The 72,089-nt window shown below is 30.2% G+C and overlaps 2 protein-coding genes and 3 long non-coding RNA genes across 6 annotated transcripts; 2 read left to right on the forward strand and 3 right to left on the reverse strand.

Annotated features, from left to right (window-relative positions):
• The first annotated feature begins 5,164 nt into the window (after positions 1–5,164).
• Positions 5,165–5,623, forward strand: LOC130934732 (uncharacterized). Its single transcript, XM_057864273.1, has one exon. The coding sequence runs from the start codon at positions 5,165–5,167 to the stop codon at positions 5,621–5,623; it is 459 nt and encodes a 152-aa protein (XP_057720256.1).
• A 12,778-nt stretch (positions 5,624–18,401) lies between these two features.
• On the reverse strand, positions 18,402–19,959 carry LOC130936666 (uncharacterized). Of its 2 annotated transcripts, none has more exons than XR_009068146.1 (2): positions 19,823–19,959; positions 18,402–18,789 (listed from the first exon to the last, which is right to left on the reverse strand). It is a non-coding gene; the product is annotated as an uncharacterized LOC130936666 (long non-coding RNA). The 2 variants fall into 2 exon arrangements; XR_009068145.1 differs by having other exon boundaries at positions 18,402–18,792.
• Positions 19,960–23,355: 3,396 nt separating this feature from the next.
• LOC130936018 (uncharacterized) lies at positions 23,356–29,614 on the reverse strand. The gene is made up of 2 exons (XR_009068027.1): positions 29,534–29,614; positions 23,356–23,766 (listed from the first exon to the last, which is right to left on the reverse strand). It is a non-coding gene; the product is annotated as an uncharacterized LOC130936018 (long non-coding RNA).
• A 21,744-nt stretch (positions 29,615–51,358) lies between these two features.
• LOC130933219 (uncharacterized) lies at positions 51,359–54,255 on the reverse strand. Its single transcript, XR_009067650.1, has 2 exons — positions 53,332–54,255; positions 51,359–52,713 (listed from the first exon to the last, which is right to left on the reverse strand). It is a non-coding gene; the product is annotated as an uncharacterized LOC130933219 (long non-coding RNA).
• Positions 54,256–66,866: 12,611 nt separating this feature from the next.
• LOC130934733 (uncharacterized) lies at positions 66,867–70,827 on the forward strand. Its single transcript, XM_057864274.1, has 5 exons — positions 66,867–67,040; positions 67,166–68,233; positions 69,776–69,822; positions 69,907–70,669; positions 70,753–70,827. The coding sequence occupies exons 1-5, from the start codon at positions 66,867–66,869 to the stop codon at positions 70,825–70,827; spliced, it is 2,127 nt and encodes a 708-aa protein (XP_057720257.1).
• Positions 70,828–72,089: the final 1,262 nt, after the last annotated feature.

Consider the following 72,089-nt stretch of genomic DNA (forward strand, 5'->3'; position numbering starts at 1 on the left):
ATACAAACCATGAACATGAAAGCATCAGGTTGTGAAACATAAGCACTAGGCATAAGTTACAAAAAAACCATAGTATCAGAGTTGATAGAGCTCTCATTACAGTAAGTCCTTGATAAAAAAAATAAAGTCACACTAGAAAATCCTATTTGTTGGTGTGGAGTTGCTGCTGCCACTAGAAACCCCGTTGTTGTTGCCACTTGAAGATGCTTCTGTTGGTGGGCGGAACCCAGGTACTGACCATCTGCCTGCTGTTTGAATTGTGGATGGTGGAGTTGGCATGAATCACATAAATCTTGTAGTGGTCCCTCGACTTACACCATGCATTATTGTTTGGTAATTTTTTGAGGCGGTTGGTTAGTTGGTGATGTAGGCCTAACAACAGAAGGTTGTGGTGTGGTAGGCATTATGGGAGTAGGTTGTGGTGGGGCAGGTCTGAGGGGAGAAGGTTGTGACGGTGGTGGCCTCTTAATGTATCTCCTCCTAATTGGTCACTTAGACATGGTTGGCTTCATGATAGGTCTAGGTGGCACATATGCAGTATAGGAGTTAGAAGGTGGAGGTCTTACTGCCATAGATTCTTCAGAAGGATTCACATAGTTCAGATAATCGACATTCACCTATAAATGGATAATTGCATTAAGTCAAATGTTTAATGCAAGATAAATTTATCTTCATGCCAATAAGTAAAAGAAGAGAGTGGATATAAATAACTTACATTGGGTGAATCTGAAGCTGATACTTCAGCATCTGCTGTCTCCAAAGTCTCTTCTCAATACATCTCTTGCTCTCTGGCAGCATCCTCATCAAGATCATCAACAACCATATCTTCAGTTGTTGCTGCTGCACCCTGATGCTGACTACCACTACCTGCTGCAGCTCCTCCGCTAGCCATAGCTTCTTTCTTCTTGTCACATCCTCTGTTGTTATGACCAGTCTGACACCACAACAGCAATAATTGTAATTTTAATTTTTTTTATAAGACAATCAATATGCACAAGTAAATGAATGAGACATGAAATATTAGGTTATACCTTCAGACAATATTTATATTTAATGGGGTCATATCTCCTCTTTGCTCTATGGGGATCAAGATTCTCTCTAGGACCATCTCTACGAGTGTCTCTCTTTTTAGTAGGTCTCCCAATAGATTTCCTATACACAGGAGGCAACAATGGATAGTGATTTCCCTTCTCCCAGTATTCCTAGCTTGAGATAGGTTGAACTGTCCACTGATATGCTAGGTTGTATGCTCCCATAGTAAGCCAGTTGTGAACAAAGTCCTCGGCCCTGCGATTTTGGTATGCAATGGCAGCACAAGCATGCTTACATGGAAGTTTAGTAAGCTTCCATAACCTGTATGAACATGTCCTTCTCCCTAAGTCTACACTCACCTTCACAGGTAACCATTGAACCTCATAGACATTTCCATCTTCATCACCGGATGGAAAGGGCCTCCAATAGTTGCTCTCTTTTTTCTCCCTTTCCAAATGGCTTTGTTGCACAAGAGTTATTCTACCATGATATCCGACAAGTGCCTTATTGTTTCTTGCCAAAATCCTCATTACATAACCTCTCACTTCCTCTAACATGGTAATAATTGGCTTTTCTCGCATCTTTTTAATTTTTCCATTGAAAGTCTCGCAGTTGTTATTTGTATAGAAGTCTATCTTAGGGTACTCACTGAAATGAGACCTTGACCACTGTTGCAGTGGAATTTTGTTAAGATACTTCCAAGCGTGCTGGCTTATTCTCTTGACCCTCCCCATTGCAATTTCAAATTCTTGTGGTGTAGTAGCCTTTGTGCATGCCCACATTGCAGCCTTCATTTCCAAGTCTGGCCATTATTTTCTAAAGTTCTGATAGATATGCATGGCGCAGAATCCATGATGTGTACCTGGCTGGTTCCTTTACTGTTGAAATTAGTCCCTGTCCATGGAATAGATGAATAAGTAAAAGTACTGAATAAAAATAAATAAAGCCCTTTACTAAATGAGATTTAGACTAAAATTTGGTACTGAAATCAATTAAAGTAACTAAATGTAAACAAGATCAATTAAAATATATACAAATCAGATAAAGACTACTAAATGCCATTAATTGAACCAACTAAACTAAAATCAGATCAATTAAAAAAGACTTATGACTGAGTTTAGCGAATAACAACAACCAATTAACCTGACTAAGCTTTAATCAACTACTAAATTAAAACAGTTTGGAATAAAAACAATATATTTACCTTTTGTATGTCCGACATCAGGTTAAAGCCATTTGCTGCATGGTCACTGACATCATCTTGTAGGAGCTCCAAGAACTATTTTCAACTGTCCTTGTTCTCTAACTCAACAATTGCATATGCTATTGGAAAGATATGATTATTTGCATTGGCTCCAATAGCAGTAAGTAACTGGCCTCCATAGTATCCTCTTAGAAATGTGCCATCTAGTCCTATAAAAGGTCGACAACCCTCAACGAATCCTCGCTTGCATGCATTCAGACAAATATAAATTCTCTTAAATAAGAAACTATCCAACCCAGGCATAGGAGACGTGTGTATCCTTACTGTACTTCCTGGATTTGTTTTCAGTATCTCATTGGAGTAGTCACGAAGCCTAAGATATTGTGCAGCCTCGGAACCCTCTATCCTTTCTCTTGCTGTTGCCATTGACCTATAAATTTTTCTTTCGTTTACAAGCACATCAAACTTAATTCTGAAGTAGTTTTCAGCATCCTTTACTGTCATATCAGGTTGATTCCTTATTCTGTCTTCCAACTCATCAACTACCCATTTTTCATTGGTAGATTTACAATGCAAGTTCCGTGGGCAAGTATGCTCATTCACAAAGGTTTTGACTTGATAACTCACCGGATATGACCTCTTGGCACAGTAAATTTGCCACGGGCAGTTTTCATCATAGCAAATAGCTTTGCATCTTATTGAATCAATCCTTGGAAAAAAATACTTCTTCCAAGGTTAGTATTGAACTTTCTTACGGCTTTCTTGAACTGTTGCAGAGTTTCAACGCCATTTCAAGTTCCAGCCTCACCTTCTTAACAGGTGCATCGGCATTGCCCTGTGGAAATGACCTTCCTTGGTCATCTTCATCACTTTCAATGCTGTAGAGGCCCTTTGACTCATAGCAATGAACACCAGGTTCATCATCTGAATATTCTCCCCTATCCACCGGAATAAATACTGATGGAGGTTGATTCGGATCTATATTAGGGATAAATATTTGTCCAGTTGGAAGGGGTCTCTTAGTAGATCTCCTTATCTGTTTTCTCCTACTGACTCTAGTAGCCTCCTTTGTGTTGTTATTCTGTGTTTTTGGAGCATTTATTGTGGCAGATGGATTGGTAGAAGGGGTGTTGGTTGGGGGGGTTGGATGTGGTTCAGACATGGCTTGGGAGGAGGGTTGATTCTGTGGTAAAGGAACATATTGGGTGAGCAATTCGTCTTATGGATCATCAGAGTTAGAGGGTGGTTCATTGTATGTTGATGACTTTGGCTGGGCATTATTGTCAATGTTAAACTGGACAGATATGTCTCTCAAGTTTTCATGATCAAGAGGAATAGATGTTGCTGAAGCTGTGTTTGGTGTAGCAGATTCTTCATATACAGGAACTGTGTTTGGTGTAGTTGGAACTGATGGATTTGGGCTGGCATCTGCTTAGGCCTTTTCTGTACTACGGGTCTCCTCTGTAATTTGGACTTCAGTTTATACCCCTTTCAGTTGAAGAATTCTTCTAGGACATTTTGCCTTCTTCGGAGTTGGAGTCCTCCTAACACAAATTTTCCTCCTCCTCCTTGATGGAGTAATATTAACCTCACCAGGTGCTTCTACACCAGCTTCTTCATTCGTATCTATAACATCTGCTTGGCTAATATGGTGTTCTGTGTATAATTCAATCTTATATGCCCATTCTCCATAGCAGCTTCATTCATCTTAACAACATCCATGTCAAGTCGCAGAAGCCTCAAACCACCATCAATTTTCATTTCAGGCTGTCGCTAGTAGAAATCGGAGATGATTAGATACCCAAGGTCTTTCAGTAGGTCACTAATGAAGAAGCCATTCAGAGTATCCACGTTAACTCTCTCCACCTCAGTAATTTCACCTTCTGCATAACACAACTTGCCATCCGACCCCCTTTCAAGTCTACCTATATGGTGTATTACTAACGTGATATGCGTCGTGGTAGCCATTTCTGTCAATAACAAAAAAAAATTCATATCTTCTAATATTACCCAACACCCAAATGAATGAATAATAAAAAATTGAATAAACCATCAATAAACATAATCAGTTTATAACATTACCCAACACCCAGTTTTTTTCAACATTAAGACATGAATAAAACATCAAAAAATGAACAGTCAATAACAATATACCTACTATTTTTCAATTTTTTTAAACTGAAACACAACCCCCACAGTCCCCACAGTGATAAACTCTATGCGATCAGTGAAACGAAAAAACCCTAACTTCAGTTTACAATTTCATGGTGTACGATCTCAGAGACAGAAAAAATTGGTAACTAAAATGAAAAATTAGGGACTAGCACTATAGGAAGCTGACTTACCTCTCACTGTGGGAGTGACGACTGTCTTCCAATCGTCTTCACACACCGACGCCACGAAACGATCGCCACCTTCAACCTTCCGATCAATTTTGTTGGAGCCCAGTACGTGGTTCACGTCTCTCTCTCTCTGCTAGGGCATGCAGAAAGGTGAGGAAGAAGATGGAATGGCACGAAGTGCCTCTAACGTTTCTCTCTCTCTTCTATATCCACCTGGAAGGTTCTTAAAAAAATAAAAACTAAAAATCAAAAGCCAGGTATGCACTTAACGTACCATGTTGGCCTTTAAGTTAACAGAGCTAACATTTTAATGACCTTCGGGTATTATCGACAGACGGATCCAACCTTTCATGGGTACAAAGTCACTTTTCTTTTTCTATGGGTACTTTTTTCAGTGTTCGCAAAGTTTATGGGTATAAATGGTAATTTTTCCTAATATCAAATTAGTCTCTCATAATTTCTATATAGAATAAATTAGCTTTAAAATATTTGATAAATTGGTCTTTCTTCTATTAGAATATATCAAATAAATTAATCTCCGCTATGTTGGTATGGAATTAGAAAAAGAAGTTTATCAGGGCCTGAGATGACAGCTGAGATTACTGAGCAGATAAAAAAGATTCGTGGCCAAATCCTTATAGCCCAAAGCCGTCAGAAGAGTTATGCTGATCAAAGGCAAAAGACTTTGGAATTTGAAGAAGGGGAGCATGTCTTTCTGAAGGTTACACCAACCACCGGAATAGGAAGAGCTATTATGACTAAGAAACTGAATCCCCGATATATTGGATCATTTAAGATCCTGAAAAGAACTGGGCCGGTGGCTTATAGAATTGCTTTACCGCCGTATCTTTTGAACTTGCACAACGTGTTTCATATATCACAGCTTCGGAGATATACTCCTAATGCAAGTCATGTTCTGGAATTGGAACCGATTCAAGTGAGGGAAGATCTAGCACTTCTAGTAATTTCGGTAAGGATTGATGACACTAGCGTTAAACGATTACGCAGGAAAGGAATATTATTGGTAAGAATAGCTTGGAGTTGAGCTGGTATTGAGGAATACACTTGGAAACTCGAATCAGATATATGGAAGGACTACCCACATCTCTTTTCAGGTAACTACATCCGAATTCTGAGGGAAAAATTCTTTGTTAGGTGGGTGGGATGTAAACCCCATTAAATTAGTAGATAATTAGTTAATAAATTAGTTTTTAATAAAGAAGATTAAAAATGTGAATATAATATTAAATTAGGATAGAGCTCATCGAAACGATAATTTTGACACTAATTTCGAAAAAATCGGTCCAAGAATAGACCGAACGAGCCGAATCAGTTGAACTGGGTCCAAACCGGGCCCGTGGGCCCAACTGGGCCAGCCTTTTAAAATGAACCCACGACCTTTTCTTCTTCATTTTCAGCAAAATGCTGAAGGCTACGTAAAGGGAGAAGAAAAAGGGTCTAAACCCTCGTTCCACATTAAAGTGCCATAACTTCCCGATCCGAGCTCCGATTGTCGCACCGTTTGCGACCACGCGATCACCGCGTTGAGCTCTGCATTTCTACTGAAACAATTTCATAGGATCCAATTAGCTTTAGGAAAATGTTCACTCTTACTTATATGAAACTTGGGTTGAAAATAAATAATTGGAGCTTAAAATTGAGAATACCGGAACTTGGAGGAAGCTGTGTAGTTGAGGTTTTGGGGCTATGTTTGATTTTAATTAAATTGCCTTGATCGTTATGTGGGAATCGGCCAAGGTATGGTTTAGGTTTCTTACATTTAATATGTAAGGTTCTGTGAAAACTTAGGCTAGATGACCATAGGAATAAGCTGGAATGCAGGTGTATATTTAATGTTTAGTAATTTGATTGATGAACATGCTTGGTTTGGCTTGGTGATTTGATTATGAGGTTGAGTTTGTTACTAAATGGATTTTTAAAGGAATATATGGTTGAATTATTAATTACATGATTATAAGTAATTTGTAGAAAAGTATGATGGATTTGTTGAAATATGAAATTGTGTAATATTATTGATTGGTGATTGGTGAAATGATATAGAGCTTGTGAGTATTGTTGTTGGCATTTGGAGTTGGTGTTGATAGATTTCGGAAATGAATGGAATGGAGTTTTTGATTGAAAATTTGGGTTTGGATACTTTTGCAAAGGTTCATTTTTGGCCGAACTTCAGTAAGGCATAATTTGGCTTTCGGACCCTCAATTTGTTACCAACTTGATTTAAAATAAAAATTGGGTTCGTGATGTTTATGCCACTCAAAGAACGGCTGAAAAATGTTGTAAAATGAAGAAGTTATGGGAATTTAAAAGTTATGCTTGCAAACTGTTCTGTTATAGCAATTTTTTTTCCTGCTACTGCAACCTAGCTACTACTTCTGCCTTATTTTTCTTAAAAGAAAGTACGCCCACGCGTACGCGTGACGCGTGGAGTGAATTTTGGCAATGCGTACACGACGAGTCCCATGCATGCACGAAAGGAGTAAACAAGTTTGTACACGCGTACGCGTGATCCACGTGCACGCGTGACATGAGGTTTACACCTACGCATACGCATGACAAAGGGATGCGCGCGAGCTTCAGTTTTACACCTCCATGCGCACGCGTGAGTCACGCGTATGCGTGGGCCCTATTTCAGCAAACATGACTTTTAATGTTTTAAACTGTATTTCAAACATCTAAACCTCTATTTTCATTCCTTTAGTTGTGAATAATAGTATTACACCTAATAATCAGATGAAGTTAGAAAATGGAGATGACTTGGAGATGAAGTAAAACTGAGATGTGATGAATTGATTATGAAATGTTATGGATGATCATTTATGATACTTGATTTGATAATCAAATGAAAGATTATGTATAAAACTTGGCTTGAATGATTTAATGATCTGAGATACGAGGTTCTCTGGATAAAGTGTCGTGACTTGCCATCACGTGTACCAGGTTAAAAACTTGATACTTTTATTGATCCTACGACGTAAGGGTGACCGGACACTATAAATTTCCGGGAATGTAACCCCGGCTTGTTTTATAACCTTTTGCTGCCTTGCTTTACCATCACATGTTTGGAACATATCACCTTGTACATCAAGCCTATCTTGTAACTTCTATTTTGCATAACACTTATACCCTTTATACCTTTATGCCATATGAAAATTCTGGTATTTGAAACTATATATATAAAGGACTTTTGCATTTTCTTTAAATGAGTTCAAGAGGAAAATGATATGAAATCTCTTTTATTTTGTATCAATTTTCGAGGACGAAAATTTTTTATAAGGTGGGTAGGATGTAAGATCCAGAAATTTCAAAAAAAAAAAATCTTATTAAGAACTAATTTTGATTTATTTATTCATTACATGCGTTAACTTCAGAAATTATTTTATTAAAGATAATTAAAACAAATTTTGATGGATTGAGTTTAAAGTAATTTAAGGTTTTATCTGATTTTATAATTATCGAATTATTTTCTATATTTAAATAATAAAGTTTAGCAAATTGATAGTTAAATATATTTTTAAGTAATTTTAAGGGATTAAATTGGATTTCAAATTAATATGATATACTCTAATTTTATTAAAATTATCATCAAATTCCAATTTAATCCCAAATTCTCAAATTAAACCTTAACTAAACAAAATCCTAATTTTTCTACCTTAATAAGATAACGGAAACCAAAATTGTTTTCTTCTATATATTTATATAAATTTTAACTAATAAATATCTAATATAAATACTATATGCTATGTGTATTAAACAAAAAGACTACTAACCTTTAAACTGTTAAAGAGAAAATAAAGATTAATAAACTATTAAACCATGATTCACTATGGATGCTTCTTTTGAATATCAATTCCCTTCTTTGACCTCATCATTAATTTTCTTTCTTTTCCTTGCTTACTGTTACACGCCGCCGCTAACCCTTTTTTCCCAAAACCCAATTACTATCAGCTTTAGAAAAAACTAAAGAAAGAAAAGAAAGAAAACGTTGAGGGAGAGAGGGATAAACGGAGAGAGAAGAAAGAATAGGGTGAAAGGGAAGAGAGAAGAGGGAGATCTGGAGGGAGGAAAAGAGCGTCGGGGAGGGGGAGAGCTCACCGCCGCTAGGACACCCAGCTACCGTCGCGCCGCCACCTCCAAACGCTGTCGTCGCCGCCGTTCGTGAAGAGGGAAGAGAGAGCTCGCGGGTGAGAGAGGAAGCGTCGCGCCAGCCACTGAACTCGCGTTCGTCATCGTCTTCACGGGTTCCTGTCGCCGCCGTCGTCCCCGCCGTGAAGCCTGTTGCCGTTGCTGCAGCTGTCAGCGTCGTCGTCCATGGGTGAAGCGGAGGAGAGAGATCCGCGAGGAAGGGAGGACCGCGCCCGTCCAGCCGCCGCGCACAGTCGCCGCTCATGTTGCCAGCGCCATCCCCGTCAGATCCGCCGTTGCCGAAGCTTCTGGCCGTGCCTCTGTCGCCGGACAACACCGCTGCCACTTGGAACCCCCATTGAAGTCGGTATCTGTATGGATGTATGATCACATGGTCACTGCAAGTTTTTCTGTCCTGCGCTACCATTGGAGCCGCCCAACCGATGCTGAATTAATGATTGTGTTGTTTGATTGCGTGGTTAATTTCTGATTGAGGTTTTTTTATAAGAAAGGAAAGATTTCGAATTTCTGAAAGATTAAACATTGTTTCTTTGAAAAGGGTTTTGAACGATTTCCTATTGGTTTTAAAAGATTCATAAGGCAATGATAATCACTGAGCTTGAAAATAGTTTCTTAATAAATATCTTCTTATGACAACTTTGAAACTCCGTGGTGAGACCATGTGGTTAGGTTTTCACCCCCCTACAGCTTTACCTTTTCAGGAACCGGATGAAGAAGCATTAAGAAGAGTTATATTGCGTTTGGTTTATATGCTGTTGTATTATTTAGATTATTTTCTTCCCTCGTCTTTGTTATTACAAGTTTGTAAGAGGGATAGGAATTGTATGTTTTATATGTATAATATATCGAGTTATTATGTAAGGAGTTTTGTATATGAATCTATGTCTGCTTGTATTTTTTTCTTAAGATAAAGTATTTATTTCCGGTTTTCAAGGAAATCAGAGGTACAGTGTCGAGTCACAGGCTCCTATTTTAATATTTAGTATGTAAAGTAGTCGTAATACTTCTTGCTATCTGAGTGGCGCAGCCGGGAGCGTGATTTCTGATAGTGAGGGTGTTACATTATGGTATCAGAGCAGTCTTTCCTATAGAGCCTTGGGAATAGACTGATTATGCTTCAATTGCATACTCTGAGAGTCTGTCATGTAGTAGGTCTTGTTTGAATAACGAGAATTAGAATTTGATGCACATGACTGCCTAATAATTAACATTGTTAGCTTACCGTTGCATATCTGTTGATGTTAAGTTTGGCCAACTTAATGTTGATGGCTTATGTGAACGGGAAAGTTAATAGGTTATTATAGGCGAAAAGGAATTGATAAGTAATGGGTAATGCGAGTCACGTGGTTCGCGGATGCTAGGGTTCGCTTTTCGTGCTAGGTTTCGATTTATGATTCTTGTTTATGTCGCTTAGGTTGGCATATCGTTTTTTTTTTTTTTTTTTGTGTTTACTATCCTCATTGAAGTTCTTTGACTCGGATTCCTTTCTTGAACCATGATTGATCATTCTCCGACCGTATTTCATTATTCGTCCACAATCTTATTTGATTGTATTCTTAAGAATTTGTTTGAGTCTTTTAAAAACATCTGTCTTTACCATTGATTATATTCTTCTTTAAGAATCCTGTGCTCATTGATCTGATCTTGAACTTGTTTTGGCATAATGCTTGATCTTTAAATCTTGAGCAATTTGAACCTTGAAAATTATGATTCGAACTAAGTTAACTTTGTAAATTGATACTTTTGCTTCATGTTTAATGTATACCTTAAACTTACCATATTCTTGATTATCTTCCAAATTTTCGGCATCATAAATCCTGACCTTGAATTTCTCTACGTAATCTGTGTATCCCCTTGACGTAACCTGAGCTTATTTTGGATTGGAAAAGTTTTGAATTGATCTTTTTCTTACTTAATTGTGTTTCCCAATCATCCTTCAAATTTTTGGATAAGATTACCTTTAAATTTAGCATATACTTTTCTACATGGATTCTAAAATTTCTTTATATGGTTTAAATCTGTTTATCTGTAAAGCTTCACCTAATCTTCTATAGAAAATAATTCCTACTTTGAATTTCCTTCATTAACTACAACTTGATTTATTTTCAACCTTATCACAATTTTTAAACGTATTCTTATATGATTTTACATCCGAGTATTTTTCAAGATTCTTAAAAAAAAAAATATTAAAGCAAAATAAAATAAAATTTTATTCATAGCCCAATTAAATTTTATTTTACAAACTTTGCATATTTTATTTTAACTACAATTGTTTTGATGTAATACCTTATTTAAACTTTTTGTATTTCTTTTGAGAAAATGAATTCATTCCTTCTTTAGATTATCCATTCTTTGTAAATGTCACCATTGATTTTTAGTCTTCTTTTCCCTTCAGCTCGAATCCAGTTTAAATAAAAGTACCATTTTTCCTCTTGATTTTTTCTATCGGAGTTCTTAAATTCAAAATTCTTTCTTAGGATTACAATTTGATTTCCTAGCTTATGTTTTTATGCAAATTTTTATTTGACTATCAAAAAAAAAAAATCTTTCAAAGTTTTCGATGAAAAATTTTATCCTTAGCATAACTAATTTTCATTTCACAAATCTTACATAATCTAATTCGACTTGAATTTGTTTTAACATGACGTAATATTTACGTTTTTCATGATTCTCTTGAATTTTGTAAGCAATTGCCCTGTTTTCCTCTATGGTTTCTATTGGAGTTTTGTTTTAAACCTTTTTAAACAAGTTTTGATTTATTCTTATGCAAAGTTGTCCCTGACTTTGAATTGCTTTGCTTGAGCAGTGCCTCTCTTTGATGTGATTTGAACTTGTTTCGGGGCGATATAACCATCTATTAAAGTTTTAATAAAATCGCTTTCAATTCAACCTACACTCATTTACCTTATACTCTGAAAATTTCTGTATGTGATTTAAACCTGTTTGATTGTAATGCGTCATCTTTTCTTTTATGAGTAAAACTTTATGTCAAGTTTTCTTCCAACAAGATTGTAGTTTTCATACATGCTTGAAAAAAGAGAAAATACAATTTAGCTCTTAGTCAAATTAACCTTTCCATTTTCAAAGTTTGTGTAATATATTTCCACTCGAATTTATATTGAAATAATGCCATATTTACGCTTTTATTAATCTTTTGAAGGATGTCTATTACCCATTTTCTCTTTCAGAATATGAAATAATTTCCCCTTTAAGTTTTCCATTCTTTAAGAACAATGCATTTGAAAATATTTTTAAACCATACTCTTGAGTTTTATAAACTTTGTTTTTGGTTTGGATATTATTCTTCTGTAAACCTCATATTTCTTGACTCAGCTTGAATTCGTTTCAAAATACTGTATTGTTTTTCATCTTATTGATCCTATCGAATCCCTTCGACTCAAAGAGTTACCCTTAAAGTTATCAGTTGATCCTTTTTCAAACGCTGTCGTCGCCGCCGTTCGTGAAGAGGGAAGAGAGAGCTCGCGGGTGAGAGAGGAAGCGTCGCGCCAGCCACTGAACTCGCGTTCGTCATCGTCTTCACGGGTTCCTGTCGCCGCCGTCGTCCCCGCCGTGAAGCCTGTTGCCGTTGCTGCAGCTGTCAGCGTCGTCGTCCATGGGTGAAGCGGAGGAGAGAGATCCGCGAGGAAGGGAGGACCGCGCCCGTCCAGCCGCCGCGCACAGTCGCCGCTCATGTTGCCAGCGCCATCCCCGTCAGATCCGCCGTTGCCGAAGCTTCTGGCCGTGCCTCTGTCGCCGGACAACACCGCTGCCACTTGGAACCCCCATTGAAGTCGGTATCTGTATGGATGTATGATCACATGGTCACTGCAAGTTTTTCTGTCCTGCGCTACCATTGGAGCCGCCCAACCGATGCTGAATTAATGATTGTGTTGTTTGATTGCGTGGTTAATTTCTGATTGAGGTTTTTTTATAAGAAAGGAAAGATTTCGAATTTCTGAAAGATTAAACATTGTTTCTTTGAAAAGGGTTTTGAACGATTTCCTATTGGTTTTAAAAGATTCATAAGGCAATGATAATCACTGAGCTTGAAAATAGTTTCTTAATAAATATCTTCTTATGACAACTTTGAAACTCCGTGGTGAGACCATGTGGTTAGGTTTTCACCCCCTACAGCTTTACCTTTTCAGGAACCGGATGAAGAAGCATTAAGAAGAGTTATATTGCGTTTGGTTTATATGCTGTTGTATTATTTAGATTATTTTCTTCCCTCGTCTTTGTTATTACAAGTTTGTAAGAGGGATAGGAATTGTATGTTTTATATGTATAATATATCGAGTTATTATGTAAGGAGTTTTATATATGAATCTATGTCTGCTTGTATTTTTTTCTTAAGATAAAGTATTTATTTCTGGTTTTCAAGGAAATCAGAGGTACAGTGTCGAGTCACAGGCTCCTATTTTAATATTTAGTATGTAAAGTAGTCGTAATACTTCTTGCTATCTGAGTGGCGCAGCCGGGAGCGTGATTTCTGACAGTGAGAGTGTTACAGAGTTAGGAGCTTGTTATTTTATATCATTGGCTCTTTATTCTTACTTTTATTATCTAATGTTTAATAATTATAGTTTTTTCACACGTGAATTATTCCGTTTCTGAAACGTTACGCTATTTTTATTCCCTCTATTCTTCAAGACTTCTAATATATTATAATCATTCTACTATTATATGTACACCTTTTATTTTAGAGGTCGTAACAGAAGATTCATAATAATTTAATCTCTTAATTACAGGATTTAGAAAAAACTAAAGATTCATAATAATTTAATCTCTCAACTACTGAATTTAGAAAAACTAAAGATTCATATGTCACTATTTAAGACGTATTAAGGAACAAGTTGTTTAGGGATATTTCAATATATATATAGCCATTAGCTATATATATGAGTTTGGTTTATAAATTATTATTCTTAAAATATTCTTTATTCTGTATATGGACAACAAAATATTGTTTTATTATTTGAATTCTTAAAAAAATTTGAATTTAATTAAATCTCTTAATTAGTATACAAAGTTACTTACTAACTTACTGAATTCATATTCATTTGAATTTTATATATCAATTATATTACAATAACAAATAATGATGCAACTCTAGCTTCAACAACATCATCAGCAAAATAATATTCCTTCCCTCTCTCTCTATATATATAAAAATAAGTTATCCTTTCTAATATGTCATATTTTAATTGGGTGTTTATTTTAACCTGAGTTACTTTAATTTCATTAGAGTTAATAATATCTTGGAAGACGGGTGACGATCTGATAGAATAAAAAAATGGAACACCCAATAAAACAGTGATATTTAAGAGACATAACGACGACGACAAAAGAGTGGGGAAGAATAAACGCAATTAGAAAGAGTTGAAATACCTTTTCTGTAAGAATGATTTGGAAAGAAAAAATAAGACATCCAATGAGACGGTGATGCTTGGAAGGCGTAACGACGACGATAAAGAAATACAATAGAAAAGAGTAACGCAATTAGAGTGAGTTGGAGTACCTTTTTTAGAAGAATGATTTGGAAAGATAAAATAAGATACCCAACAAGACTGTGATGCTTGGAAGGCGTAATAATGACAAAGGAATGAGAAACGCAATTAGAGAGAGTTGGAGTACCTCTCTGTATATCGTTTTTAGTCTGATATCTTTTAATGTAGCATGTAACTATATGGTTGATTTTTTAATTTTGTATTTTAGCACATTTATATTGATTTTGTTTTTTGGTGACTTCACATTTATATTGATTAATCCTGAGTGAATTAATAACAGTAAATCACATTTTAGACTTTGAGAATTTTGACTTTAAATTGATTAATTTTTCAAAAAATATCAATTAAATATTTTAAATAATAAACAATAATCACATTACATCCTTTTAGATATAGATAATATAAAACAAAATAGAATTATTCATGTGTATTATTATTTACAATGACATATTTTATTACTGTCACATTATCTATAATAAAATATTTGTTATTTTTTAAGTTTTGTTCGTATAATAATTTTTATCAATTATTTTTTATTTATTATGAATCCTAATAAAATGAATAAATTTTTTTTAAAAAATTATTAATTTTTTTAATGATTTTCTATAAATAAATACGTCGTTGTAGTTAATAGTATATAAAAGTATAGTAGTTAATAAATTTTAAATGATAAATTCAAAAAAATATATAATGTGTTCACTATTTATTATTATTGATGATTAATTAATATTATATTTTTCAAGAATTAATTTGTCTAATATCAAAATTCTTAAAAATCTAATTGTTATTTTATTCTTTTAAAAATTTATTGTAAAAAAAAGGAAACTAGCTATATAACATAAAATAAAGATCCATAACATTCGTAATTGTAGCTATTACAAGCCTGTAAAAGTTTATTAAAAAATGATTCACCATGCAATTAGGCACCTTAAACCAATTAATAGTATGGGGATAGAAACACTAAATTCTTTCATCTTCAGACTTTGGTGCGTAGAAATCATAATAGAGTACATGGATTATATGTTAGAGATGGGTCTTGGTCTACTGATCCAGATATTCTCCAGGAAGAAGCCCTCTCTTTTTACAAAAATCTCTTTGGTACAACGGAAGAGGTTGAGGTTGATTGTTTAGGAGATGTTCCGATGCCCACTCTAAGCACTGAGGCTTGTGCTAGGTTAATTGACCCTGTCTCTTTTGCGGAAGTCAAGTCAGCAGTATTCAGTATGAGCCCTTTTAAGGCTCCTGGTCCAGATGGCTTTCAAGCTTATTTTTTTAAAGAATATTGGGAGATAGTAGGCACTGAGATTTGGAATATTGTCTGGAGCGCTTTTTTGGGAGAGTTCTTAAATCCTAGCATCATGGAAACTCTGATTGTGCTTATTCCTAAAATTGATAACCCTACGTTCATGAAGGATTTCAGGCCTATTAGCTTGTGTAATGTTGTTTATAAAATTATCACCAAAGTATTGACTAACCGACTTCGGCCTTTTCTTCCAGATATTGTTAGTCCTTTACAAGGAGGTTTTATTCCGGGTCGTGGTGCTCCTGATAATATTATTGTGGCCCAAGAAATTCTGAATTTCATGAAGCACACAAAATCCAAGAAAGGTACTCTTGCTTTTAAAATTGATCTTGAAAAAGCTTATGATAGGGTGGATTGGAGGATTTTGGAGAGTACTCTCATTGCTTTTGGTTTTCCTATCATCACTGTTAATTTGATTATGAATTGTGTCCGTGCATCATCTCTTTCTATTATGTGGAATGGGAATAGATTGGATAGTTTTGCTCCTAGAAGGGGGCTTAGACAGGGCGATCCAATGTCTCCTTACTTATTTGTGCTTTGTATGGAAAGACTTGCTTGCTATATATCTCATAAGGTGGTCGAGGGTGTGTGGAAACCAGTTTCTGTCACTAGGGGTGGCCCAAAATTTTCTCATTTGATGTTTGCAGATGATCTCTTACTCTTCTGTCAGGCTACAAAGAGTCAGGTCCAAATGGTCATGCATTCTCTTAACATTTTTTGCAAGGCATCTGGCATGAAAGTGAATCTTGAAAAGTCTAAAGCTTTTTGTTCTAAAAATGTGACTGCTCGTAGAAGAGATATTTTTACTAGTGTTTCTTCAATTCGGTTTGCTTTGGACTTAGGAAGATATCTTGGAGTTAACCTTAATCATTCCCGTACCAGTAGGGCTTCTTTTCATTCGGTGATTGAAAAGGTGAGGGGAAGATTAGCTAATTGGAAAGGAAGGCTTCTAAATAAAGCAGGGAGACTTTGCCTGATCAATTCTGTTGCAGCATCCATTCCTGTCTATCATATGCAGGTATCTTTTTTTTCAAATTGGGCTTGCGACAAATTGTCTTCTATGATGAGACAGTTCCTTTGGAAGGGTCAAGTTGATGGTAGAGGTCTTTCTCTTATTAATTGGAGGACCGTGATCACTCCAAAAAAATTTGGTGGCCTGGGTGTTAGAGATCCTGCGTGTATTAATATATCTTTACTTGGTAAATTGGTGTGGCAACTTTTTCATTGTCAGGACAAGCCTTGGGTTGCTCTATTGAGGGCGAAGTATCTGAGGAATGAGGAAGTTTTAGATGGCCCTGTCCCTTGCAATGCTTCTCATGTTTGGAAGAGTATCTCAAAGGATTTTGGTGCTCTTAAGGATGCCTTCTCTTGGTGCGTTGGGTCACTTGATCAATCTTTTTGGTTTGACAATTGGAGTATTGAGGGTCCAATTGCTCAAGATGTCCCTTTTGTACATATATCTGACTTTGATTTAACTATTAGAGACGTTTGGAAAGATGGTCAATGGAATCTCCAAGATATTTTCTCTATCATTCCAGAAGATGTCAAACAGTGTTTGAATGCTTATAATCCGGATTTGAATGCTGGAGAGAGTTCGGGTTGGTCGTGGGGTGTGGCATCTTCTAGACTCTATTCAGCTAGGAGTGGGTACAGTTGGCTAGCCAAAAGAAAGTTTGACTGGAATGAGCATGATAATTGGTTGTGGGTATGGCGACTGCATATTCCTGAGAAGTACAAGTTCTTGATTCGGCTCAGTCTTCACAATGCTATTCCTATGGCAGAGTTTCGTTTGGGTCGTGGTTTAGCTTTATCTAGCACCTGTCATCGGTGTCAGAATGGTTCTGAATCCATTCTTCATTGTCTTCGGGAGTGCCCTAGTGCCAAGGAGGTCTGGAACCTTTTAGGCCTGTATTCAGATAACTCGAATTTACATGATTGGCTCTACAGAGGTGCAAGGAGTGGAGATGTTTTTCTTTTCGTTTCAACCATCTGGTGGATTTGGAGAAGTAGGAATCATGACTTATTTAATATAGATAATTCATGGAGTGCTAGTAAAGTGGTGAGTTTGATTCGTAGTTCAGTAAGGGAGTTATACACTATTTTTGCTATGCATCAATCTCTGTCTCCTCCTTCACTTTGCTTGCATTGGGTTCCACCTCCAGTTCATTCTGTTAAATTGAATTGTGATGCTAGTTGGTTTGCTCCTTCTGGCTATGCTGGTTTTGGTTGTATCATTCGCAATCCTGATGGATGTTGGGTGAAAGGTTGCACTGGGAAAGTCGAAGTGTGCAGTATTCTTTTTGCTGAATTGTATGCAATTTGGAGTGGTTTACTTCTTGCTTGGGAGAGTGGATTTCGTGAGGTTATTTGTGAAACAGACTGTTTAGAAGCTCTTTTCTTGGTAAACCAAAGAATGCTTGGTAAGGATATTCCAGAATGGGATTTGGCAAAGCATATACAGAAGGTTATGAATTGAAATTGGAGAGTCTCTATTCTTTTAATTCAGAGGACTGCAAATAGTGTTGCAGATTGTATGGCTAAAGCAGCTGCTTCTGTCGCGGACATTCACTCGAATTGGAGCCAACCATGGAGTGAGTTTCAACATCTAATAGATTTAGATATGACCCTAGCCAATTAATTTAGTTTTGTCTTTTTTTTTCTTTTTTTTTCTTTTTAGTCACAAAAAAAAAACCAATTAATATATATTTTATAAAACAGACTCAACAACAAAACTGAATCTAATACCTTTTAAGTTACACTGCTTACATCTTTAACCATTAAATTATAATTATTTTTGGTATTTATTGTGTCATATATAAACATATATATAATTTATAATGATTCTAATATCTTAATTTAATACATTATATTGATTAAAAGAACAAAGTACCTGACATCATCATCTTATATTATTACACAAGCTAATAAGCAGGCATAAATTACAAGTTTTATATTCATACAAATACTAAGTACATACATCATTCTTTATTTAAGAAATAGTAGTGATAGATAAAAATTAAGCACCATTTTTTAAGAACCATGACAATTACTGTACGTATACACAAATGCCATAACTAGGACCAAAGCCAGACATATAATCACAAACCCTTCCACAAGGGGACTGCTCGCAATTCCAATCCCATACACACAAATCAATGCAATAATCTTGAAGCAGTTTTCTTCCCAATGACGTTATTAGTCTATTATTAAATTCATTCCCAGAAGATGATGCTGCTGCTGCTACAATAATTTACAACCACCGTCAAGTTATTAGTCCGCTGTAGTAGTTTACTATTTTATATATGGAGTTATCTATTAAGTTTAGCTAATAAAGTAAAATATATACTAGTTAAAATTTTAATATATTTTAAAAATTGTTTTTTATAGGTTAAATTATTCTATTATTTTATATAATTTTATAAATTTTAATACCAATTTCAAATTTATAATTAAATTTTATTAACGATAAACGTTATAAAAATACTTTTATCTATTTTACATATTAGTAATTAGCAAATATGCTTAACACATATTTAGGTTAAGTTAAATATTTTTGGAATAGAAATAATATATGATTATAAATTTAAAATTAATATTAAGATTCAATTAATAATTTTAAAATATAAAATTTAATTATAAATTTAGTAAAATAAAAAATTAAATAATAATTAAATTTTTTTATTTTATCAAAGTTTTTTTTTATTTTTTACTTTTTGTTTTTTATTAATATCCAATAAGATACTTATCAATAACAAAATTACACATACACACGCCACACATATATATAACATATATATATATATATATATATATATATATATATATATATATATATTTTCGTTGTCTTGTAACATATACTCTAATTTATGAATTTGAATTTTTTAAATTTAAATTTTATTTTAAAAGGTAAATTATGATCTATCATCATTTATTTTATAAGTGAGACAAAAAAAATATGAAAAAAAAGTATTCAATGACAAAAGATCTCATTTTGAGAATTGTCATTCACATAAAGACGTCTAAAACGTCTTTTTTTAAAGATATTTTTTATAGATATAGTTTTACCGTCTGAAATCTGAATAAAAATATTAATTCAGAACAAAGAGATTCATAACTTTATGGCTAAAGTTATAAATTTGTATGGTTATAACTTGTAACTACTTCTAAATAAGCTGATAGAGAGAATAAGGATCTATTTCAAAATAGTTTTTTTTTCTTTTAAATAACTGAGTTGTTTAAGAGAGAGAGAGAGAGAGAGAGGGGTACGTACCAGCGAGATAAGAAGGCGCAGACAGCAGCAAAATAAGCATAAAAGTGATTATTATTAGCTTGTATTGAACCATGTTTGGATCCTACTAAAAGTTGCATATGCTGAACTCCAATTTATAGTACCCTACTCCAACTTAATTAAAGCTTTAAAAATAATGCAACTGGGTCGCCAGAATAAATGAGCTTATACTTATAGGATTGAAAATTAAAGGGTTGATTTCTTGAAGTTGACACGTTACATTATATTATTATTATATATTTAAAAATAATGCACGCCAATATAACGCGCGAAAAGTAATGGTGCTAACTGTTTAGGTCCGTTTGAGAAGTTTGAAGAGTAATTTTTTTAAATTTTTAAATTATAAAAAATAGTACTATTAATATTTGGTGTAATTTTTAAAATTAAATTACAGTCAGAGCGGAACTACATATTAGAAAAGGAGAGCAATAATCTCTTTAATTTTAATTTTTTACATGTAAATTATATGTAAATATTTTAGTTTAGTCCTCCTTAAAATTTTATTTTAGTTTTATTTTAATGTGTAAATATTTTTTGCCCCTTTCTAATATTTCATCTAACTCCGTTTCTGATTACAGTTTTCTAAGAGGCTATTTAGGAATTTATAAAGAAGTTAAAAAAATTATTTCTCTCATACTACTACTTTTTATCACATTTCTATAAAATAAGCACTTTTAGAACTGAAATCTCATATACAAAATAACTTATATATAAGCTACTTTTTAAACTATTTTTTTAAAAAGAATTTAATTAAACTGTTTATCCAAACTGGACCTTAGTGAATTGCAAATTAAAAAGGTTTCATTTGTCGTTAAAATTGATTTTCTTATTAGCTTTCGGATACCGCATTATATAAAGTTAAGCCCCATTTTAGTCCTATTGTCAAATTACATTAATTTAGTCTTTGATTTTTTATTTACTATAATTTGATGTCCAAATTAAAAAAAATACATTAATGTAATCTCTCATGTATTTTCTATCATTGAAACTCAACTTAATGCTGTTAGTGACGTGACTCAAATAAACTTTATCATACTAAACATATTAAAACGAAGTTATATGCATTTTGGCGCTATAAAAGGCATTAAATAATATTGTGTAAGGGTCATGACAAGAAACTTAGTTAAGATGACAAGATTGTCCAAACCCTCAAATAATATTATTTAATATCTTTTTTAGCGTCAAAATGCTTACGGCGTCGTTTTAATGTCTAGTTTGGCAAAATTTGAGTCGCATCACTAACGGTGTTGAATTTTGATGACAAAAAATATACAAGAGATTACATTAATACACCTTTTGAATTTAGAAAACCAAATTGTAATAATTAAAAATTTAAAAAACTAATAACTTGTCAATATCAGAGACCAAAATAAAGTTTAACTCTATTTATGACACCATTAAACTCCAAAATAATATACTAGTGATACTTATATACGAGTGTGTGTGTTTTTCTTCTTTTTTTTTGTCTTTTTTTTTTTATTTTTTTTCATTCATTATGTTTTTTGCTTCTCAAAATTACGCTTGAAACTCTTCAATAACTTTTAGTAGTAGTACCTAAAATAGCTTTTTCTATGGGATTATTCATCCTCATTAAAACCACCATTGCCCCGATTTCGTAGAAGCTTGATGGCAACAATTTAGTCACCACATAGCAAGAATGCAAGTACCTCTTCTTGTTCAAATTTTGGGGATGGATAAATTAGCTAATATAGAATCAGTCAAATCCAAAGAATGGAGATAACATGGCCACTCCATTGTATATCTCCAAACCTTCAAAACAAATATTTTTATTGCAATCATTTCCATGAAATGTGGATTAAGATTCAATTATTCTCTATTACTTTTTTCAAAACTTGGATTCCAAGTCTAAAAACTCACACTACAAAAAATGTGTGCATTATTGTTGGAATTACTATTGGGTTCATGGTCATTTTCACTAATAATTATCGTCGAATTGCACATTCTAATACTTAAATTTGACACTAATTAAAATAAGATATAAAACTCATATAATTGGCGTAAAATATTACCGTCGAATTTTTTATAATAAATCAACTAGATGAAATGCATCGTTTTACTTAAAGAACTTGACATTATATTTGAATTATTTCGATGCTAGATTTGATGCAAATTAAGACCCTACATTTGAATTTATGATTTTCTTTCTCATTTTTTGATACAAAATCTATTATTGGACAAATTGAAAACTGACATCTAATAATTAGTCTAATAATTACAAGACCAATATTTAGAAAAATAAAATAAGATTTTATAAATATGACTAAATCGCTTGTTTAATATATATATATATTAAGAATTGACTAAAACATTAATTAACGATAATAAAAAATCAAATATCTTACTATTTTTAAGTTGTATGGAATACTCTCATTAATCAAGCTAAATTAATATACATCATTTTATTAGTATTTATTTTACTTTTATTATTTTAGGCTTAATTATAATTTGACCAATTTGTCTTAGTGAATTTATCAGTTGGTGTTTTAAAATTAAGAGGTAAACAAAACTCTAAAATTTGTAACCACTTTTTTTTTTCAATTTTGATGAATAAAATTTTTTGAGTTTTTTGAGAAATTTAGGTGTAAATAAAAGAAGTGGAATGATTTTCTTAAATGTTGCATTAAAAAATTGAGGTAGAGCATTCTCTTTCTTTAATTTTTTATCTGTAATTTAACAAATAATTAAAATACTATATCAATCAAATTATCATTTAATTTGTAAAATTAAGTATAGAATAAACTCTTTGATGAAAATATGATTTTTATTAATAATTTTTTATTTATTATAAATTCTAATAAAATAGATAAAAAAATTTTAAAAATTGTTATTTTTTTAATAATTTTCTATAAACAGACACGTTGTTGTTGTAGTTAATAGTATATAAGAGTATCATAATTAATAAATTTTAAATGATAAATTTAAAAAATACATAACATGTCCATTATTTATTATCGTTGAGAATAGATCAACTAAAGTTATAATTTTTTTAAGGAATAATTTAACTAATATCAAAATTTTTAAAAATTTAATTATTATCTTATTCCTTTGATAATTTATTGTAGAGTTTGTTTCTCCCCCAAAATGAAATAGCTATAACATAAAACAAACTCAACAAAAAAAAAAAAAAAGCTATAACATAAAACAAAGATCCGTACCATTCGTAATTGTAGCTATTACAACTTACAAGCCTGTGAAAGTTTATTAAAAAATGATTCACCATGCAATTAATTAGGCACCTTAAACCAATTAATTAATATATATTTATAAAACAGACTCAACAACAAAATTGAATCTAATACGACTCAGTTATAGTTTAAATAATATATTTTTTTTATACCTATTTAAGAGGTTGTAAATTTAAATCTTTTTATCTTTGATAAAAAACAAAAAAAAATTAAATTAAATTTATTAATACCTTTTAAGTTATACTTTTTACATCTTTAACCATTAAATTATAATTATTTTTGGTATTTATTGTGTCATATATAAGCATATAATTTATAATGATTCTAATATTTTAATTTAATATATTATATTGATTAAAAGAACAAAGTACCTGGCATCATCATCTTATATTATTACACTGCACAAGCTAATAAGCAGGCATAAATTACAAGTTTTATATTCATACAAATACTAAGTACATACATCATTCTTTATTTAAGAAATAGTAGTGATAGATAAAAATTAAGCACCATTTTTTAAGAACCATGACAATTACTGTACACAAATGCCATAATTAGGACCAAAACCATGACTATAATCACAAACCCTTCCACAAGGGGACTGGTCGCAATTCCAATCCAATACACAAAAATCAAGGCAATAATCTTGAAGCAGTTTTCTTCCCAATGACGTTATTAGTCCATTATTAAATTCATTCCCAGAAGATGATGCTGCTGCTGCTACAATAATTTACAACCACCGTCAAGTTTACTATTTTATATAGGTGAAATATAGGGTAAATATGTTGTTTTAAAGATGTGCTTACGTGGCAAAATCTAAACCACACATTCTAAAATCACACTTTTCACTTAAAACCGTAACTCTTCACAAAGAAAAGCGTCACCTAATGAAAAAAAGTAAATTAGAAGATTTAAGAGAAGAAATAATTAAATTATCAAAATTAATAGATCAAAAATTAATGATTTTAACCAATGTTAATTGTAATGACACTGAATTCTTAAAATCAATACAAAATGATTTTTCTCAAAATCTTTATTTTACTATAAGTTTTATTGAAGGACTTCAAAAACCTGAAAAAACTTATTTTTCACATGGAATTTCTAAAAAATGCTACCATGGAAATGATTCCCCACATCTTTATCATACTTTTAACCCACAATTAAATTCTATAGTAGATATGCTTGAAAAAATATTAGTATCCATAAAATTTCAAAGAAATAAGGAAAAAGAGAATCCCAAAGAAGAAAAATTTCAAAATATAATCAACATAACAGACTTAAAAGTAAAACCACCATTGAAATTATGAATATTGAAAAAAAATTAGAAGAAGTTACAATGCTTTTTAAACAATTAAAAATGGCTCAAGAAAATAATATTATGGAACATGGCTTTTAAATAGAAGAATTAGTAAATGCTGAAAATATAGAAAATGAAGAACACATTCTAGATTATTCAAGTGACGAAGAACCAGCAATTCCAATACAAGTAAAAAATGAAGCTGGAACATCTAAGGATAATCAATCTCAATTTAAATGGGAAACAGGTTTTGATAATTATGCTTTTAAAAAAGGGTTTATAAATAAAGATTCAAAATATACAAAAATACCATCAAAATACATTCCTAAAATCCAGGAAATGGAAGGAGAAAGAATGCTCGATTTAGATTGCAAAAAGAACGAAAAAGAAATTTTTGAAAACTGGTTGAATTCCTTCTTATTAGAGGCCTTTACTAATCCAAAACTTAGTGATTTGCCTGCAAATCCAGAGAACAGGGATAATAAGAAACATTCCTACAAGGGCTGAAATCAAGGAAAAGAAAAGGGTCTGTAGATCAAATCTCAGAGAAACCCTTAACATAGTCCTGAATTGGACTGAAGAAAAAAGGGCAATATTGGGATATTATCCTATTGCCAAAGAACAGCTAACAAAGCTGGTTATATTTCCATATGCTTCCCCATCTGACACCTATCAGTTTTTCCAGTATGGATTAATTGATACAATTTTAATTTTTAATGATTTGAAAATTATTAGTGAGTTTCCTGCAAGATTCGTTGATGCAGTAAAGAGATTTAAAAATATGATTGACAACGTAAATCCAAGGGATATATCCCTAAAATTTACGAACAGTCACCTATTTTTAATGAAGAAGAAGAATGCTTGGTTCCAGCACACCAAGTAATATTCATGTCCGTCTTCCCAGGAAATTTTCAACCAATTGATCAGATTCAAGATTTAACAATTTACAGTCATGAAGGAAGGCTAGCCAGTACATTAGTAAGGGTTTTTGAAAGAACTCAAAAAATAACAAAGAAATCTCACACAAGGATTAATTATAAAAGTAGAAATACTCTACTTGTGTCCAGTAAAAAGAATGAAATTGAAGAAAGAGAGATGAGACTCTTAGTGGAATTTGAATCAGCATTCTACAACTTATCTGGACTCTTAGAAAAGCTCCCTGAAGGGATAAAGAGGAATCTCTGCTATTTGATAAAAGACAGAGAAGACCACAAGTGCCAGCTATGTGCCTCAGAAATATCTGAAGAAAGCAATAATGAAACGGAATCAACTCACATGATGAAGGAAGAAGACAATGCATCTAAGGGTCACATGATAAAAGAAGAGGACAGCGCATCTGAAGCGTCCCTCAACATTATTGCATAATGACGTAAGCGCTTAGGTCATAAAGCACCAACAATGTAGCTGGTGCAAGATAATAAACAATGACGTAAGCAATGACGTCATAAGAAGGGTAAGGATGGAAATTGTCCATCAAACCCAACCATTATAAATAGATTGCTTAGGCAATTGTAGAAGGCATCAGACAATAGAAAGCAGGAGGCTAAGAGTACTCATATGCTAGGAGAGCAAGGAGGAAGCTGCCAAGGCGATTCTATAGTCTGAAGAAGAATTCCCTTAGGAAAAACCAATTCTAAACTCCCCTCTGGAATTAGTATCTACAATCTCCCCTCTGGAGATAAAAACATCTTATGTAAAATATTCTAAATAAAGGAAGTTTTTCTCCAGAAAGGTACGCCTTTATCCTAATCTCTTAGTTATGAATTATTTAGAAAGTTTAGAATTAACGGAAGAATCTGACTATTATAGATTATCTGTCTTATTAGATAATGAAAAACAGGCTGTTCTAAAAACAGAATTAAATCTCAAATCAAATAAAAATTTTAATAAACAAAATCTTTTAAAAGAAGTTTTTAATAGAAAAAATATAATATACTATGGAAAAATTCAACTTGAAGCCCCTATAAAGATAAAATCCGCCAATGGAGAACTTGAAATAGCTTTGATAAATGATGAAGAATTGAGTAAACAGTTTGAGAAAATTAAGGATCAACAAAAAAGATCTAAAATTGGATGGATCCATATTAGTACTATACAAGTCTTAATCAAATCTACATATATGAAAGGAATTAATTCACCAATAAGCTTAGCAATCTGTGACAAAAGAATTACTGATGACCCAATAGATCAAATAATTGGAATTGTTCATGGAAACTTGGCAAACGTAAATGTTAAATTCAATGCCCATCTTGGATATGCTATACCTTTGTCAACTGAAAATCTTGGAAGATCTATAAGTTTGGCTTATAAATTTCACAGAAAGAATCTAATGGAACAAGATGATGAACCATTTTCAATTACATATGCAATAAATTATGCTTTAACAAATAGCCATCATAGTATAATATTTAAAAACAGAGAAAGAATTTATGTTGATGAATTATTTCAGAAAATTGTAAAGACAGAAATACCAAAATATAAAGCTATTGAAAATCCAGTTCTTTTACTAAAAGAACCATCAGGAAAATTAGTTTCATCGAATTTTCAAATAAGAGAATCCAAAATTAATAGCCCTTTAAGTTTATCTAAGTTAAAGACTAAAGAAGAAAATTCTGAAATAAAAGAATTAACAAAAAAGGTCGAAAAATTAAATGAAACCCTAAACACTAAGTTATGACAATAAATAAAGAAAAAATATATGTAACCTATCAAGACAAAAAACAAGAGCTCTTTGAAAGAGAAAATCGGTTAAATTATTTACAGTTTTCTGAAATAAATCAAAGAGCATTTAAAGTTCTAAAAATAATCTATGACAAATTGAAAGGAAAAGTTGAAGAGTTAGAAAAAATAATAGAATCTCTAGAAAATAGTGATGAATCGATGATAGAATTTACAGAAATTCTAAAATAAATAATGAAGTTTACAAAGATTGAAAGACCAGAAAACAAAATAAAAAGAAAAAGGGCGAAAAAATTAAAAAGTAAAATAAAGGAGTATAAAAGAAAATTAAATAATCTTCAGTTCGAAATTAATGACCTTATAATAAAAAGGATAGAAATAAGAACAAATATAAACAAGTTGGAGCTAAACTTAAAAAATTTATAAATGCCTGAAAAACCATATTATGACTTAAAAGAATTAAAGTTGTTGAAAGAAAAAATGAAAAATGAAGTTGAAAAATTAAAAAAATATTTAGAAACAACAGAAAGTATAGAAATAAAAGAAGTTTTTGAGGATTTGAAAAATTATATTAAAGAAAAGGACAAACAGATAAAAGATTTTATATACAATAATCCATGCAAAAAAGAATATTATAAACTAAAACAAGATTGAAAAACCATAAAAATGAAATCAGAATTAGTAATAGTAGAAATGGTCAACACTTTTGATTATGAAACTGCAAATTATAAAGTACCACCAACCAAATCTATACAAATTATAAAAGCAAAATATGAAGAGTTAATAGAAATTTTGAAAAAGAAATTACATTTTAAAAATTGGTATCAGAGCCAAGTTAACGATTAAGGGTAACATTTTTAGTGATACGCTTTTAAAATCAACAAATAACCATAAAAGACAAAAATCTTCACAATTGTATCTGTACACTAGATGTCCCTTTTATATATGGAGTTATCTATTAAGTTTAGCTAATAAAGTAAAATATATACTAGTTAAAATTTTAATATATTTTAAAAATTATTTTTTATAGGTTTAATTATTCTATTATTTTATATAATTTTGTAAATTTTAATACCAATTTCAAATTTATAATTAAATTTTATTAACGATAAACGTTATAAAAAATACTTTTATCTATTTTACATATTAGTAGTTAGCAAATATGCTTAACACATATTTTGGTTAAGTTAAATATTTTTGGAATAGAAATAATATATGATTATAAATTTAAAATTAATATTAAGATTCAATTAATAATTTATAATATAAAATTTAATTATAAATTTAATAAAATCAAAAAAATTAAATAATAATTAAATAATTTTTATTTTATCAAAATTTTCTTTTGATTTCTTACTTTTTGTTTTTTATTAATATCCAATAAGATACTTATTAATAACAAAATTACACATGCATACGCTTAGGGGTGGTAAGTGGGGAAGTCCGCCCCGCCCCGCCTAGTGAGGCGGTTCTAGAATCTTAGCCCGCCCTGCTTAACTGCGGGCTGGTGGGTTAAGCCCGCCAAAGCTCCTTTTTTTTTACTATTAACTACTAAGTAATATATATAATTTCACAATCATATTAATAAATTTATAATTTATAATAGCATAAAAAATTATATTTTTTATATTCACAAACATTAAAGTCTTTGTAATTATAAATATCTAATAAATATAATTATAAACCAAATTTTCATTCAAAACATAAGTATAAATATTCTCTCTAAAGCAAAATAAACATAATCCAAAACATAATTATAAATATTGTCTCCAAAATAACATAAACATAATTCAAAACACTCAATTTTTATCTTCATACTCTTGTAAGTTAGGTTGGGGGAAGTTAGGTTTTGAAAAAAAATTACAAAAATATCCCCTCACTAAAAAAAATCTTAGCCCGGCGGGGAAGTCCGCCCCGCCAAAACCCGTGGTTTAAGCGGTGGGGATTAGGCGGGCTTTTGCTATTTGGCGGTCCCGATTTTTCAGCCCAGCCCGCCTTTTTTGGCGGGTTATGCGGACCAACCCGACGGATTTAGACTCGTTTGCCACCCCTACATACGCTATATATATATATATATATATATATATATTCAGAGTCTTGTAACATATATTCTAATCTATGGATTTGAATTTTTTAAATTTTGAATTTTACTTTAAAAGATAAAATATGATCTATCATCATTTATTTTATAAGTGGGACAAAAAAAATATAAGAGAAAAAATATTCAATGATAAAAAATCTCACTTTAAGAGTCGTCACTCAAATAAAGACGTCTAAAACGTCTTTTTTTAAAGATGTTTTTTATAGATACAGTTCTACCGTATAAAATCTGAATAAAAATATTAATTCAGAACAAAGAGATGCATAACTTTATGGCTAAAGTTATAAATTTGTATGGTTATAGCTACTTTTAAATAAGTTGAGAGAGAGAATAAGGATCTACTTCAAAATAGTTTTTTTTTTTCTTTTAAATAACTGAGTTGTTTAAGAGAGAGAGAGAGGGGTACGTACCAGCGAGATAAGAAGGCGCACATAGCAGCAAAATAAGCATAAAAGTGATTATTATTAGCTTGTATTGAACCATGTTTGGATCCTACTAAAAGTTGCATATGCTGAACTCCAATTTATAGTAGTCTACTCCAACTTAATTAAAGCTTTAAAAATAATGCAACTGGGTCGCCAGAATAAATGAGCTTATGCTTATGGTAGCGTTTGTTTGCGGGTACTGAGACAGAGACTGAGAGACTAAGACTCAGTATTGTGTTTGTTAGTTCAGAGACTAGTACTAAAATGTCTGTCTCTGTCTCCAAAATTTCAGTATTTCAGTACCTCCAAAAAGCAGGGACACAGGGGACTGAAATTTTTAGAGATGGAGACTGAAACTTTAATAACATTTTATACCTTAAATACTTTCATTTCAATTAATTAATTTCAATTTTATCATTTGTGCAAATTAAATTAGAGTTTCATTCTTGTTTCAATTCCTGTCTCTCATTTTGCACCAAACAGAATACTGAGATTTGTTTCAATCCCTGTCTCTCAGTCTCTGTCTCTCAGTCTCAGTCTTTCTGTCTCTGTCTCTCCACCAAACGCTACCTATAGGATTGAAAATTAAAGGGTTGATTTCTTGAAGTTGACTTTCTTATTAATCATATGCTCACGTTACATTATATTATTATTATATATTTAAAAATAATGCAACATGGCCAATATAACGGGCGAAAGTAATGGTGCTACCTTGTTTGAGAAGTTTGAAGAGTAATTTTTTTGAGCTTTTAAATTATGAAAAATAATAGTATTAATGTATGGTGTAATTTTTATAATTAAATTATAATTTTTTAAAAAGTTATTTAGGAGTTTGTAGAGAAGTTAAAAAAAATTATTTTTTTTATACTACTATTACTTTTTATCACATTTTTATAACATAAGCACTTTTAGAACTAAAATCTCAGATACAAAATAATTTATGTATAAATTACTTTTAATATAATCATTTATTGTTTAAACTATTTTTTCCAAGGGCGGAGCTACATTGTAGCAAAGGGGGGCCATAATTTTAATTTTTTACATGTAAATTATATGTAAATTTCAGTTTAGTCCCCCTCAAAATTTTATTTTAGTCATATTTTATTATATAAATATTTTTGGCCCCCTCTAATCTTTCATCTAGCTTCGCCCCTTATTTTTTCAAAAAGAAATTAATTAAATTGTTTATCCATATTGAACCTTAGTGAATTGCAAATTAAAAAGGTTTCATTTGTCGTTAAAATTGATTTTCTTATTAACTTTCGGATACCGCATTATATAAAGTTAAGCTCCATTTTAGTCCTATTGTCGAATTACATTAATTTAGTCTTTGATTTTTCATTTACTATAATTTGATCTCTAAATTTAAAAAAAAAAACACTAATATAATCTCTTATGTATTTTTTATCATCGAAACTTAACTTAACATTTTTAGGGACGTAGCTTAAATAAACTTTGTCATACTAGACATATTAAAACGAAGTCATTATATGTATTTTGATGCTATAGAAAGCATTAAACGATGCTATTTGAGGGTTATGATAAAGAACTTATTTATGATGACAAGATTGTTCAAACCCTCAAATAATATTGTTTAATATCTTTTTTAGCGTCAAAATGCGTACGACATCATTTTAATGTCTAGTGTGACAAGATTTCAGTCGCATCACTAACGGCGTCGAATTTTGATGACAAAAAATATATGAGAGACTAAATTAATGCATTTTTTGAATTTAGGAAACTAAAGATTATATAGGCAATCATTTAATACAAAGTTTTAGGATACAATATTTTAATATATTTATTTTAAATTTATTAAAATTAAAAGTTCAAAACTTTTGTTAATATTAATTTTAATCTGCGTTTTAAAAGCACTTGCTACATTTTTAATATAATAATCAGCAGAAATCGTATTATAAAATTTAATATCAAAAATATTATTTGTACATTAAAATCAACTATTAATATATTTATATATAAATATATATGATTTAATTTATTTTTAATATATATTTAAATTCTAACATATATTTTATATTAGTAATTGACTCTAATGAGTAATGACTAATTTTAATATACATATAATATCAAGGTTGCGAGAACCGGTCCGGTCAATGAATCGGTGTACTGACTGGTTTAATAGTTTAATGATCCAACCGGAATCTAACCGGGGTTGAACCGATTTAATTAAATATACAATAAAATTATTAAAAGTTCAATATATAATTTCAAATATTTAAATTTAATGACTTCTAAACTAATAAAATTTAAAATTTTACATAATAAATTATACATAATTTATCATTAAAAGTTCATAATCAAATTCAAATATCAAAATTTATAAATTAAAATGAATTCTCAAACAAACAATTGGATAAAAAAATGAAAATTTTTTGCATAAATTTATTTACACAGGTATGTGGCATTACAGATTCCACTCATTTCTCATTTCATACAACAAGAAATACAAAAATGCTATGTGAGGAGGCACCTGTTAACATACCACAGCAAACACAAAGAACCAAAATGAGACTCTTAAAAGTCTTAAAGCTAAATATTCGAGGCACAAGAGGGTGATTACCATAACAATACACCAAATTGAACTTATCCTTATCCCATTAGATGTTAATAGATTAATAAAACAAACACCACCATAATATCTTGTCGTATACCATAAACTAACTAAATAAACTAGCATCAAAGTAACATAGAACAGAATATCATTTTCAACTTGCACAAACTTTGCCTAAATAAATGAAACAAAACAATTATCCGATTACAACTTATATTGTCGGTCACTAAAAGATGAACATGAATCCCAATTAGAAACTAGCTGCATTAAGTGTTTTAGATGAAAGGGTGCCATTGAATAGGCTTCATTATATCCTAAAAGAAAAGTAAACGTTGGAACTTGAAGTGTAAAACCTCAAGGGCGTGCGTATAGCAACGTCTTCGACAGAGGCATGCAATGAGATCTTGGATTTTTTCCTGAGTGACGGATCAGCCATCTTGAACCCATTGGTTGAGAATGGGGTCACCGGGGTTCTGGGGTCCCGATGGAGAGAGATGACTGCAAGAAGATCAACAAGCAGAATCACCAAATCAGAAAAATCAGCATAAACTCGTACACAACTCAGAATCAGAATCATAGCATAAAATCATAAACAACTCAAAACTAGAAAAAATTCAACATAAATAATGTAATGAAACAATGCATCATAGCACCATCAACTGAGAATAAAAAAAATCAGCAACAAGCAAGTGAAGCAACTCAGAAATCAGAATAAATAAAATTAACAAAAAAATGAAAAATCAATAACTCGTTCCACCCACAACGGAGGAAACAAATCAAAAACTAAAGTGAAAAGGGAGGAAATCAGCGAAAATAAAGAAGAGCACGAAGATGTTGAGGGACGGCAAAGATTGAAGAACTCACGGCGACGGCAAAGAGTCCACAGCGGCACGGCTACGTTCGCACTACGCACAGAAAATGAGAGGGGATTGGGGTCTTCACGGCAACGGCGAGGACAGAGACGGGTTTCACTGCGAGAACAGAGTAGCGGCGGCTGTTTGCTTTGATAGGGCTAGGAATTTTGGTGAGACTCAAGAGTGAGATAGAAGGGAGAGGGGATTGGGGTCTTCTGCGCGTTTTTTACTTTTTCTTTTTTTTCTAACCAAAACGACGCCGTTTTATGCTGAATAAGAAGAATCGGACCTTTAAAAAACCTGGCCGGTTCAGCCGGTTCATCGGTTAACTACCGGTTCAACCAATTTTTTCACCAATTTTTTGCTGGCCGATTTTAGACGTTAACCGGACCGGCTAACTGACCGGTTCTTGGTTAATTCGGTCGAACCGGCCGGTCCGGTCCGATTTTTAGAACCATATATAATATTACTCAATTAGTATATGCAGCTGACCAAATATAATAAATTAATAAATCACGGCAGCCTCCAACAGAAAGTCAGAACCAATTACAAATGATAATTACTCTTATAAATCACGAAATAGAATCTAGGAAATGTGAATTATTTTATTCATGTGGCCGGTGTTCCTGGTCAATAATGAACATGCCTATATATACACAGAAGCCAGCTAGCTTTAGCAACTCCAACATTATACAACAAATTAAAATTGAGTTAGTTTTTTGGGGATGGATAAATTAGCTAATATAGAATCAGTCAAATCCAAAGAATGGAGACAACATGGCCACTCCATTCTATATCTCCAAACCTTCAAAACAAGTATTTTTATTGCAATCATTTCCATGAAATGTGGATTAAAATTCAATTATTCTCTATTAATTTTTCCAAAACCTGGATTCAAAGTCTAAAATCTCATACTCCAAGAAACGTGTGCATTATTGTTGGAATCATTATTGGGGTTGGGGCCACGTTCATTTTCACTAATAATTACTATTGAATTGTACATTCTAATGCTTAAATTTGACATTAAAATAAAATATAAAAATCGTATAATCGGTGCGAAATATTACCATCGAATTTTTCGATAATAAATCAATTAAACAAAATACATCATTTTACTTAAAGAACTTCACATTATAATTTAATTATTTCAATGTTAGATCTGATGTAAATTAAGATTTTACATTCGAATTTATGACTCTCCTCCTCATTTCTTGATACAATCTCTGTTTAAGTGATATTTTTCAGTTTACCCAATAGCGATGATTAGAAATAACCAAAAAACACAACTGCCATAGTATTTGGTGTAGCAAGGGATTATTCTGCCAATGGTTGGAAATCGCCACAAAATTGTTATCACACCTCATAGGGAATCAATTGTCTAAACGTCATTTTTTTTATCTCTTAGATTATTCTCTAATTAGGCTGGTCTATTACTAATTGAGAAAGTTTAGAGGATCAGTATTTTTATTAAAATCTGACGAGCACTTAACCACAAAAAAAAAAGTAAGTAATCTCACACCATTAAAAATATTAATAATCGCTAATTGATAGTTACAAATCATAAAATTGCCAGCTTCCTAGCACTTCTCTTACTAATTTATCAGTGATCAATAATTAATTATATACACAAAGCAAAATTTAAATTTTCAACACTCTAAAATGTTTATTAGCGGAGGTTTTATGAAGATAAGAAAAGATAATAAGAGAAAAAGATATATAGTGTGTAGTTTCTATTTAGATAAAAACTCTTGTTATCATATGAAATTGATATTTAAGAATCATTAATTAGATAATTTAACAAATTTAATTAATTAAATTATCGTCTAACAATTTAATTAAATTATTGTTTAACAATTTTTAACTATCAACTTAATATAAAAATAAAGACAATGTACGTAAATTTTTATCCTTTTGTTTTTATTTATTTTTATTAGTGTTCTGGTATAGTTGGTATATATGAGCTTCTAAGAATCTTTTGTTGGTTTTGCTCTCTTTTTATTTAAAACAGATCAAAGAAAATATGCAGAAGAAAAAAAATAATATTAAAAAAATAACATAAAGTGTATTTAGGCGCTATGTTGTCATCAGACGTTGTAAATAACAGTTTTTTATTTCATTCAAAATTTTCGATTAGTTTAAAAATTAATAATATTTATTACTTGATGTTTATATTAGAGATGGCAAAATTTTTTAAAATGCGAAAATCATTATGAATGAAAATTTGATTGTGTAAAATTTCTTTTGTAGGGATAGAGGAGAATAAAATTTTTTTGAGACAGGCATGGGACCCAAACGAAAATTCTCGCTCTGTCTATAATAATATTCGAAATTCATAAATTTACTTAATTATTTTTCATAATTTATTTATTTTCATATATGGTTTTTAATCATTTCACATGCTACATATATAGAAAGAGAAATTCTAAATTCTTAATCCTCGTTTATATAATTTTTCACTTCAAAGATCCCTAGTCCATTCATATTCCATCCAATCTCTCTGTAATTACCTCTTCGCCACTCTCCCATCATCAATAGCAAGTATGTCATTAATGTTTCGCAGAATATTAGTTTAAATACCAATTTTGTCGTTATATTAAAATAAACCTCATATTATTTTTTTATTTTAGTCATTTAACTAAAATTATAACGCATACAAATAAAATTAGTTCAAAATTATACATGTTTAAAAAAGTTCAAACCATGTTTAAAAAAATTAGGTATCGAAGCTTAACCTAATAATAATCAAGCCTTTGGGTTTAATCAAATGTCTATTCTATCTATTTAATAGCTCTAAAAAAAACATGACTTAATCAGTAAACTAACAAAGAAAAAGACTCAGCTACAATATCATGTAAAAATAAGTATTCACTCACTTCTTTAGAGATGTTGCAATATGGTTGTCCAAATGTAATCCCGTTTCTATAAAATCATTATACATTACACATCTCAGTTTCTCATTACACATTGAAAATTAAAAAAAATGAAAAACACAAACAACCACTACAACAATATAGATTATTTTTGAGAGTTATAATGTGTAAAAGAAAATTAAAATTTGTCAAAAAAATAAATTTTGACACTATTTTAACTATGAAAATATGTTAATAAAAGTTTTGTCAAAAATAGTATTTTTAACATATAAGTGATTGTGAAAAAAATTTAAAACTTATTTTGATAAATATTGGCCGTTAAAAATAATTTATTAGAAAATTTTGAGAACATATTTTCTGTGATACTTATTAATTGTTAAAAATACTATTTATTTTGATACTTATTGACTATAAAATATTCTCAACAAAAAATTTTAACAAAGAATGAGATGAGATCTTGAAGCTAAAGAATAAATTGAGATTTTGAAGATAAAAAATGAGTAGTATAATCCTAAACTGAGAGCAGTGTGATGTCAAAATTAACATAGTCCAAAGAAAAAGAAAAATAGTAGAGTAAATTGAAAACAAATGAGTGTCAAAATTGAGGAGTAATTTTCTACGGTCAAATTATTCATCAAGAAAATATAGAAAATTTAACATTTGTGATATTTGTCAAAAATATATATTAATTTTGACATTTAATTATAATATTAAAAAATAAAGTGTTAAAATAACTCTATTTTCTTATAGTGAACACCTGAGACTTGACATATCAAATTATCAATTGCACAAAGAACATATCCACCAATTCCACCTTCAGTTTTACCAATATTATCGCTTATACTGTGATCAAACTGCAAAAATATCACAGAAAAATAATATCAGTAGAATAAATCAAGTGAACGTACTAATCAAATTCATTTTGAATTCAACTTTGATATCACTAAAATGGCATATTTTACTAATGAATCTTAAGCTGTGGTATTGTTTGCAAATTTTAAAACTAGCAATTTAATCTGGCTCTGCTAGAACATTCTAATTTTCGGTCATTAAATTTGTGAGAAAATAACCGAAGCATAACTCAAAAGAAAACTTAAAGTCATAAGCTTGCTGGAAATGTTCTAGAATTTTAACTAATTAGCAATAAAATATCATTTTTAAGTAAATGTGATCTACTCTACTATGCTGAATCATTTTAACATTCGTAATAACTCAAGACATATAGTATGATAAACTACATCTGCTCTTGATTTAATGAGAGTCCTCATTCTTTCGTTAATTCATCACGAGTTAATCTTTAAGCTTTCTAATTGAGTCCACATATATAGTCTCTCTCATATTTTAATTTTTTCTTTTGAGAAAGAAAAAAGTATATCAGTAGTTTAGTATAAATACGGCAATATCAAGTTAGTATTTTGCAAATTAAACTTCAAAAAGTTACCATAGCTATGTATGCAACAACATGTTTTAAAGAATAGTCACATAATATGTATACATTGCCTGATTCATTGAATGTGTCAAGTTTTTTTTCTTAAATGAAAGGACAAAAAAACATTTTTACATAAACTGTAACAAAATGACATAGTTAAATAGAATTTAGTGCAACCATTTCCATGAAATATGTACTAAGATCCAAGTATTCTTTATTAATTTTTCCAAAACCTGGATCCAAAGTCTGAAATCTCACTACAAAAAAAATGTGTTCATTATCGTTAAAATTATCATCGGGTCTCGACAATTATTTTATTTTCACTAATAAATATTGTCGAATTGTATACTTTGATGTTAAATTTGACGCTAAAATAAGGCATAAAACTTATGTAATTAGCGCAAAATATCACTATCTAATTTTTTAATAGTAGATCAACTAAATGAAATATTCCATTTTACTTAAAACACTCCATATAATAGTTAGATTATTCCAATGATAAATCAGACACAAATTAAAATTATAAATTCAAATTCATGACCCTCCTTATTTCTGCACGTTGAGCCACTGCGCCACCAATCTCCTCTATTGTCTACTATCATGGGCATCCATCACCACTACTTAACTTGAAGTGGATGTATGCAGATCGAATTGAATCGGATATGTATAAATTTTTGACTCAATTCATATTAGAATATTGAGATTAAATTTTATATTTATATTTTTTTTATTTGGATTCGATTTAATATATAAGTTTGTATATTAAATATCATATGTTAGTCATATTACTAATCAAAAAACAAAAATTTAAAAATATTTGTAAAAAATTTTGAAAATTCATAAAAAAAATTAAAAAACTTTTTTTTACTTATTTACACTTATTTATTCTCAAAATATTATTAAATATTATTTAATAATAAAAATAAAACAATAAAAAATTTGCTTCTTGATTGTATTTATCTGTAAATTGGATTTGTTCAGATAAATTTATAAATTAGATTGTATCCACATATTTCGGATTAAATATGAATAAATACTATAAATTTTGTGGATTAAATTTAGATTTGTACACCTCTACATGCCTTTGTCGCCATCTTCACTGCTACCATTCTCGTGTTTCCATACGGTTGTCATAATTCATCCCTAATAATAATAATAATAATAATAATAATAATAATAATAATAATAATAAAAACAAGATAAACTTAATTATTTTGCAAGTAGTAGTAACATAAACTTTTATATTCATACAAATACACTATAGACCCTACTTTATTTAGAAAATACATACCGTAGTAGCAAATTAATTAATGAACAGATCTTATGGGCTGAGTTTATTGGCACAAATGCAGAGGGGAAAACACGGTGGATCGCAAACTTGAACCACTTTTCTTCCGAATGATATCATCACTCCATTAAATTCGTTCCCTGAAGATGCTACTGCACCTGCAATATATATATCATTAACAACCACTAGATTATAGGCTATTTTTGTTAGATATGATAAAAAAAATTGTGGATAATTTATGGTAATAATTAATTGATGTGTTTTTTTATATTAATTTTAATTTTTTTAAATAATAAATTAGACTTAAATTTACATATGGAGAGTTTGATTTATATTAAAATATTTTTTATTATAAAATAAATTAGAGGGATCGATTTATACATTTAAATTTTTTTAATACTAAAATATAAATTTAAGGGTCAGATTTTTATGTTTAAAATATTAAAATAAAAAAAATAAATCTGACTCTCAGATTTGTATGTTAAAAAAATTAAAGGTCACAAATTTGATTATTCTCTACATAAAAAACACATCAAGTTTTTACCTTATTTAAAGAATAATATTATACATTCAAGTCTTTTTCTTAATTAAATCTAACTAAATTAATTTAACATGACAAAAACAAGTTATAGCTAACATTATTCTAAGTTATATTGTTTAACTTGGTTAAATTTAGTTCATAAAAATATTTTGATGTGTAACATGCATTACTCTTTTGGCATATGCTATCTTAACTTTTCACACGAGTAAATTACTATTTTAGTCTCTAACGTTTCAGACAAGTCTTAATCTCAAACGTATTATTTTATTTTTAATAATTTGTTTCTTTCTATTTTAGTCATTTGATTAAAATTCTTTTTTCAAAAATATCTCTTTTTATTATGATTTCTTTTAGATAACAATAAAAATCATAATTATAATGGTTATAGTAATTGTTATAGTAATTTGAGAGTAAAATAATAAAATAATAAAAAATATAACAATAGAGTAAACAATGATATTTTTGAAAGAAAATTTTAATTTTGTCTACAAGACTAAAATAAGACAAATAAAAATAATAGAAAAGGTTATGAATTTGGAAGAGTTTATGACCTTCCTTTCAATGTACATAGTTTCACCTCCGAAAAGAAGAGAATAAAAGAAAAGAGAAAAAAAATATAGAGAAAAAAAATGTAAAAGTGTCTCTATTTTCGAAAATTTGGTTGGAACTAGATTAAACATTAAATAATATGTACATTTTTTTATTTTAAAAGAAAAGGAAAGATGATTTAAGGGAGAAAGAGATGAGAGATACCAGATAGATAAGGCGCACACACAAGCAGAATAACCATGAAAGTGATTAACCTGTAATGTGTCATGTTTATTGGATCCAATTACAAGGGAAAACTTTCAAGTGTGCCATTCACTTTATTGTAACACTGGTATGTCAAGTACGGTCCGGTAAAAGTTAAAAATTTTGTCATGTTGTGTGCGATGAATTACCATAAACATCCCTCAAGTTTTGTTTAAAAGACCAATTTGGTAATCATGTTGTAGTCACTGCTGAACAATGAGCGCAAAGCTGAAGGCTTGAAGCCAAGTCTAGTGCAACGAGACTAAGTCTAGTGCTAATCCAATCATGCTATGAAGCTCCACTTGTCATAACTTTAATTCGTTATATATGTCTATTTTCTAACATTGATAGTAATTCATAAATATTATTAAATATTAAAATTATATATACTATTATTTTTAAAAAAATTATCAAGTCATTATGTATACATAGTAAAATTATGCTAAGTTAATTTATTCCAAATCATATTTATGAAATAGAAAAGATTTTAAATACGAATATATTTTTAAAAAGTTATAATATGTATAGGAAAACAAACTCAATTTAATTTTAAAATCTTATATTTTTATTAAAAAATATAAATAATATTAAGTAAGAAAAAAATTAAAACTATTCAGAGTGTATTATTAATTTAATTATAAAAAAAATATGTAAGTGACATTTTAGAATATGTAAAAAATGAACCTATTAAATATTACCATATAAAAAGTGCCAAAAAAAAATATAAAACAAGAAAATAAAATTAAATAGAAAAGTACAAAAAAATTTTTAATAAAAAACCCAAGAATTTTAGTTATAAAAATAAATTTATTTTAAATTGTGTAATTTTTTGTTGAATAACAATAAAAAAATACAAAAAATTAGTTTCATAACACAAAAAATTATTTTAAATAGTGCAAATATTTTTTTTATATCTTTTTTTTTCTTCTCTTTTATATGTTTTATTATTGACATAAAATAATTTATGTGTCTTCATATATTTCTCTTAAAAATAGTAAATTTCATTCAAACAAATTAGTTTTTAAGTTAAATTATATAAAGATATAATAAAAAATAACACAATAAAATACATAAATTTATTTAAAAATTATAAAAATTATTTTAAATTGTACAAATTTTAAAAAGGAGGTAAAAACAGAGAAAGAGAGAAAGACTAGAGAAAGAAGATGAAAAAAAAGACACTTACGTATATGTGCATATAACTAACACGACTTGATTAAAATTTGATTATTACAAAACAGGGCTACACATCCATATAACCATATAAACAAATTGGCCCAATTCCAAATAGATTCAGGCGCATTAAATGCAGAGTGAGAAACACGCGTCAGACACAAAAAAACCTCTCGTTTTCCATTCGCGCTTCTTTATGAAAGAACGTTACATCTTCAACACGAAACCAATACACCAAAACACTCATTCTCTTCGAATCTCTCTGAACATCGCTCAAACTTCAATCACATTCTTTGCGGAAACCATTACTGCAAAGGAATCGGAAGAAGATTTCACAAGCAACAACCAGAAACAAATGAAAACAGCAACAAAGACTACAAAAGGTATGAGAAAACTACTGTTCATTTAAAATCTTGTAATGTCGCGTTTCGCCTAGTTTCATTTTAGTTTTATTGGTTTGATTTGCTTCGTTTAGTAGATTGAACTATTGTGAATGATTTTTACAGTATAACTAGGGCTTTAAGATATAGGTGCTTGTTCTTATTGGTGTGGATAGTTTAACTAGAGCTTTGTTACTATCTTCAGTACTTCTTTTGCATTGAAGAACACTATTCTTGTTGATTGAAAATTGATAATGATTTATTAACCACATGAACATTTTTCGATTCGATGACCTTTGTGATTTTGGTTCTGTACATGAAGAATTTTTTGTTCGGTGGGTTGTGGCACATTAATTAACTTGATTAAAATATACATGCTTGTGGTTGTTGATGTATTGAATGAGTTTTGTTTAGAACAATCGACATTAGGGACAACTCTTTCACTTTAATAAGCCATACTACTGTAAAATTGTCTAATTATATTTGATTAAGATATGTGGTTGTTCTTATTTGTGTGAATAGTTATATACATTTTTCAGTCTGGTGGCCTTTGTGATTTTGGTTCTATGCATGAAGGATTTTTGGTTCGGTGGGTTGTGACATATTAATTGACTTGATTAAGATATGCATGCTTGTGGTTGTTGATGTATTGAATGAGTTTTGATTAAGATATACATGCTTGTGATTGTTGCCTAGTCTGGACAACAAAGATGTGAGTGATTCAAAACAACTTTGAAAATTGTCCAAAGACCAACATCCTTCATTATGTACACGTATATTCTGGCCGGACAATTTAACCCAGCTGAAGGGTTTGTCTTCAAAATTGGAAATATCTTTAATTTCCACCTCCCCTCTCTAGAGCATACAATTAGTTGATTCTTAATCTTGTCTCCATCTTGAGTTGTGTTCCTGATTTTGGTAGAAAAACTGGCAAGTTTAGAATAATGTTTGTAGAACTTTTCAACTTCTTCTAGTGTCTTGAAAATCATTCCCACCTTTGGGACAAATTTTTCATCCACAACATAGCTGGTCTGCATGGTGAACCAAAATCTCTTAATTATGGTGAACCGAAATCTTAATTACGGTGAAACAATTATCTTCTTAATATTTAATAAGTTAAGTTTTAATATATATTTAAAAAGAAAACCAAAACGATAAGAAATTTAAAGTTTTTAAGTTAAAAATTAAAAGAATAATTAAAATAAGTTAAAATTTTTAATATTTTTTAATTGATAAAAGTAATTCAATTATTATTGCAGATAAAAGATAATATTTATTATGAAATTAAGATGGATAAATAGATAATTTTTTATTAATACTGATATATGTCCAAAAAAATAGATAATTTTTTAATTAGTGTTCTCATAAGTCACCAAAAAATTAGTGTTCTTATACGTTATAATGACCCCAACAGAATACATATATAGGTTATATAATTAATTATTTACCTATTCTAAAGGAAACAATAATTAATTATTTACTAGTAAATTCGTTTTTAAATTTTTTTGGTCGAAAAGTTTAATTTTCAGCAAATTTTAATTATTAAATCAATTACTAAAATTATTACACAAATTAATTTTTTTTATGTTAAATTCTATAACAAATAGACAAATTAACCTCTATTATTATTTAAGAAAATGTTAGAAAGTTATAAAAATTTATTATTTTTTATTATTACTTAGCTATCAGTTTAATTTTTTTAGTTTAATCTTTTTAATCTAATAATCCAAAAACATATTTTATCTCATACTTTTAAACATTAATAATTAAGTGATGATAAAAAATAATAAATTATGATGATCTTTTAGTATTTTTTTATTATTTAATAAAAATTTGAATATTTATAGAGAACAAATAATTTAATATAAAAATTAATTTTTTAACAAAATAAAAGTTTAAAGAATTAATGATTTGATAATTAAAATTTATTAGAAAACTAAAATAATGTTACATAAAACTTTTCTTAAGGCTTTGTTTGGATAGAGGAAAGAAAATGGAAGGAAAGAAAATGAGAGGAAAAAAAATGAGTGGAAAGAAAATAGAAAGAAAAGTAGAGTTATTTGTATGTTGTTTGGATTAAGAGAAAATGGATGGAAAGAAAATAGAGAAAAAATTTTCTTTTGTTTGGATGGAAAGAAAAGTGAGAAGAAAGAAAATCATAAAGTATAAAATTACATTAATACCCTTATAACAAAATAAAGTATAAATATTTTTATTTATTTATATTTTATCGCATTTTATAAATATTTAAAATATTATAATTTTATATATTTAATTTAAATTATTTATTTAATACACATATAATATTTAAATATAAATTTTTATTATAATAATATATTAAAACTATTAAAACTAAATTTATATTGATAATTATTAATAATAATATAACTATGGACAATATTGTAAATATACAAAAATAATCTTTCTCTCCTAGTTTTCTTGCTTGTTATGGATGGAAAATTTTTTTAGTGGAACCCACAAAAAAATTTTCCTTCCTTTCCATTTCCTTTAGCATCCAAACAAAGAAAAATAACATTTTCCATTCATTTTCCTTCCATCCTTTTTCTTTCCTCTTATTTTCCTTTAAAACAAACATAGTGTAAATATCGATCCAGTCATAAATTAATTAGCACTAGCTTACTATTATTAAGACTAATAATTTTGTTTAATTTAAGGCATGATGACGAATAATTTTGCATCCTAAATAGAATCAGTTTAATAAAATTTTGTGTAAGGTGAACTTGCTCTATTTATGATCATTAACGTGAATAATGTTTATTTATTTTCGTTAAAGGCAAGTTTTTAATTTTTTGTTATTAGGATCTCTTCTGCTGCTAAGTAAAATAGATACATTGATAATAAATTAAATTAATTATGATATTAATGAATAATAAAAATTTTATAATAGTATTAAATGACATTATAATAACTAGACTAAAATCTATACGATGTGCAAAGAGAAAAAATAATTTATAATATAAATTTAAAAATGTTATATTATTTATAAATTGATTAAATAATATATAAATTAATATTAAATTTAAAAATACTGTATAAAGTATTAATTTTGTGATTTATATATAATTCAATATAATTATTCAAGTGAAATATTATGTATTTAAAAAAAACAGATATAGATATTTAATATTGTAATAGTATAAAATTACATGTTAATTTTTTTATTTTATATTATTTATAATTAACAGATTTATTAATTTTTTTATGTGGTATTTGTTTTATTTTTTATTTTCTTTGCTTTCTATTAAATTGTTTGTTTGTTCTTTCTCTCATATATTTTTGTAAAAATTAAATGTTTTATAATATTAATTTATTTGAGTTTTGTACTACTCTTTTTTTTATCTTTCTATATAAATTTTTTATTTGAAGATATCTCTTGGATTTTTTATATTTTTTCTTTTGTAATATCTTTGATTAAGCGATTTTCGTCTAAAAATATTAGTATTCGTCTAATTAAAATTTGTTAATAATAATATAACAATATTTTTTTATCAAATACTAAATACATAATTTTTCTACACAATATCTAATTTTTGATATATGAACAACATAATTAAACATTAATATGAGACACATTAAAAAAAAATAGAATAAACAAAAAACTCCTAACACGACTACACTTCAGCCGAAACCATATATAAAGTTGGGGTGGCTTTTCAAACTTGCAGGAGAAGTGGAGGACAAATTGAGAATTTCAACCTAAAAAAAATTTGATAAAGGAAGAAACGGTTGTATGTCTACAAGCACTCTAAATTTTTATGTTCATAGTATATTTTATCAACAAATCTGAACCTTACGTTTTCTTTAATATTATATCTCAACGGTAGTCACAACTGGAATTTTAAACTTGCAGAAAAGTACATGGCATACCTGAAATTCTTCCAATTACAAGTTGCACATGTTGAACTTCAATTTATAGAGTAGCATGTTCCAATTTCAAGGTTTAAAAATAATGCAACTTGGTTACTTCATTACTCGGCCAATAAACACGTGCGAATAAACTATATATTAGCCAGTTGACTTTTCTATTAGTCATGTGCTTACTTATATATTGTGGTGAAAACTAAAGTGCAATTAAGTTTATGTAAAGCTAATAATTAAAAATTATTTGATTATGTAAGGCTAATAATTAAAAGTTATTTGATGAAAATTTAATTAAATTAATTAAATTATTTAACAACTTTAACTGTTAATTTTACATGAAATTAATCGCACTTAAATTTTTACCATATAATTATGTGTTTGTTTCGACATCATTAAATTGATAGAAAAAATATTTTTTTAATAAAAAATATTTTTTTATTGTTTAGTGTGTTTGATAAATTTGTATTTATTGTGTTTGATAAATTTTCAGTAATAAAATTAAAAATACTACAAAAATAAAAATATCTTTTTTAAAATTATAATTTTTAAAAGATATTTTTAAAAAAAATATTTTTACATAATAAATAAATAAAAATTTATTTTTATACTGTTATGCCAAAACATAATTGATAAATAAAAATTTTTTATATAAAATATTTAAACATAAATTTATTTTTATTTTTTCATAAGATTTTTTTTAAATAACTCAAAAAAATATTTTTTAAAAAACACTCATCCAAACAAACCTTATATATGACCTTTAAGAATCTAGTTTAATTAAGGATGTAATATCAAATTAGTATCTCACCATTTCTATATCAAATAAATTAGCTTTAAAATATTTGATAAATTGATCTTTCTTCCATTAGAATATATCAAATAAATTAATCCCTAACAACATAAATGCACAACTTATTTAACCTCTCAACTACAGGAGTTTAAAATAACTAAAAATTCATAATAATTTAACAAGTACTGTTATATATACAAATCTTTTTCACATATAAATCGTATAAGTTAACTCTAATCTAACAGAATTTACTTACATAATAACACGTGCATAAAATCACGTTGTTTCTCTTTGTATCTCACGATTTCTCCTCCTCTTCCTCCTCCTCCTCCTTTTTCTCATTTTTTTTTGCGTTTTTTCTCTTTTTTTTTTCGCGTGTTTCATCTTCATCGTTATTTTTTTATTACTGCTGTTGTTGCTGCATTTTTTTACCTCCTCCTTTTTCTATTGATTTTGCAATATTATGTATTTTTTTTCTTTGTTTGATTTTTTTCTCCCGAGAAAAATTATGAGAATATGAAATAAAAAGATGAAGAAGAAGCAACAGAAGATGAGGAGGAGGAAGATCATGGGTTTGAATTATGCAGAATTTATTAGCACACATACAACGAAAATTTTTAAACAATACACTCAAATATCTTCGTGTTACACCCAAATTTCTTTGTGTTACACCTAAATTTGCTGCAAATACAGAAAAATGTTTCCTCTAATGCTGCATTTTTTTTCTTTTTTTTCTTATTTCTTTCTTTCTTTTAGTTGAATGAATATAAGTTCATCCTCTTTTTCAAGTAATTTTGTACCATTATGTATTTTTTCATCTTTTTTGTTTGACTTTTTTTTATTTTTATTCTTATTAAGAGAGTAAAATAAGAAGAAATAATTGAGAAGATAAAATAAGAAATAAAAAAGATGAATAAAAGAAGAAGAATATGATGAGGAGGGATCGGAGAAGAAGAGTTTTGAATTATGTAAAATTTATCAGCACACATATACCGAAAATTTTTAAACACTACACTCAAATATCTTTGTGTTACACTGAAATTTGTTGCAAATATAGAAGAATATTTTCTTTAATGCAGAATTTTTATATTACATTCAATTCAAACTATCAATAATGAACAACAATTTTCACAAACAAAAATAACATTATACCTACATAATCATAAACTACTAACGAAAATATTAACTAGAATCGAACCACACCTCAGCCACTTAATTGAATTCAAAACAATAATCAATTTCGTTCTGGTTTAATTGACAATCTGAATTTAAATTATTTATTATCTTCAACAACGAGATAACTGTTGATGGAAGAGAGGAGGAAAATAAAGAAGAAGAAATTCCAATGAAAAAGGAGGAGGAGGAGGAGGTGGTGTTGGTGACGACGATAACAAAAGAGAAAAATAACGACAAAAAAGAAGGCACAGTAACGACACGAAGAAAAACATGCGTGCGTAAATATAAATGACATGTATAAATTTGTATCAAAAATAATTTATATTCGAAGAATAATTATAATTTAATCTCTCAACTACAAGATTTAGAAAAACTAAAGATTCATCTGTCACTATTTAAGAAGTATTAAGGAATAAGATGATTATATATATATATATATATATATGAGAGTTTGGTTTATAAATTATTATTCTTAGAATATTTTTTATTATGTATATGGAAAAAAAAATCTTTTATTATTTGAATTCTTAAAAAGATCTGAATTTAATAAAATCTCTTAGTTAGCATACAAAGTTACTTACTAACTTGACTGAATTCATATTCATTTGAATTTTATATATCAATATAATTGTTATAATAACAAATAATGATGCAACTCTAGCTTCAACAACATCCTCAGCAAAATAATATTCCTTCCCTCCATATATATATCTCGGCAACCAATAAAAACATACTTTTAGTGCAATCATTTCCATGAATTATGGACTAAGATTCAAGTATTCTTTATTAATTTTTCCAAAATCTAGATCCAAAGTCTCAATTCTCATTATAAAAAATAATGTCCTCATTACCGTTGGAGTAATCACCGAACTATCTTCGTACTAGCTGGAATGTAAAGTGGACTTGGTTTGGAAGATCAGCAATGCTATAGGTCAGTATTTTTTCAGATTTTGGGTTAATAAATAATCAGTATTTGAAAAAAAAAAATTATTATGATGTACACGTGAGATATTTAAGAAAAAATTATATTTGTTGATCGAATAATAACTAAATTTGATTAAAACTGTTAATCACTGAAATTTTTTGTATATCGCTTTTAGTCTAATCTCTTTAATTTTAATATGGCATGTGGTTATGTGGTTGATCCTTTTAATTTTGCATTTCATGCATATTTATATTGATTAATTCTGAGTGAATTAAAACTTTTCAATAACAATAAAGTTATAATTTAATCTTTGAAAATTTTGTTTTTAAATTGATTAATTTTTAAAAAAAATATCAATTAAATATTTTAAAATAATACATAGTAGATACATTACGTCTTTTTATATATAAATAGTATAAAACAAAATAAAATTACTCATGTGTATTATTATTTATAATAACATATTTTGTTACTGTCACATTATCTACAATAAAATATTTGTTATTTTTTAAGTTTTTATCATATAATAATTTTCATCCATTATTCTCTATCGATTATGAATACTAATAAAATAGGTAAAAAAAATTTCCAAAGATTATTTTCTTTTTATATTTTTTATAAACAGACAAGTCACTATAGTTAATAGTGTATAAGAATATCGTAGTTAATAAATTTTAAATGATGAATTTAAAAAGTATTTTGTTAGATATATAATGACTTTTGTTAACAATATGAATAATAGGCTTTAAAATTGACTAGATAGATAATGACTTTTGTAAACAATATAAACAATAGACTTTAGAATTGACCTAATAAAATAAAAAAATACTCCACTCCCAAATTACCTCATAAACCTTAACATTAGGATAATTATCTGCACACCTAATGAATTAAACATCCAGCAATTGTTAACTGTACATGAGTAAATCCAATCAAAAGAAATAACCATCAAATTAAAAATAATAAACATAATCATCTGCATACCTATTGAATTGAACATTCGATATATATATTGTTCACATTGTTTAATATTCTCATTGTTTATCTATATTTTTCTATTTAAAAAACATATAATGTATCCACTATTTATTATCATTAAAGACCAACTGATATTATATTTTTTAAAAAACTAATTTATCTAATATCAACATTTTTAAAAAACTAATTGTCATTTTATTCTTTTAATAATTTATTGTAAAGTATGTTTTCTCCCCCAAAATGAAACTAGCTATAACAAAACAAAGATCCATAACATTCGTAATTGTAGCTATTACAAGCCTGTGAAAGTTTATTAAAAATAATTCACCATGCAATTAGGCACCTTAAACCAATTAATATTAATACATATTTTATAAAACAGACTCAATAACAAAATTGAATCTAATACCTTTTAAGTTTCTCGAAGGATTACCATGTGTTCATAACACGCAGCGGAAGAAAAGAAAGTAATTCTAAAGATCTATTTTTGTGCTTAAATTTTATTCCAATAATAAATATATAGTAGATCAGATCTAAATACTTGAATACGCTAGTAAAAATCTTTTTCTCCTTCAATGATACGAAGGCGCTATACATATTCACACTGAAACCAACCTTTGCTGTCAACTCTTTGACCAATGGATATCTGATATAAAATGAAAAATCTCTTACAACTCTTTGCACGCCATAAAATTCTTCTCCAAGAATTAGGCTCACATACATTTATGTGTATAAAGGAAAAGGAATAAAATCCGTGTGTTTTATTCTCATTTCCGTCACATTCCTCTACTCTTAGCATACATATATATAGTATGAGATTTGTTATTAATTTTAAATTTGAATCTCAATTCAAATTTAAAGCATATCTTGAAATTCTAAATCTGAATCTTTCAAATTTATAAATCATATCATAACTCAAGTTGAAACAGAATCAGTTAGGATCTCATCCAAATTTAAAAATAGAATAAATAATTATTCTCAAATCTCATTTAATATTCTCAATTATCATACTATTATTATATTCTTGGTGCTAGCAAAGAATATAATAATATTCCATTTTGAATTTATATAATTATTTATTTGATTAAATCAAAATAATAATTAAATAATTCTATAGCAAAGATTAGAACACTCGTTAATGTGTGACCTCATAGGTTCAATACTAAGCGGGTAGTAAATTATTCATACTAAATTTACTAATCAAGGTTAGCGTCTAGCATCACTCCTCAACGACCCGATAGTATGAAGTAATATATTTTTACTAAGAACCTCAGAAGAACAAAGAATAATTCCTTCCATCTTTCTAGCTCTTGGTTAACCCTTAGGGTGTGTGTGGTTCAAAGATTAAATTTTATTCCCAAGAATATTATTCCTAGGAATATAATGCCTAGGAATGAAATTACTTGAAATATAAGATTCCCATGTTTGTTTATAAAACTTGATGCATTGGAATATTATGTAATAATCCTAGGAATGACTAAATTTTTGTTTGGTTGAGTTTAAATTTCTTAGTCATATTATGTAATATGTCAAAATTACCCTTACTCATTCAAATTAAAATATTATTGATTCTAATTTCTTTTGAAATTTACTAAAATACCCCTAATATCAAATATCTTTAGTTAAATTATTTATTGGTTCTAATTTTTTTAAATTTACTAAAATACCCTTAATATCAAATATGTTCAAATAAAATTATTATTGATTCTATTTTTTAAAAATTTACTTAAATACCCCCAATATCAAATATGTTTAACTAAAATTATTATTGATTCTAATTTTTTTTAAAATTTACTTAAATACCTCAATATCAAATATGTTTAACTAAAATTATTATTGATTCTATTTTTTTTAAATTTACTAAAATATTTTATTATTAATTTTAATTTTTTTAAATTTACTAAAATACCCCCAATATCAAATATTTTTAGTTAAATTATTATTGATTCTAAATTTCACTTAATAACAATATGTTTAATTAAAATTATTATTTTTTTACATGTTGAATTTACAAAAATACTTCTAATAAAAAATTTACTAAAATACCCTTAATAAAAATATGTTTAATTAAAATTATTATCGATTCTAATCTTTTCAAATTTACTAAAATACCCCTAATAACAAATATCTTTAATTAAAATTAACATTAACACAATTAAATTTACTAAAAAAGCATTACTATTATGCAAATGAAAGTTACAAAGAAGTTTCAAAAGTAAAAATTACTAGCACTAATAAGCATACATGCACAACTCTTATACAAGAACACAAACACATCAACAAAATAAAATCAATATTACAACCTCACATAGAAAAATTATTTCAATTATTGAGTGTGATGTCTTCTCCTCCATTGGTTCCACATTTCTTGTGCAAGTTGATCTCTCCATCTACCCCAACATAGATTGGTTTATTTCACAAGATTCTTTTGGAGCCCAACTGTGGTCAGACTTCAACAAAAGCAATCTTCAAATCTCCGTTCTTAGTTACAATCATCAGGCTTGTATCACATTGAATAGCAGCTCCATCTATGGTTCTTTTGCTAATCATCCTTGGCACCAAAATGCTCAGAAGAAACCAGACACCAAAATGATTTCCAACATGGTTAGAGAAAACAACAATGACTTCACCATAAAGGCATTCATCTGTATGTAAGCCAGAGGTAGCTCCTCTGCATCCATAAAGGCATGACAACAGACCAAGTGTTATGGGAACCAATTTCTTTATGCATCACTTGTTAAAAGAGATACCTTTATGGATAACAAGTAGAAGATTTGTTTGTGCATCATTTGTTAAAAGAGATACAACTTTCCTCCATGCATATATCAATGTGATGGGAAATTTAACTGACACATACATAATGGCAAAAGAATGCTTAAGAACTGGAGCAGTTGTCATAATATTGGAATAGGAAAAACCTTGGAAACAGAAAACCTCTAATCAAACAATCTTGATGAAAAATAGAGGTATAAAGGGGAAACACACTTCAAAGAACAAGATTTTGCCATTTGAATTTTAAATGATGGGAAAAAAAAGAGAGAAAGATAGAAAAGGAAAAAGAAATGCTTGTTCCAGACATAATCATCCTAGAAAAAGGAAGCAACAGTTCGGAGGAAAGGAAAAAAAATAGCAAACATGTTCTTTCAATTACCTCCTGCAATTCAAATATCAACATCTCGTCGATGAGAGCCTTCACGTTAAACAAACAGCTACAATGAAACTAACCAAATAACAAGCCTGACCAAACACATTATTTAAATCATGTACGCAAAAACATTTACTTAGTTACTTACTCAATCTTTTGAATGACAGGAGATGATATATCAAGAGTAGACCAGAAAAGCATCACTGGCATAGAAATGACAGCTTCAGTTCTTACTTTTTCAGCTTCATCATGCAGACCCATATCTAAAACTTCAAGAACAACACTGCTGCTCAAGTTTGGGCCTAGCTTGGATAATACTTGAAGAGAAAGGCATTTTGCTTTCCATGGGCAATGGTTATCAACAAACAATCTAAAATATATCAACAAACAAGTAAAACAGAATAAATAAATTGAAGAAGCATCGGAGGAAACTTAAAGGGCTTCTTGTTATATGCCAAAATCTGTAAACATGCAGATTGAATAATTGAACAAACTTGCACTATCATACGAAACTGTAACAAATATTACCAGAACATATAAGTATACCAGAACATGCACACCAAAATACATTTTAAAACTGGAAAATTAGACCCCACAGATCCAGTAGCTGAAAATTAGATTGCCACCAAAACAACTTTACATTGTTACTAGTATGTAAAATTCATCTAGACAACAGGATAAAAAAGAGCTTAGTAGTGCATTGTAGCATGGCTCATGAAGTACACAGCACGGGAAGCCAAATTAAGACATGATTAAGCATGTAAAAATGTGTTTTTGTCAGATTCAAGCCAAATTAAGCATGTAAAAATATGTCAAAAGCTTAAACTCTTTATTGAGGCAAATCATCAAATATGTTGTTTGCATGCAACATAATCACAAAGAGCGTATAAGAAATCAAGCAAAATAAAAAATAACTAATCAAATTAGCAGTCTTCTATTGCAGAAAATTAGTGTAATATGATGTAGAAAGCATAAAAAGAACCCAAACCTTAACGAGAGATTCAAAGAGAATTCGCAGAGATAAGCAATGCGAACATGAACTTGAAAAAGAGAAGGAAACCAGTCTTCCGTTTAAGGTAACGGTGGCACCGGTGTAGCTCCGATGGCGATGGTGCCGGTGTAGCTCCGATAGCGGTGGCGTTGGTGAAGCCTCCACTGATTTGGGAAAAAACTCAAACCTTAATATGAGATTCGAAGAAAATTCACAGAGAAAAGCAATGCGAACATGAATCGGAGAAGATAAGGAGACGAATCTTCCGTTTAGAGTAACGGCGGTGCCGGTGCCGGTGCCGGCTCCGGTGGCGGTGGCGTTGGTGAAGCTCACTGATTTGGGAAAAAACTGCTCTGCTAGGGTTTAGTTCTTCAAAAAAAATGAAGAAGAAGTGAAATATAGTATTAAATAATAGGGGTAATTTAGTCTTTTTGTTTCATTATTTATATTCCATTCCCATTGGAATGAAAGATAACCAGGGGGAGATAGGAATTGAATGAGTGGTAATTCAATTCCAAGGAATAAAAGTTATCTTGGAATGTTTTTTTTAACTTTGAACCACACATAGGAATTTCATATTCCCATCTTAAAATTCCTGGGAATGTTCTATAATTCCCCCAACCACACACACCCTTAGAGTTTGGTTTAATTGTCAAACTCTAACTTGTTACCATTATTATAATGAACTGTGAATGACTTAAGAAACTCATTTCTTTATTCATTCAATCCCTTTGGTCAAGGTTTTATTCATCTCAGTCATTATAATCATAGAGCTCAAACTCTTTACCGAGAGTTGATGGATTTCTTATTGACTAATCATTAATTCTACAAGTATTTAAATTATACCCAATATCCATTCAACTAGCACCCTAGGGTAATAGGTGTCCAGAATCAAAGTATAATAAATACATTGTTAATTACTATGACAATCGCATGTCAAAAGAAACTCTATTACTATATTCATCTTGAGAATATCCTATTGACAAATATACGGTAATTATAACCATTCGGAATTCTCAAAGTGAGTCAGTTCAATGGTCATATCTCTATATGTACCATATATATATATATAATTTAATAAAAGAGATCTATTAATCTTCATCCAATGAAGACCATTATATATATATATATATATATATATATATATATATATATATATATATATATATATATATATATATATATATATATATATTAATCTTTCCGGATTATTAATGTCTTTTTTAATAATCCTATAACAAAGAATAATTTAGATTAAATTATAAAATATTTATCTCTCAATATTATGATCACTATCACAATGATAAATCTCTAAATTTAATCAATGATGTTATTATATTAACATTTTGATATGATAACAATAACAAATTATTTGACACATGATTGATTGGATTATGATCATACTATTTATTTCCAACACTTCTTACATCTTTAACCATTAAATTATAATTATTTTTGGTATTTATTATCTCATTCATATATATATATATATATATATATATATATATATATATAATTTATGATGATCCAAATATTTTAATTTAATACATTATATAAAGAACAAAGTACCTGGCATCATCATCTTATATTATTACACAAGCTAATAAGCAAGCATAAATTACAGCTTTTATATTCATACAAATACTAAGTACATACATCATTCTTTATTTAAGAACTAGTAGTGTAGATAAAAATTAAGAAATTAACATAGCCAACAATGTCTTATTTTGCTAATGAGTTATAAAAATGATATAGTATATTAGTTTTTTTATTCTTATTTAAAAGTCTCGAATTTGAATTTCATTCTTAATTCATAAAAAAAAAACATCTTACTTTCATTGGTTTATACAAAGACAAATTCTATTAGACCTAGAAATTGATGTCGAAATTTGTTTAATTTAAAAATGAGACACAAACTTCGACTTTTAAATAAATATAAAAAAAACTATGTCATTTGAGATATAATTCGTTAACTTTTTTAAATAAATTTTAATTTTTTAAAAATTATTTATTTTTATATTTTTTTAATTAAATATTAATTTTTTATTTTTTTAAATAAATTAAACACCACTTTTTAAGCATCATTTACTATATACAGTAGCCATAAAAACCACCACCACCACCAAAAGCACTTAAATCACAAACCCTTCCACAAGGGGACTGCTCGCAATCTGAAGAGTATACACATTGATCTATGCAATAATCTTGAAGCAGTTTTCTTCCCAATGACGTTATTAGTCCATTATTAAATTCATTCCCAGAAGTTGATGATGCCGCTGCTGCTACAATAATTTACAACAACCGTCAAGTTATTAGTCCCCTGTGGTAGTTTATATATGGAGTTATCTATTAAGTTTAGCTTATAAAGTAAAATATATGCTAGTTAAAATTTTAATGCATTTAATTTTTTTTATAGATTAGATTATTCTATTATTTTATATAATTTTTTTAAAAATTTTTATACCAATTATAAATTTATAACTAAATTTTTATTAACAGTAAATGTTATGAAAATATTTTCATCTATCTCACATATTAGTAATTATTAGCAAATATGCTTAACACATATTTTGGTTAAGTTAAACATTTTTGGAATAGAAATAATATATGATTATAAATTTAAAATTAATATAAAGATTCAATTAACAATTCTTAAAATATAAAAATTTAATTATAAATTTAATAAAATTAAAAAAGCTAAATAATAATTAAATATTTTTTATTTTATCAAAGTTTTCTTTTGATTTCTTACTTTTTATTTTTATTAATATCCAATAAAATTCTTATCAATAACAAAACTACACATGCATACGCCATATATATATATTCGGAGTCTTTACAATATATACTCTAATCTATCCCTTCAACACTTATACAAAGCTCTTATAAATTTTTTAATTATCCAAATTCTAATTCACTAAAGTTTCTGTGTATCCATCATTGTAACATATATAATCATCTTTTTATATAAATAAAATAAAATAATTTATTTATATATTCATGATATTTACTCTTAATCCTTAACTTTTAGACCATTATTAAATGAAAATTAAAGTCTCTTATAGATACAACTCTACCGTCTGAATAAAAATATTAATCCAGAACAAAGAAATTCATAATTTTATGGCTAAAGTTATAAAATTTGTATGGTTATCTATTTTTAAATAAGTTGAGAGAGAGAGAATAGGGATCTACTTTAAAATAATTTTTTTTTTCGAAAAGGTAACTGAGTTGTTTAAGAGAGAGAGAGAGAGAGAGGTACATACCAGCGAGATAAGAAGGCGCACAGAGCAGCAGAATAAGCATAAAAGTGATTATTATTAGCTTGTATTGTACCATGTTTGGACTTTGGATCCTACTAAAAGTTGCATATGTTGAACTCCAATTTATAGTAGCCTTCTCCAACTTTATTAAAGCTTTAAAAATGACGCAACTGGGTCGCGAGAGAGCTTATAGGATTGAAAATTAAAGGGTTGATTTCTTGAAGTTGACTTTCTTATTAATCATATGCTCACGTTACATTATATTATTATTTTATATTTAAAAATAATGCAACATGGCCAATATGACGCGCCAAAAGTAATTGTGCTAACTGCTAACTGCCAACTGCTTGGTGAATTGCAAATTAAAAAGCTTCGTTTATCGTTAAAATTGATTTTCTTATTAGCTTTTGGATACTACATTATATAAAGTTAAATTCTATTTTATTTTTTTAATTGACGAGTTATATTAATTTAGTTTTTGATTTTTTAATAACTATAATTTGATCTCGAAATTTAAAAAAATATATTAATATAGTCTTTCGTATATTTTTCGTCACCAAAGTTTAACGCCGTTAATGATGTGGCTCAAATCTTGCCACACTAAACATATTAAAACGAAGTCATATGTGTTTTAGCGTTATAGAAGACATTAAACAATATCGTTTGAGGGTTATGATAAAAAACTTGATTATGATGATAAGATTGTTCAAATTTTCAAATAATATCGTTTAATGCCTTTTTTTAGCATAAAAACGCATACGACGTCATTTTAATATGTCTAATGGGACAATACTTGAGTTACATCACTAACTGCATTGAATTTTAATGACAAAAAATATACGAAAAACTACATTAATGCACTATTTGAATTCAGAAAATTAAATTGTAACAATTGAAAAGTTAGGAACTAAATCAGTATCACTTGTCAATATCAAAGACCAAAGTGAAGCTTAACTCCATTTATGACACCATTAAACTCTAAAATAATATATTAGTAATACTTATACATGAGGGTGTGTTTTTCTCTTTTCTTTTCTTTTACTTTATTTCGTTCATTCGTTGTGTTTTTTGCTTCTCAAAATTGCGCTTGAAACTCGTCAATAATTTTTAGTAGTATATAAAGTCTCTTTTTTCTATGGCATTATTATTCATCCTCACTAAAACCACCATTGCCCCCATTTCGGAGAAGCTTGATGGCAACAATTTAGTCACCACATAGCAACAAGTACCTCTTAGCTTCTTGTTCAAATTTTGGGGATGGATAAATTAGCTAATATAGAATCAGTCAAATCCAAAGAATGGAGACAACATGGCCACTCCATTCTATATCTTCAAACCTTCAAAAACAAATATTTTTTTTGCAATCATTTCCATGAAATGTGGATTAAGATTCAATTATTCTCTATTAATTTTTTCAAAACCTGGATTCAAAGTCTAAAATCAGCACTACAAGAAACATGTGCATTATTGTTGGAATTACTATTGGGCCCATGGTTATCGAATTGCACATTCTAATGCTTAAATTTGACACTAAAATAAAACATCAAACTTATAATTGGTGCAAAATATTACCGTCAAATTTTTTCGATAGTAAATCAATTAAATGAAATGCATCATTTTATTTAAAGAACTTCACATTATATTTTAATTATTTTGATGTTAGATTCGATGCAAATTAAGACCCTACATTCGAATTTATGGTTCTCCTCTTCGTTTTTTGATACAAACTCTATTAGATAAATTAAAAACTAACGACATTGTCAATTCGTCTAATTACAAGACCAATATTTAGGAGAATAAAATAAAATTTTACAAACATGGTTAAATCGTTTGTTCAATATATGTATTAAGAATTGACCAAGATAGTAGTTAACGATAATAGAAAATCAAACGTCTTATTATTTTCAAGTTGCATTGAAGACTCTCATTAATCAAACTAAATTAATATATATCACTTTATTAGTATTTATTTTAAGACTTATTTTATTTTATTTTATTTTTATTATTTTAGGCTTAATTATAATTTGGCCAATTTGTCTTAGTGAATTTAATTATGAATTTAATTATGAGTTAGTGTTTTAAAACTAAGAGATAAAAAAAACTCTAAATTTTCTAACCACTTTGTTTCAATTTTGATGAATAAACTTTTTTTTGAATTTTTTGAGAAATTTGGGTGTGAATAGAAGAAGTAGAGTGATTTTCTTAAGTGTTGTATTAGAAAATCAAATTCAGGTAGAGCATTCTCTTTCTTTGATTTTCATCTGTAATTTGAAAAAATAATTAAAATACTATTCTATCAAATTATCATTTAATTTATAAAATTAAGTGTAGAACAAACACTTTGATGAAGATATGAGTTATTTCTAACTCTGAAAAATCTAAGATATGGTCGAATGGTCAGTTTACTCGTCCGCTTAAGTAAGTTTAGGAGTTCAAATTTCGCCTTATGCATACAACAACTCATTGGCCAATGGCAAACCCTTAAAGAGCAGAATGAAGATTTTACAATTTCAAAAGGTCCAGCATTAGAACACGTACAAAAAAGCTCAAGGAGAATTTTGGAAACTTGACAGTGCTCATACACGAGGAAATACATCAATTGTTAAACAAAGGAGAAAAGACAAACTTCATTGGATTAAGTTAGGAGAGCAGAAGTTCAATAGTATTTTTCAAGTATAGTGAAAGACATAAATTTAGTATTAATTTTTGTATTTAGATCATATTTCAGTTTGATTTGTTGTTAAAATTTGTTTAGTAGTATTTTTAGGTTTTTAAATTTAAATCAAATTTGATATAATCTAATAAGATTAAATTTGAATTAAATTAGTTATCATTAAAGTGGTTGAATTGCAATTTAAAAATCAAATTCCTCAATCAAATTTTGAATCGTAAATTGCAAATTGTACCGAATCGTAAGATTCATAAAATATTATATATATATAATATCATATAAAATAATATTTTAGATAAAAATATACAAAACCATCAATATACTTCATTATTATAGTCATATATAAGGTCCAAAAAACCAACTAGTTATCATAGCCACTGATAAAGATTTTTAAATGGAGAGAAATAATGACGAAATATGAAGAGTTTGATGAAGAAAAAGAAAAAGAATAAAAAAAATAGAGAAAAGAAAGAAGCAAATGGAAATCAAAAGAAAAAAAAAGAAGTAAGAAACCATGAGACTTCAATATTACCTTTTAATCTTTCTCTTTAAAATAATAATATATATCCAAGTATTTTTAAGGAGACAATGAAAAATTTTGACAATATAAATAAGAAAAAGTATGAGGAGTCAATGAAATATTTATACAATGTGTACAATGAAAGTTTATGGAGTATTAGAGATATAATCATTAGTGTTACATGTTTTTATCAGCTCAAGCTTTTGGGATGAGTGGTATTATGACATGATATTAAAGCGCTAGATCTAAAAAGTCAAGAGTTTGATTCTTAGTGAACTCTGAAATTAGTTTAATTTTTCGAAAAGAGCCCCCTCTAGCAACTCTAGCAGCGCCATCATCCACCCCAACAGTTCCAACAGTGCCGTGATTCTCCTAATTAAAATAACCATTTGATTACATATAAAACTAATTACCCCTCAAAATATTAAGTCTTTATACTTCAACCAAATCCAATAAACTAATCATCTAAATGCTTATTAAAACAAACATCTATATATCTACTACATTGAATATTCAAATTATTTTAATTATATTTAAGTAAATAATCATCCACATTAGACATAAAAATAACTATCCATCCACCTAGTATAATGAATATCTGCATAAAAAAAAGGTTTTCACTTTTGTATCCGATTCCTGTGTTGCGGGAGCTGTCAAGCGCAGGATGATGGAGCATAATTTTCTTCTTCCATAGTAATTGCGAGAGGAGAATGCAGGGACTTACTATTCACGAATTTGCTCCCACGGTGTCATCGCGTTGCTGTGACAGCTTCCGCACAGCCGCCGGGAGGTCCAACGATCAAGGGTAGCGACTGCAACGATATCGGGAATGACAACGGATAACGGATGCGGCAGGATCGTGGGTTGTAGTGGGAAATGGTTGCCGATTGCACAGGAAACGAGAGTTGCAGCGGTCCCGGGAAATGACACCGGCGAAACAACGTCTGACAACACGCGGCAGCAGTGGCAAATGGTCGAAAGGGGGGTTGCTGCAACGTCAAAATGGGCAGTGGTGAGCGGGAGGTTTTGATTATTAATTATAATTTTATTTTCCTAATTTAAACTATTGTTCACAAATGTCATTGTATCCTATATTCTATCATATTTTAAAACTCCCACCAAAGCGCACCATTTGGTAACACACACATCATTTTTGTTCTCCAATAATTCTACTATTAAACTATCACCGCATCGTTAATTACTCATTCAATATGTCTCAACGGGTTGTATTCTTCATGCAGGGAGTCATCTTCTTCCTGGCGTCAGGTTTTCGGGGTACTGTATCAAGTTACCGTTTTTTCCTCTTCTTCTTTGAATCGTAAGTTGAAGCTCGATTTATGATTCCTACTTGTATCGTGCGATTCACAGATTGAATCATTCGAACACTGAAAGCCATTTGATTTTCTTCATTGATTTGAATCACTGATGCACTGATTTGTATCGAATTGTGCAATTTATGATTCGGAATCGCACTATATCTTTTGACTACCATGATTATCATATCTTTAAAATTTTTAAATTAAATTAAATTAAATTAAATTAAAATTAATTTTATAATCATATCTAAATGATTCAACCTATTTTTAGGCTAATATATTAGGAATTTATTTAAACACTTTTTATAAAAAATTCTAAATATTTTTTTATGAATAAAAATTCTAAGTTGCTTTATGCATGTTTTGCCTTGTGTGATGGTCAAGTAAGATGAGTGATTTTTTTTACTTGTTATATAAAAAATTTGAATGATCCAACCTAAAATGATACATATTTCAAATGTTCGTGATATAAAGAGTTCAAGTATTATTTAAAAGTTACTAGTATATATTTTTAGAATGTTTAATTTAGTTTGATGTATTTTATTTTTGTTTATTTAGTTACTGAATTGAGTTTTATTGAGTTAAACCCCAAAATGGTCCCTGATATTGGCGTTTTGCACTGAAATCGTCCCCGAGATTCCAATTGCACCAATTACGTCCCTGAGATTGAAAAAAATGCACCATAGTAGTCCCTGACCCATTTTCCATTAACGATGTGATGACATGGCATGATGACGTGGACTGTAAGTGACACGTGTCACTTTATGATTTGACCACGTGTAATGGCAAGATGATGTGGTGACCAGTGACACGTGGCATGCTGACGTGGATAGTTGTGCCACGTGTCACAATGTTATTTGGCCATGTGTCCGGTTGTGCCACGTGTCGCAACAGTATTCGTCCACGTGTCATGCATTATGCCATCGTTGTATATGCACCAAATTAGTCCCTCACTTTGCATTAAGTGACTCATTTTAGTCCCTGAAATTGAATGTCGTGCACCAAACTAGTCCCTTCACCAATTTTTTCTCATTTTTTTAAATTTAAAATTTTAATATCTTGGATACACTAATTTCAATTCTATTTTTTCATATATCGTTTAAATACAAGAGCTTTTATAAAAAATTTTAAGATTTTAGTTTTAATTATATAATTTTTTTAATAATTTAATATTGGTAAATTTTGTAATATATAAGTATGTCATTCTAAAAAATAATTATATGATTGATTAGACACATTTTTTTCATAAAAAAACATGTGTTTTTAACAAGAAATTAATAATTAAAATAAATATTTTTTTTCTTATGAAATACACGTTTTTGTTATGTATAAGAGCTAGATTGAAGGCACTTCAACAACCCTCAATCCTCACTACCACTTTTGATCTCTGCAATCTAGACGAAAGAGGTCGGAAATGATAATGAGGAAAGCTTGAAATGCCTTAACGTCAACTCTAAGATGGTGGCTATTAGAGGTATCCGCAAGAAAAAAAATATTTTATAAAAGTACTGAAAGAGGTTGGAGATGGTAGTGAAGGTGCTTGAAAAGCCTTCACTTTAACTCCAAGTCGACAAATAGGGTATTCGCAAGAGAAAAAATATTTTATAAAAACACTTTTATTTGAAGAACGTGTGAAAAAATAGAATTGAAATTAATGCATTCAAAAATATTGAGAATTTTGAATTTATAGAAAAAATGAGAAAAAATTGTTGAAGGGACTAGTTTGGTGCACGACATTCAATTTCAGGGACTAAAATGAGTCACTTAATGCAAAATGAGGGACTAATTTGGTGCATATACAACGATGGCATAATGCATGACACGTGGACGAATACTGCTGCGACACGTGGCACAACTGGACACGTGGCCAAATAACATTGTGACACGTGGCACAACTATCCACGTCAGCATGCCACGTGTCACTAGTCACCACATCATCCTGCCATTACACGTGGCCAAATCATAAAGTGACACGTGTCACGTACAGTCTACGTCATCATGCCATGTCATCACATTGTTAATGGAAAATGGGTCAGGGACTACTATGGTGCATTTTTTTCAATCTCAGGGACGTAATTGGTGCAATTGGAATCTCAGGGACGATTTCAGTGCAATACGCCAATCTCAGGGACCATTTTAGGATTTTATTTATTATAACCTAATAAGATGTTATAAATACCTCCTAAATTATTGTAGTCGTCATTAAGTGATTAGAGGTGTAAAAACCATCTGTTTGGATTTCGTGATGAAATCATGGTGTGGGCAAGTGAGATTGAGAGAGTTCCTCTTTTATTATATCGAAAAATTGGGTAGAAGGTTGAATGACTCCCTTAGATTCAATTCTTAAACTATGGTGTGGACAAGTAGGTTGAGAATACCCTTTCTTATTGGATAAAGAAATTTGATAAAAAAAAAATTGAGTGATTCACTTTATATTCAATTTCAACCTATCTTCTTTGTTTTATTTTAATTTTAATATATATTTTTTATTCAATTTTAATTTATGTCTTTTTGTTTATTTTTTTTCTTGTCATAAGATAATTCTTAGTGTAAGTTCTTTTAATTTTATTCATTTAGTCAATGACAGATTATTTAAAAGTTTAGTAAAAAAAACTTTTTCAATGACTTATGCTACTAAGAATAAATTTTTTAGAAGTTTAATAAAAAAAACTTATTTATCTATCTTTTTGTTTTCTTTGTGACTTTTGTTCATATTTATTCTTTTTTTTTTGTCATTTAGTAATTCTTAGCCAATCGAACTGAAAAATATTGTAGATAACTACAAAAAAAATATACAAATTAAAAAATAAAAAAATAATTTAAGAGAGAAAGAGATCAAAGATACTAGATAGATAAGGCGGATACAAGCAAAATAACCATGAAAATGATTAATTAACCTGTAATGTGCCATGTTTATTGGATTACTAGAAGTTGTAGTTGATTTTTTTCTATATTTGAAAAAATATTGGTGTTTTTATTAGAAATGAAATTATCTAGTATAATTGTAAATAGGTGGATGTTGCAAGAAGGGTAAGAACAGTACATAGGTAGTATACTGAGTCAGCATGTGGGACACGTGTTAGCACGTGGAGAGATCAAGAGCAACACACAGAGGTATGTTGCCACGTGACGACATTCTAATCAACACGCAGGAGTGTACGTGTTATACACGTGTCACGTGTTGATTCGTTATTATTTCAACACGTGACCTGCATGTTGAATGCTCGTTATTATTTCATTACAAAGAGGAGAGTTATTTGAGTGTGTCGGTTGTGTGATGGAGGGTACCATAAATATATGGTGGTGTACCACAATGGTGAGATTAGACAAAATACTCATGAAGGGGTGAACTTAGCGTGTGAGAGTCAGTTTTCGTTTATGGTTTCATGCACCATGACGTTCGTAGAGCTACAGAACGGTCTTTGTCAAAGCATACAGAACGACATCTTAAAGAGAGTGAGCAATATTCTGTATTGAATCCCATTATCGTATTTGGTGGTCTAATATAGTTTGAACTTTGATATTATGTTGATCATTGACGAAGTATGTATGCAGTATATGTTTCATATTCACCGGCAGACTTAAGTACAACAACCAAAGATTGAGTTGTATGTTGAATTTGAAAATATAGATGCAAATGAGATTTAACATAATTGAGACATGGAAGATAATAAAGTTAAAGTGTGCGAAAAAATGAACAATGATAACGAAAAGGAATTTGAAGCTACTTACGAAGCTGGTGAGAAGGGCAAGAATGGTGATGCGAAAGGTGAGGAAGTAGTGAAAAATGTAGTGGTTTCTCCTGCAACCAGTCAATAAATGGACGTTCCACCTTTTATGTGTAGTTTGGATATTGACATCATACATATATTGGAATTCTTCGAATATGCAAACATAGATCTGTGAAAAATGAGTAATACGTTTTTTTTAATTTATTTTTGGATGAATCAATGAGTGACAATTTTTTGTGTGTGTAGGTGTTGCTGATGTTAAGGACGAAAAATTTAGGATTGGAATGGAATAATAATAGTCTTCGCGATAATTAAAAATTACACTATTTTTATAGGAGTCGATTATAATATTTATGAGTTCGAGTTACAAACATTTTACGTAAAATGTTTACGTAAAATATATAATTGTGATTTTCAATTAGTTTATTTAAGCCAACTTAATATGAAAAAAAGAGTTGTTGAGAAATATGAAAATACAATAAAGGCATACGTATACCATGAAAATAATATCACAATATTATTTTAAATTAGATTGAGATATGGTTACTGAGACTATAAAGCTATTAGTTGAGAGTTATGTATTTTACTAATTTTGTTTAGGCCAATTTTTCGGTGTATAATAATTGACGCCTTCTATATGTGTAGAAGTGCATGGCAGATTTTAAATATAACAACTGTCTCTAGATATAGATAAGTTCTGATAGCTGGTAGGAAGTGCAAAATCTGTCTTTTATTATGGTCACGTGTGTTCTATCATGAGGACTGAGGAAATTAGGTTAGCAGAAAATTGTAAATAATATCACTTTTTTTAGAGTAAATTACCAATTATGCCCCCGAATTTGTAAAACGCTGACATGAATACCCCTAGAATTCGACAACGACAATCATACCCTTGAAAAATTAAAAAACGGATCAGATCTGCCCAACCGTGAGGAGAACCCTTCTCCGTTAAACGGAGTTTATTGATGTGTCAAACGGAAGTCCAACGTGGCATCTGTATTAGACTCTCAATCACGTTTTGTCCATGTATCCCCAATTCAACAAACCCTAATTGCCCAATTGAGATGAAATAACAGAGTTAACCCTAAGTGAAACATCATATTTAACTAAGAGTATGTTGAGCGCGCGAAACTGAAGAGTTTGTGGGTGGTCGTCTCTGTTTCTGTTCGTCTGTTGTCGCTTTGTATTCGTTTCTTGGATTTGGCAACGTCACATGCGGTATCACGTTTGGCGTTGATACGGAGTGAAGAAGTCGCCGTCGATCAACCAAGGTTTTGGTAAGCATTTTATGTTTGCATTAGTGTTATTATCAGTCATCTGGGGTTTGCAATGGAGGTACGATGATGGTGTTTTCATGTGTCGTGTTAGATGTTTATGAGTTTTTTGATGATTTTTGTCAGATGGCTACGCATATCACATTTGTTTATCACCATCGGGGTTGGTTAGAGAAGGATGCAGATGGTGGGGTGAAGTATAATGGTGGTTTACTGAGTATCATCGAGAGGGTGCATGTTGATACTTGTAATCTATTCCTCATTGAAGGCTTGTTTCTAGATTTAGGTTATACTAGGTATAATGAAGTTTATTGGTTGGAGCCAGGGATGGATTTAGCTAACGGGTTACGGGTGCTCAGAAGGGATGCCGATGTGGTTAAGATGTGTGATGCTGCATTGAAGAATGAAAACAGGGTTCACTTGTATTTTGAGCATCCAGTTGATATAGATCCATAGTATGTTGATGAGGCTGAGGTTTTTGCTAACGAAGATGTTGAGATGCCTTGCTTAGAAGACCAGGAAAATCATGACCAGGAACCGCAACAAAATGAAGAGGAGGAAGGATCTGAACATACAGAAGTAGATGGACCTCCTTTATTTAATGAAGCAAATGAACAAGAGGATCCCCCACAGCACGAGGAGCAACATTAAGAAGAGGATGAACGAACGTTGAACAAAGGGGGGTATGATGAAGCATTGCCAGAGGAGGCTGGTACTGAAAACCTTTCTAATAAAAGACAGGTTGGAACAAGTGAAAATGAGGCCTCCAACAAAGGAGACAATCAGCAGACCCATGTTGAAGACCATGAGAGGCCATCGAATCCTGAAGAAGTTAATGGCAGGGGAAGAAAACGCAGGAAGAAACATGCGAGGCCCCCACCATCTGGTAGAGATTAACCTGCACCACAAAACAATAGTGAAGGACATGCTGGTTAGTATATGAATTGTAGATCCTAGTAGTAATGTTGTTTTTTTTTGGGTTTGTAAATGTATTTGCCATAAACTGTCCGTTAATTAATAACCTTAAACTATGAATGCTTAATGTTGTTGAACTAGATGAGGATGCGTCTTGTGGGGTTCAAGGTCGGAGGATTCATCGAAGACCCCGTCCATCCGGCCAGAGGATTCTGCCACCTAGGGAAGAGAATCAGGCCCCAAGGGTGGTTGTGCCTAACCCAAATGACATTGATGAAGAGCCTACTGAATATCAGTATCATTCTGAAGAGTTACACACCCCCACCAGGTTCTGATTCTGAGGATGAAAATCCAGTATTCCCTCAGTATAATTCTGATACAAAGTTTGGCAAAATTAGACTGGAGTTAGTGATGGAGTTTGGCACGATGCAGCAGTTTAAGGATGCAGTCAGGAAGTATAGTATTCAGATGGGCAGAGAGGCATTTTTTCTCAAGGTTAAACCACATAGGTGCAGGGTCATCTGTTACAACGAAACTTGTCCATGGGAAGTTTACTGTGCAAGGAGAAACCAGCCCCCTAGTTACCAAATCAAAACACTGGTCGATGAGCATACATGTCCTAGGAGTAATAAAAGCATGTCAGTCACTTGTAAATGGGTGGCCGAGGAGTTGATTAGCAAGATTAGGGTATGTCCTCACTTGTCCCATAGAGAGGCTCGAGAAATGTTCAAAGTTGAGTTTGATATCTGTGTCGGAGAGAGGATGATGTTTAGGGCAATGGAGAAGGCTAAAGATGTCATCGAGGGCACAGAAAAGGAACAATATTTGAAGTTAAGGACTTACTTGACTGAGCTGCGTAAGGCCAATCCAGGATCCACTTGCCGTATGAGCACAACACCACAACAAGAGGGGCTGCCTAAGTTTAGAAGTTTATACATCTGTCTAGAAGCATGTAAAAGGGGATTCAAGCAAGGATGTAGGCCTTTCTTATGCCTTGACGGAGCATTTTTAAAGGGATATTTTGGGGGGCAGCTACTGACAGCCGTTGCTCAGGACGCCAACAATCATCTATTCCCAGTTGCATATGGAGTAGTTGACGCAGAAACAAAGACCAATTGGAAAGAATTCCTAGAGTATTTGTTGGATGATATCGGGGATCATAGGCAATTCGATTGGCACTTCATGTTTGTGACAAACCCCAATTTGACGGTTTGTTTTATATTGAATTTAGAGTATTTTGATAACCTTTTGTCACATTTAGCCTAGGAATTAGCATGGTTTTATTATCTCTCCCTTATTTGTGCTTAAGTGTAAAAACATGTTTTTTAAGCCTTATTTTGATGAATTCTAGTTCCTCTTTGATTCCATAAGATGCCTTGATGTGTTTGCTAGTAATTCCAGGATTGAAATAGGCTAGGCATGGATCAAAGGAAGCAAGGAAGGAAGTATACAAGTGGAGAGAAGCATACAAAGTCAAAGAAGCAAAGTCAGCAATGCACGCGCACGCGCACAAGGCGCTCGCGCGCACATTGCGATACAGGCCAAGGACGCGCACGCGTACCGTGTGCGCACACATCGATGACGACACATGACCTCACTAATGCAACACGTGCCTGGCGATTTGAGAGGGTGTCTGAACCCATTTTGGCGCCAATTGCTAAGGGAAAGGAATAAAAGGATGAAGGATCAAGGGGAAGACATCACTTTAGTCAATAGTGAACCATTAGTTCATACACACTCATTAGGTTTAGTAGTTAGAGTTAGTTTCTAGAGAGAGAAGCTCTCACTTCTCTCTAGGATTAGGATTAGGATTAGGTTTAGTTCTTAGATTTAGATTTTAATTCATTTTCTTCTACTTCTACCTTTCAATTCTTTGTTGTTACATTCATCTTCCTCTATTCTTTTGTTGTAATTTCCTTTATGTTGTTCTTATACTTTGTTGTAGATCTACTTTTGTTCCTCCTATTCTCTTTCAATTCAATTAGAGGTAATTCATAACAATTGTGTTCATTTGATTTGTTGTTGTTTAATTCCTTGCAATTGAGTAGTGTAGATTTACTTTTCTTACAATTTTACTATGCTTTCCTTTTATGCCTTCCAAGTGTTTGATGAAATGCTTGGTTGGATTTTAGAGTAGAATTTTATACTCTTGGCTTGGAAAGGTAACTTAGGACCTCTTGAGTTACTAATGTCCAAGTGATTGATGATTGGGAGCCATTGACTCTAGTTCTTACTAATTGAATTAGTGGAGAGTTAGGACTTATGGACTAGGATTGATATAGCTCATTTGACTTTCCTTTACTACTAGTTAGAGGATGATTTAATAAGATTAATCCTTGCCAATTCTCATATTGTGGTTAGTGATTAGGATAGAGATCCTTGACCACCAACCCTTGCCAAGACCTTTTTAGGCCTTAGTTTACTTTCTTGTCATTTATCTTTCATGCTTCTTATCAAAACCCCAAAATAACTCACAACCAATAACAAGACACTTTATTGTAATTCCTAGGGAGAACGACCCGAGGTTTGAATACTTCGGTTATTAATTTTAGGGGTTTGTTACTTGTGACAAACAATCTTTTGTATGAAAGGATTATTGTTGGTTTAGAAACTATACTTGCAACGAGAATTCATTTGTGAAATTCTAAACCGTCAAAAATCCAACCATCAGTCTGACAAACAGAAGGTTAGTAATTAAATTGTGTGTGCAATTATGTTATAGTATATGATGTCTAACTTAGTTATTTACAGGGGCTAATACCTGCTCTACAAGAAGTTATGCCAGGGGTTAAACACAGGTTCTGTACTATGCATATGTGGAGGAATTTTAACAAGCGTTGGAAAGACCTAGAACTGAAATAGTTACTGTTTCAATGTGCAAGGGCACTGACATATCAGGAGTTTAATGAAGGTATGGATGCCATAAAGAGAATTAATACTTCTGCTTGGGAATATATGTCTAAGTATGAGCAAGAAACTTGGTCAAGATCAAGATTCTCCACTTGGCCCAAAGTGGATAACATAACGAACAACAATGCGGAGTCTCTTAATGCAACCATGGTAGGGCTAAGAGGCAAGAGCATCATAACCATGTTTGAGGAGATTAGATATTACCTCATGAAGACTATGGCTACCCACAAAGATGCACTCATGGCCTACACGGGTAAACTGGCGCCTATCCAGACGAGCAGACTGGAGAAGGAAAAGAAGGAAGGAAACTACTGGGAAGCTCAGTGGGTGGGAGACGATGAGCATAATGTCTTTGAAGTTAGAAGGCATGGTCGAACAGTTCGGGTCAACACTCATGAAAGGACTTGCACTTGTAGAAAGTGGCAACTTACAGGTCTGCCTTGCTGTCATGGAATTGCTGCAATTCAAAGAAAAAATCAACGACCAGAAGATTATGTCCATCATTGGCTGACTATGGAAGCATACAATAGAACATACCAATTTCACATCAACACTGTCCCTAGTCAAGAATATTGGGCTGATGCAGAAGGGCTGCCGTGTCTCCCTCCACCTTATAAGAGGCCAATAGGAAGACCTACAAAGAAGAGAGCAAGACATGAATCAGAGAGACAGAATGGGAGCCGGTACAAAATCAAGAGGAGCTATGGAAAGACAAGTTGTAAATATTGCAAAAAGGTAAATAAAAACTCACTTAATCAATGCCTGTTGATATTGACTGTTCTAATGTGTTAATGCTTGGAATGATGTTGTCTTCGTAGGTGGGACATAATTCGAGGACATGTCCTGATAAGAAGACTCCTGCTGCAGCTGAGGCAGGTGAAGATGTACAATAAGCACCTGCAGCAGGTCAGCCGGCAAGAGGAGGAATTGTGCCACCCAGGGGCTTAGAAGACATGTCAGACTCAGAGCAGGAAATGTTCTGGGAAGAAACCATGGATGCAGTTGAAGAGGAGCTCACCCAAGGCCACCCACAGTCTGAAGTTGATGAAGAGGTAGCTCATTTCTCAATAACTGCTGTTTACAGTTAACTCACATGTACTAAACAGACTTTATTTGTTGTAGGGTAGCATCAACACATCAGGTATAACAAGTCATGGTGCAGGAGGGAGATCTGCTTTATCCAACCCTGCAAGGAGAGCACCAAGATCTAAAACTCCCTCCAATGCTGCTGTTGCTGCTGCATCTACTAGCAAGGAAAGATCCAGGGTCAAGATGCCTATTAGGAGACACCCCTTAGCCCAACCGATTATGAGGCCCACATCTCCAGTTCCAACAGCCCTACCCAATGTGAGGCCCATAGCTCCAGGCCCATCTGCCACTCCAAGGCCCAACCCACCATTTAGGCCCCCACAGATAAGGCCCATTGCACCTCCTACAACACCTGCTGCTGGTTCAGGAGTTTCAGACTCCACAACGTCTCCACTTGTGTCAAATGAAACCATGAATGGTGCATCTAAAGCAACCACTTCTAGGTTCTCAAAGTTCATGCCAAAACAGTCAACTTGAGGGAAACTTGGGTGCATAATTAGTTGATCTTTTTGGGTTATAAGTTAATATTTAGTTGCAGTGGTTTATCTAGTTTTTGGGTTGTATGTTGATATTTACTATGGTTGGTTATTGCCTTTTGTTGGACAATTTGAGTATTTTGATATCTGGTATTAAGACTGATTACTCAGTTTGTAGTATTTTGGATGGAACAATTAGTTCTAATGCTTAATGTTATGCAGACCAATTAGTTAATCTTGTGCCTTTACCAATTTTTATTTCTTAGGTCTATTTGAAATTACTTTTGATATCTCAGTTACCATTTTAGTTACATTCACTTCACTCAATTCATGCTTCTATTACTGATGCAATCGAAGTCAAGATACATTTCCAATTCCTCAACAAGTGACTAAATAGCAACATCAATGTCAACATAACTTCTAAGCAACAACAACAATTAACATTCATTAATAAACCCTGTCCTACACTCATCCCTTCTCCTACCTAACCAAACAAATCAAACTCATACATAAACTCAGTACAAGTCCACCCAGAATGAAACACACAAGCAATTCAACTCTCTTCATCTGCTCTATCAACATCTCTCCAT

Source organism: Arachis stenosperma, chromosome 6 (assembly GCF_014773155.1).
Source record: "Arachis stenosperma cultivar V10309 chromosome 6, arast.V10309.gnm1.PFL2, whole genome shotgun sequence".
Classification (NCBI taxonomy): Eukaryota; Viridiplantae; Streptophyta; class Magnoliopsida; order Fabales; family Fabaceae; genus Arachis; species Arachis stenosperma.

What these genes read in the sequence shown, in the direction of transcription:
- LOC130934732 (XM_057864273.1), top strand. Translation starts at nt 5,165, where the DNA reads ATGACAGCTGAGATTACTGAGCAGATAAAAAAGATTCGTGGCCAAATC.
- LOC130934733 (XM_057864274.1), top strand. Translation starts at nt 66,867, where the DNA reads ATGAGGCCTCCAACAAAGGAGACAATCAGCAGACCCATGTTGAAGACC. An exon ending in CAATAGTGAAGGACATGCTG is followed by an intron (nt 67,041 to 67,165) that starts GTTAGTATATGA and finishes TTGTTGAACTAG; the next exon opens with ATGAGGATGCGTCTTGTGGG. An exon ending in GTTGTAAATATTGCAAAAAG is followed by an intron (nt 70,670 to 70,752) that starts GTAAATAAAAAC and finishes TTGTCTTCGTAG; the next exon opens with GTGGGACATAATTCGAGGAC.